Source organism: Zea mays, chromosome 1 (assembly GCF_902167145.1).
Source record: "Zea mays cultivar B73 chromosome 1, Zm-B73-REFERENCE-NAM-5.0, whole genome shotgun sequence".
NCBI classification, from domain to species: Eukaryota; Viridiplantae; Streptophyta; class Magnoliopsida; order Poales; family Poaceae; genus Zea; species Zea mays.
Window position 1 is genome coordinate 229661058 of NC_050096.1, and position 72089 is coordinate 229733146.

The following is a 72089-nucleotide window of genomic DNA, read 5'->3' on the forward strand; positions in this document are numbered from 1 at the left end:
CTTCTTGAGGAGGCGGTGAAGGTAGACCCTGTTGATGGCGTGGCAAGCCGTGTTCACGGCTTCCGACCAAAAACGCTCGGGGGTCTTGTACTCTCCAAGCATAGTCCTCGCCATGTCGATTAGCGTCCTGTTCTTCCTCTCTACCACACCATTTTGCTGTGGTGTGTAGGGAGCGGAGAACTCGTGCTTGATCCCTTCCTCCTCAAGGAACTCCTCCACTTGAAGGTTCTTGAATTCGGACCCGTTGTCGCTCCTTATCTTCTTCACCTTGAGCTCAAACTCATTTTGAGCTCTCCTGAGGAAGCGCTTGAGGGTCCCTTGGGTCTCAGACTTATCCTGCAAAAAGAACACCCAAGTGAAGCGGGAAAAGTCATCAACAATAACTAAACCATACTTACTCCCTCCTATGCTCAGATAGGCGACAGGTCCGAAGAGGTCCATATGTAGCAGCTCCAGGGGTCTTAAAGTGGTCATCACATTCTTGCCGTGATGCGCTCCTCCCACTTGTTTACCTGCTTGACAAGCTGCACAAGGTCTATCTTTTTCGAAATGCACGTTAGTCAAACCTATCACGTGTTCTCCCTTTAGAAGCTTGTGAAGGTTCTTCATCCCCACATGAGCTAAGCGGCGATGCCACAGCCAGCCCATGCTAGTCTTAGCTATTAAGCATGCATCTAGACCGGCCTCTTCTTTTGCAAAATCAACTAAATAAAGTTTGCCGTCTAATACACCCTTAAAAGCTAATGAACCATCGCTTCTTCTAAAGACAGACACATCTACATTTGTAAATAGACAGTTATACCCCATATGACATAATTGACTAACAGATAGCAAATTATATCCAAGACTCTCTACTAAAAATACATTAGAGATAGAATGCTCATTAGAAATTGCAATTTTACCTAACCCTTTTACCTTGCCTTGATTCCCATCACCGAATATAATTGAATCTTGGGAATCCTTATTCTTGACGTAGGAAGTGAACATCTTCTTCTCCCCCGTCATATGGTTTGTGCATCCGCTGTCGATAATCCAGCTTGAACCCCCGGATGCATAAACCTGCAAGGCAAATTTAGGCTTGGGACTTAGGTACCCAACTCATGTTGGGTCCTACAAGGTTAGTGCAAATTTCCTTAGGGACCCAAATGCAAGTTTTGTCTCCCTTGCATTTTGCCCCTAACTTCCTAGCAATTACCTTCTTACCCTTTCTACAAATAGCAAAGGGATCATTGCAAGCATAATAAATGGTGGAAGGTTTGTTCACAACTTTTCTAGGAACATGAGCAAAATTTCTCCTAGGCATATGCACAACATTTCTCTTACACATATCTCTATCATGCTTATAGGAAGAACTAGAAGCAAACATGGCATGAGAATCATAAACATGTGAATCAAAATCATTATAAGCATTTCTAGCATGTCTCCTATCATGGTACAAGAAAGCATGGTTCCTTTTAGCACTACTAGCCATAGGGGCCTTCCCTTTCCCCTTGACGAAGATGGGAGCCTTATGGCTTGTTAAGTTCTTGGCCTCTCTCTTGAAGCCAAGACCATCCTTAATTGAGGGGTGTCTACCAACCGTGTAAGCATCCCTTGCAAATTTTATTTTATCAACTTCACTCTTGCTAGTCTTAAGTTGAGCATTAAGACTAGCCACCTCATCATTTAGTTTTGAAATTGAAACTAAGTGTTCACTACAAGCATTAACATCAAAATCCTTACACCTAGTGCAAATTGTAATATTTTCAACACACGAGTTATTTGCTACTTCTAGTTTAGCAGTTAAAACATTAATTTCACCTTTTAAAGAAGAAATGGTTTCATTACAAGTAGAAAGTTCACAAGAAAGTATTCCATTTCTTTTAACTTCTAGAGCAAGTGAATTTTGTGCACTAACAAATTTATCATGTTCTTCATATAAAAGGTCTTCTTGTTTCTCTAAGATTCTATCCTTTTCATTTAAGGCATCAATCAACTCATTAATCTTAGCTATCTTAGTTCTATCCAATCCCTTGAATAGACTAGAGTAATCAATTTCATCCTCGCTAGATTCATCATCACTAGAAGAATCATAAGTATTAGCATTACGAGTGATTACCTTCTTTTCCCTTGCCATGAGGCAAGTGTGATGCTCGTTGGGGAAGAGAGCCAATTTGTTGAAGGCAGTGGCGGCGAGTCCTTCGTCGTCGGAGTCGGACGAAGAGCAATCCGAATCCCACTCCTTTCCAAGGTGTGCTTCGCCTTTGGCCTTCTTGTAAGCCTTCTTGTTCTCTCTCTTCCCATTTTTCCCTTGCTCCTGGTCACTATCATTTTCGGGACAGTTAGCAATAAAATGACCAAGCTTACCGCATTTGAAGCATGATCGCTTTCCCTTGGTCTTGGCCTTGCTTGGCTGTCCCTTTCGACCTTTTAGCGCCGTCTTGAATCTCTTGATGATGAGAGCCATCTCTTCATCATTGAGCCCGGCCGCCTCAACTTGCGCCACCTTGCTAGGTAGCGACTCCTTGCTCCTTGTTGCCTTTAGAGCAATGGGTTGAGGCTCGTGGAGTGGACCGTTCAACGCGTCGTCGACGTACCTTGCCTCCTTGATCATCATCCGCCCGCTCACGAATTTTCCAAGTACTTCCTCGGGCGTCATCATCGTGTACCTGGGATTCTCACGAATATTGTTCACGAGATGAGGATCAAGAACGGTAAAGGACCTGAGCATTAGGCGGACGACGTCGTGGTCCGTCCAACGCGTGCTTCCGTAGCTCCTTATTTTGTTGATAAGGGTCTTGAGCCGGTTGTAAGTTTGAGTTGGCTCCTCTCCCCTTATCATGGCGAATCGTCCAAGCTCGCCCTCCACCAACTCCATCTTGGTGAGCATGGTGATGTCGTTCCCCTCGTGAGAGATCTTAAGGGTGTCCCATATCTGCTTGGCATTGTCCAAGCCGCTCACCTTATTGTACTCTTCCCTGCACAAAGATGCTAAGAGAACAGTAGTAGCTTGTGCATTTCTATGAATTTGTTCATTTATAAGCATAGGACTATCCGAGCTATCAAATTTCATTCCATTCTCCACAATCTCCCATATGCTTGGATGGAGAGAGAATAAGTGACTACGCATTTTGTGACTCCAAAATCCGTAGTCCTCCCCATCGAAGTGTGGAGGTTTGCCAAGAGGAATGGAAAGCAAATGCGAATTCGAATTATGTTGAATACGAGAATAATCAAATGAAAAGTTCGAATTGACCGTCTTTTTGTAGTCGTTGTCATCATCCTTTTGGGAAGAAGTAGACTCATCACTATCGTCGTAGTAGATGATCTCCTTGATGCGCCTTGTCTTCTTCTTCTTCCCTTCCTTCCGTCGATGCCCCGAGCCGGAGTCGGTAGGCTTGTCGTCCTTCGGCTCGTTGACGAAGGATTCCTTCTCTTTGTCGTTGATCACGATTCCCTTCCCCTTAGGATCCATCTCTTCGGGCGGTAAGTCCCTTTGTGAAGAGAACGGCTCCGATACCAATTGAGAGCACCTAGAGGGGGGGGGTGAATAGGTGATCCTGTAAAAACTTAACTTATAGCCACAAAAACTTGTTAAGGGTTAGCACAATAATTGCCAAGTGGCTAAAGAGGAGATCTTGCACAATATGACTATCACAGAGAATTCAACAGAGAGGAGACACGGTGGTTTATCCCGTGGTTCGGCCAAGTACAAAACTTGCCTACTCCACGTTGTGGCGTCCCAACGGACGAGGGTTGCAATCAACCCCTCTCAAGCGGTCCAAAGACCCACTTGAATACCACGGTGTTATGCCTTGCTTATCTTTATCCCACTAGCGAGGAATCTCCACAAATTGGAGTCTCTCGCCCTTACACTTAAGATTCACAAAGAAACACGGAGTAAGGGAGGGAAGCAACACACACAAATCCACAGCGAAATGCGCACACACACGGCCAAGAATCAAGCTCAAAGACTATCTCACAGTTTCTCACAAGAACGGAGCTCGAATCACTTAGAATCACAAACGGATGCGCAAAGACTTAGTGTGGATGATCAAGAATGCTCAAGAGTTGCTTGGTGTCCTCCTCCATGCGCCTAGGGGTCCCTTTTATAGCCCCAAGGCAGCTGGGAGCCGTTGAGAGCAAATCTGGAAGGCTGATCTTGCCTTCTGTCGCCGGGCGCACCGGACAGTCCGGTGCACACCGGACAGTGTCCGGTGCCCGATTCCTTTCCTTAAATGGCGAAGCCGACCGTTGCAGATGCGGGAGCCGTTGGCGCACCGGACATGTCCGGTGCACACCAGACAGTCCGGTGCCCCCTTCCGACCGTTGGCTTGGCCACGTGTCCCGCGCAGATCGCGCGGCCGACCGTTGGCCCTGCCGACCGTTGGCTCACCGGACAGTCCGGTGCACACCGGACAGTCCGGTGAATTTTAGCCGTACGCCGTCGGCGAATTCCCGAGAGTGGCCACTTCGGCCGAGGCAGCCTGGCGCACCGGACACTGTCCGGTGCACCACCGGACAGTCCGGTGCCCCAGACCGAAACAGCCTCTTGGCTGTACACAGCCAAGTCTTCTCTTCTCTTCTTCTTTCTGTTTCTACCACTTAGACAAATATATTAGTACACAAAACCAATGTACTAAGACTTAGAAACATACCTTTGCTCTTGATTTGCACTTTGTTCATCCATTGCATAAATTCACATTTTAAGCACTTGAGTTGGCACTCAATCACCAAAATACTTAGAAATGGCCCAAGGGCACATTTCCCTTTCAGTAGTACCAAAGCTCGAATCAAGAAGAGCAAGAGAGATTTGGAGATGAAGCACAAAAACTACAGCTCTCAAACTCACTCAAAGATTTCTCTCTAAAGATTTGAAATGGGAGAGGCAAGAGGTGTGTGAGAGAGAGTGGGAGGTGTTTTTCAGGTTAGGAATGGAGTCCAAGTCGTGCTCTACTGTGGAGGAGAGAGGTGGGAGTGAGTATATATAGGTGGGGCTCCAAAACTAGCCGTTTTTGACTTTTCTGCCCAAAAACCGGTTGAACCGGTCCCAAAACCGGTTGAACTGGTTTTTCAAAAAGCCGCGCACAACTTTTTGGCTGACACAGCAGACTGGCAGAAAAAAGTGAACAGTGCAAAAACCGGTTGAACCTGTTTTAAAACCGGTTGAACCTGTTTCCACCAGACAAAAACCGGTTGAGTGTCCGACTGAACCAGTATTTTCAAAAAGGTGAACAGTGCAAAAACCGGTTGAACCTGTTTTAAAACCGGTTGAACCTGTTTTTCCAAAAAGCAATTTTGGCCAAGATAGACTTAAAAAGGTTGTACTACGTACTTTCACTAAGGATTAACAAGGGTAAAATGGAAGTTTTAGATCAAGGATTTTGAGCTTTAGTACCAACACCAACCTTCTTTTTGGATCCCCCTTGATAGTACGACGATTCCTATAGTCAAGTTAAATAAAATATAATTAAGTAAACTCCTTGAGTCATTGGTGTCTCAAGTGTGATTTCTCCATGATGTTGCTTCATAAGGATCACAAACATCTTTGTCTCACCTTTTGAAGCAAACACAAATCGAGCCTGTGACTTGTGCCATTTCACCATATATGAGTTCAAATCATGGCTTCAAGTCACCTTACTGATGCATCAACATGTTGTAACTCTTCATAGCTGATTAGTTCATCGACTTAGTGCAAGTACTCTCTTCTTCACCTTAGCCATGGTCCCTCGGTCTACAAGCCGTCGCTTGGCCTTCACCTTCGCTTAGTTCCTCGAAGCCCTTTCCTTGCTATCTTCACCCTATCAAGCCATTCTTGAGTCACATCCTATTGAGCATCCATTGAGAGAATCATTTCTTCAATATTGTGAACCTTGCTTGAATGTCATCTAGATATAACTGCTAAGATCAATCAAGCTCTAGTTTGATTCTCATATATTCATATATGGACTAATAGTAATATGGTCAAGCCAATTCACGATTCCTCATATCTTATTCACTTTGGCTTGACCAATCCTCTTAATCACTTCAACCTCTATTATGATCATATTTATGCATAGTTATTTCTCAGGACTTGTCCATATATTCAAACCAATATAGAGACCATATTATATCCATTTGCATTGTCTCACTGGTTATTTGACCTTGTGTTGAACCTTGTTCACTGATCATTATACACTATTCAAGTATGTTCATCATACTGAATTTCCTGTTCAACACTTAGCAAACTTGTTAGACCTTTAAATGTGTTGTTATCCAAATCACCAAAACTCACAAAAGGGATGAATGCACTTTCACCAATCGGCATCCGAATAACCAATTAAATCAAAAGTGGATCCCCTAGGATACCAAAGCCCAAACTTAGGAGTATAAACTAAATATCTCAAGATTCGTTTTACGGTCGTAAGGTGAGCTTCCTTAGGGTCGGCTTGGAATCTTGCACACATGCATACGGAAAGCATAATGTCCGGTCGAGATGCACATAAATAGAGTAGTGAACCTATCATTGACCGGTATACCTTTTGATCGACGGATTTACCTTCCGTGTCGAGGTCGAGATGCCCATTGGTCCCATGGGTGTCTTGATGGGCTTGGCATCCTTCATCCCAAATTTGTTTAGGATGTCTTGAGTATACTTTGTTTGGCTAATGAAGGTGCCCTCTTGGAGTTGCTTCACTTGAAATCCTAAGAAATACTTCAACTCCCCCATCATAGACATCTCGAACTTTTGTGTCATGATCCTACTAAACTCTTCACATGTAGATTCGTTAGTAGACCCAAATATAATATCATCAACATAAATTTGGCATACAAACAAATCATTTTCAAGTGTTTTGGTAAAGAGTGTAGGATCAGCCTTTCTGACTTTGAAGCCATTAGTGATAAGGAAATCTCTTAGACATTCATACCATGCTCTTAGGGCTTGCTTGAGCCCATAAAGCGCCTTAGAGAGTTTATAAACATGGTTAGGGTACTCACTATCTTCAAAGCCAGGAGGTTGCTCAACATAGACCTCTTCCTTGATCGGTCCATTGAGGAAGGCACTCTTCACGTCCATTTGGTAAAGCTTGAAGCCATGGTAAGTAGCATAGGCTAATAATATACGAATTGACTCAAGCCTAGCTACGGGTGCATAGGTTTCACCGAAATCCAAACCTTCGACTTGGGAGTATCCCTTGGCCACAAGTCGGGCTTTGTTCCTTGTCACCACACCATGCTCGTCTTGCTTGTTGCGGAAAACCCACTTGGTTCCTACAACATTTTGATTAGGACGTGGAACCAAATGCCATACTTCATTCCTAGTGAAATTGTTGAGCTCCTCTTGCATCGCCACCACCCAATCCGAATCTTGTAGTGCTTCCTCTACCCTGTGTGGCTCAATAGAGGAAACAAAAGAGTAATGTTCACAAAAATGAGCAACACGAGATCTAGTGGTTACCCCCTTATGAATGTCGCCGAGGATGGTGTCGACGGGGTGATCTCGTTGGATTGCTTGGTGGACTCTTGGGTGTGGCGGCCTTGATTCTTCATCCTCCTTGTCTTGATCATTTGCATCTCCCCCTTGATCATTGCTGTCATCTGGAGGTGGCTCATCTCTTTGATCTTCTTCTTCATCAACTTGAGCCTTATCCTCATTTTGAGTTGGTGGAGATGCTTGCGTGGAGGAGGATGGTTGATCTTGTGCATTTGGAGGCTCTTCGGATTCCTTAGGACACACATCCCCAATGGACATGTTCCTTAGAGCGATGCATGGAGCCTCTTCATCACCTATTTCATCAAGATCAACTTGCTCTACTTGAGAGCCGTTAGTCTCATCAAACACAACGTCACAAGAAACTTCAACTTGTCCAATGGACTTGTTAAAGACTCTATATGCCCTTGTGTTTGAATCATATCCTAGTAAAAAGCCTTCTACAGTCTTAGGAGCAAATTTAGATTTTCTACCTCTTTTAACAAGAATAAAGCATTTGCTACCAAAGACTCTAAAATATGAAATATTGGGCTTTTTACCGGTTAGGAGTTCGTATGATGTCTTCTTGAGGATTCGGTGTAGATACAACCAGTTGATGGCGTAGCAGGTGGTGTTGACCGCCTCGGCCCAAAACCAATCCGAAGTCTTGTACTTATCAAGCATGGTTCTTGCCATGTCCAATAGAGTTCTATTCTTCCTCTCTACTACACCATTTTGTTGTGGGGTGTAGGGAGAAGAGAACTCATGCTTGATGCCCTCCTCCTCAAGGAAGCCTTCAATTTGAGAGTTCTTGAACTCCGTCCCATTGTCGCTTCTAATTTTCTTGATCCTTAAGCCGAACTCGTTTTGAGCTCGTCTCAAGAATCCCTTTAATGTCTCTTGGGTATGAGATTTTTCCTGCAAAAAGAATACCCAAGTGAAGCGAGAATAATCATCCACAATAACTAGACAGTACTTACTCCCGCCGATGCTTATATAAGCTATCGGGCCGAATAGGTCCATGTGTAGGAGCTCCAGTGGCATGTCAGTCGTCATGATGTTCTTGTGTGGATGATGAGTCCCAACTTGCTTCCCTGCTTGGCATGCGCTACAAATCTTGTCTTTCTGAAAATGAACATTTGTTAATCCTAAAATGTGCTCTCCCTTTAGAAGCTTATGGAGATTCTTCATCCCAACATGGGCAAGTCGGCGGTGCCAGAGCCAACCCATGCTAGTCTTAGCAATTAAGCAAGTGTCGAGTTCAGCTCTATTAAAATCTACCAAGTATAGCTGACCCTCTAACACTCCCTTAAATGCTACTGAATCATCACTTCTTCTAAAGACAGTGACACCTATATCAATAAATAGACAGTTGTAGCCCATTTGACATAATTGGGAAACAGAAAGCAAATTGTAATCTAAAGAATCTACAAGAAAAACATTGGAAATGGAATGGTCAGGTGAAATAGCAATTTTTCCCAAACCTTTGACCAAACCTTGGTTTCCATCCCCGAATGTGATAGCTCGTTGGGGATCTTGGTTTTTCTCATATGAGGAGAACATCTTCTTCTCCTCTGTCATGTGGTTTGTGCACCCGCTATCGATGATCCAACTTGAGCCCCCAGATGCATAAACCTACAAAACAATTTTAGTTCTTGACTTTAGGTACCCAAATGGTTTTGGGTCTTTTGGCATTAGACACAAGAACTTTGGGTACCCAAACACAAGTCTTTGACCCCTTGTGCTTGCCCCCGACATATTTGGCAACTACCTTGCCGGATTTGTTAGTTAAAACATATGATGCATCAAAAGTTTTAAATGAAATGCTATGGTCATTTGATACACTAGGAGTTTTCTTCTTAGACAACTTAGCATGTGTTGGTTGCCTAGAACTAGATGTCTCACCCTTATACATAAAAGCATGATTAGGGCCAGAGTGAGACTTCCTAGAGTGAATTCTCCTAATTTTGTCCTCAGGATAACCGGCAGGGTATAAAATGTAACCCTCGTTATCCTGAGGCATGGGAGCCTTGCCCTTAACAAAGTTTGACAATTTCTTAGGAGGGGCATTAAGTTTGACATTGCCTCCCTGTTGGAAGCCAATGCCATCCTTAATGCTAGGGCGTCTCCCATTATAAAGCATACTACGAGCAAACTTAAATTTTTCACTTTCTAGTTCATGCTCGACAATTTTAGCATCTAATTTAGCTATATGATCATTTTGTTGTTTAATTAAAGCCATGTGATCATGAATAGCATCAATGTTAACATCTCTACATCTAGTGCAAATAGTAGTATGTTCAATGGTAGATGTAGAGGGTTTGCAAGATTTTAATTCTACAACCTTAGCATGTAATATGTCATTCTTACTTCTGAGGTCGGAAATGGAAGCATTGCAAACATCTAATTCTTTAGCCTTATCAAGCAATTTTTCATTTTCATTTCTAAGGCTAGCAAGAGAAATGTTCAATTCTTCAATCTTAGCAAGCAAATCAACATTATCATTTCTAAGATTTGGAATTAAAACATCACAAACATTTGAATCAACCTTAGCTAACAAATTAGCATTCTCATTTCTAAGGTTGTCTATAGTCTCATGGCAAGTGCTTAGCTCAATAGATAGTTTTTCACATTTTTCTACTTCTAGAGCGTAAGCATTTTTAACCTTAACATGCTTCTTATTTTCTTTAATAAGGAAGTCCTCTTGGGTGTCCAAGAGATCATCCTTTTCATGAATAGCACTAATCAATTCATTTATTTTTTCTTTTTGTTGCATGTTTAGGTTGGCAAAAAGAATGCGTAAGTTATCCTCCTCATTATTAGCATTATCCTCATCGCTAGAGGTTTCATATTTGGTGGAGGATCTTGATTTTACCTTCTTCTTTTTGCCGTCCTTTGCCATGAGGCACTTGTGGCCGACGTTGGGGAAGAGAAGACCCTTGGTGACGGCGATGTTGGCGGCGTCCTCGTCGGAGGAGGAGTCGCTAGAGCTTTCGTCGGAGTCCCACTCGCGACATACATGGGCATCACCGCCCTTCTTCTTGTAATACCCCTTCTTCTCCTTTCTTCTCCCCTTCTTGTCGTCGCCCCTGTCACTGTCACTAGAAATAGGACATTTTGCAATAAAGTGACCGGGCTTACCACACTTGTAGCAAACTTTCTTGGAGCGGGGTTTGTAATCTTTCCCCCTCCTTTGCTTGAGGATTTGACGGAAGCTCTTGATGATGAGCGCCATCTCCTCGTTGTCGAGCTTGGAGGCGTCGATGGGTGTTCGACTTGGAGTAGATTCCTCCTTCTTTTCTTCCGTCGCCTTGAATGCGTGTAAGTGCAATCAACCCTAATTGAGGGTTTTGGTGATTAATGACAAAACAAACTAAGATTCTAACAAGTTTGCTCCTAGTATGTACACAGTATTTCTACAGACAGGAGAAGCACAGATCTTACGAGCATAAAAGTATAAAGCACAGCGGATTTAAAATTCCACATCAAATGGCGTGCTCCAAGTGCTAAGAAATAACAGCGGTGCTAAATTTATAATTCTTGAGTCATAGGAATCGCCGTACAATTAAGAGGGATCCGCGACGGTTAAGTAAGTTGTGAAACGAGCCAAGTTCAAAATCTTTTGAAAACTTCTTGGAGATCATTTTCCCAGATCATGAATGCCCTTGAGAAAAACAAATTTTACTTCCCACCAAGACTCCTCTTTTGTTCTCTTCAAAATACTCAAATTTTGGTTTCAGCCCCCAAAACCGGTTCAACCGGTCCTGAAACCGGTTCAACCGGTTTCGGTACTGTTCACCTGCCACCTCTGCTCTGACCTGTCTGACAGTCAGAGCTGTCAGAAAAGTCGCAGCAGATATTTTTCAGAAACCGGTTGAGCCGAATTTTTTCCCTACTCAGCCGGTTTTGAAACCGGTCGAGTCTCCGGCTGAGTAGCTCAGTGGACCGGGATCCCCCTGGTAGAAACCGGTTCAACCGGTTTTTGCTCCTTTTCTCCCAACGGCTGCCAGCTTTTGGGGGATCCTTTATATACCCCCTCACACTCTCTCTCTCATTTACTCCTGCCTCTCCCACGAATTCTTGGCTGACCAACCTTCAAACAAGCGCATTCATTTCACCTTTCACACCCGCAATCACATCTCCTTCAATCATTTGAAGGACCCTTGGTGTGAGGTGAACTCGATCGAACTCGCTGTCAATTTCATCTCGATTCTCCCATTCTCTTGTTCTTGAGCTCGTTGCAAACTTAACCGTGTGCGGATTTGTTACTCTTGGAACCTCGTGTTCCTTGACGGTTAGGGGTTGCTTGGGAGTCTCCAAATTTGTGGACGACCCCAAGAAGTTTGTATCACCCGCTCCTTGAGCTGATTTGAGAAGAGATTGCCTTGACCTTTGTGGTCGGTTTGTGGAGGATTAGGGTTGGAAAAGACCCGGCCCTTTGTGGGTTCCTCAACGAGGAGTAGGACACCTTTGTGGTGGTTGCCGAACCTCGGGTTATATCGCGTGTTCTTGTGTGTTCTTGTTAAGTGCTTTATATTCAGTGGTTGGTTCATATTATTCATTTGAGTAGATTTTGTGTAGGGCAAATCTTTAGCTATATTCTTCACTACTTCACATTTGTTCAATAGATTATCAAATTTAAGTTGAGCAGGTTCAAACTTGTTCAGTCGTGATTAAAATCGACTGAACCGGTTTGCACCAGTGCAACTTTAATTTAACCTATTTCGAAGTTTTTAGTGAAAATTTTCAGGTGTAGCCTATTCACCCCCCTCTAGGCTACTTTCAATTGGTATCAGAGCTACATGCCTCGTTTTACGCTTAACCGCGTGAGGAAACGATCATGTCTACACAACGGGACCATGTGGATCCTCTCCTCGAGGAAATCCCCGTCACATCTTCCGGTGAGGAAGTGGACCCCAAGGTCCTCGACCTCGCCATGAAGATTGCCGAGAGAATGTTCCTCAAAATGAAAGAGGAAGATGCTAAGAAAAAGGCCGAAGAAGAAGAATCAAGAAGAAAGGCCGAAGAAGATAAAGGTAAGGGAACATTTGATTATAATGACGATCTAGTGGATCTTTTGGTGTCTAAGGTATTGAGCAAGGTAAGTCTCAACACCGAAGGATCATCTACCAAAAGCAAAGGTAATGAATTTAGCAAAGTTCAATTCGATTACTCTAGAAATTATATTCCCAACTTCTCTTCCGCCCCACTTGGAAAGTTACCAACTCTTAGTGAGTTGAACTATGATGAGTGGGCCGACAAGATGAAGGCGCATTTGATCGATGTACATCCTAGTCTTTGGGAGATTGTTAATGTAGGTATGTATAAGCCCGCCCAAGGAGAAGAGATGACTCCGGAAATGATGCAAGAGGTTCATCGAAATGCTCAAGCAGTGAGCATAATTAAAGGAAGTCTTTGTCCGGAAGAATACCGGAAAGTTCAAGGAAGAGAAGATGCCTGTGACATTTGGAATATTCTTAAAATGTCACATGAAGGAGATCCCAAAGCTAAAAGACATAGAGTTGAAGCTTTGGAAAGTGAGCTTGCAAGATATGATTGGACAAAGGGTGAGTCGCTTCAATCACTCTTTGATCGGTTGATGGTGTTGGTCAACAAAATAAGAGTTCTTGGGAGTGAAGATTGGAGTGACTCCAAGGTCACAAGATTGTTCATGAGAGCTTATAAAGAAAAGGATAAGAGTCTTGCAAGGATGATAAGGGATCGAGATGACTATGAGGATATGACGCCTCATCAATTATTTGCAAAAATTCAACAACACGAGTCCGAAGAAGCCCCCATCAAGACAAGAGACTCTCATGCCTTGATCACAAATGAACAAGACAACCTCAAGAAGAACAAAGACCACAAAGCAAAGAAAGTGGTCGAGACCTCAAGTGATGAAGATAGCTCAAGTGATGAAGACACGGCTATGTTCATCAAAACATTCAAGAAGTTTGTAAGGAAGAATGACAAGTTCCAAAGGAAAGGAAAGAAGAGGGCATGCTATGAATGTGGCCAAACCGGTCATTTCATAGCGGATTGTCCTAACAAGAAGGAACAAGAAGCCAAGAAGGAATACAAGAAGGACAAGTTTAAAAAGGGAGGCAAGACCAAGGGATACTTCAAGAAGAAGAAGTATGGTCAAGCCCATATTGGTGAAGAATGGAACTCCGATGAAGAGAGTTCTAGTTCCGAGGAAGAGGAAGTGGTGGCAAATGTGGCCATCCAATCTACATCAAGCGCGCAACTCTTCACCAACCTACAAGACGACTCCTACACTCCAACTTGCCTCATGGCAAAGGGAGATAAGGTAACCTTATTTAGTAATGATTTTTCAAATTATGATGATGATGATCAAATTTCCATGAAAAATAAAATGATTAAAGAATTTGGCTTGAATGGATACAATGTTATCACCAAATTAATGGAAAAGCTAGATAAAAGAAAAGCAACTCTTGATGCTCAAGAAGACTTGCTTATCCTTGAAAAGGAAAGAAACCTAGAGCTTCAAGAGTTGATTCACAATAAAGATGAAATGCTAGATGTCTTGACTAAGGAAGTCTCTTTAGTCAAGATAACTATAGAGAATAAAGATAAAGAAGTAATTAACATGAAAACCTCTATAACTAATCTTGCAAATGAAAAGAATGCACTTGAATCAAGCATGTTAAGCTTGAATGTTCAAAATCAAGAACTTCAAGTGCAACTTGAAAATTGCAAGAACATCAATGCCTCATCTTTAGTTTTTGAATCTAAGTCTAGCTCAAATGATAATTCTTGCAAACATTGTGCCAAATATCATGCTTCTTGTTGTCTAACTAACCATGCAAGGAAGAATAGCCCACAGGTGAAGGTCAAAGAAATTTTGAAAAGATGCTCTAGCAATGATGGGTTAAAGAAAGTTGAATCCAAGTACAAGTCCCTTAAGCCCAACAATGGAAGAAGGGGGCTTGGGTTCAACTCATCCAAGGAAAACCCTAGCACAGTGCATAAGGGGTGGAGATTCCCCAAGTTCATAGAGGGAACCACTCTATATGATGCCTTGGGGAGGATCCACTCCTCAAATGACAAGTCACCTCAGGTAAAGGTTAACTTGAGTTCCACAAAGAGTAAGATGAAGGAAGTGGGATCCTCAAGTGGACAAAAATCTAATGCTCCCATTTTCCACTCATATCTTTGTGATTATATGTTGACTTGGGATTTAGGGAAATTGGTTGTGAAATATGTGGGTGCCTACACTAAACGAAAAGTCATGAAAAGAAGTGTGTGGGTACCCAAGGCTATAACTAACACTGTAGGATCCAATTCAATTTGGGTACCTAAAAGCATAGCCTAAACTTGTTTTGCAGGTCTACTCCTCTGGTGGGTCAAGTTGGGTGCTTGACAGTGGATGTACAAATCACATGACCGGGGAGAAAGACATGTTTCATACATTGCAACTAACTCAAGAAGCACAAGAAATTGTGTTTGGAGATAGTGGCAAGAGTAAGGTGATTGGTATTGGTAAAATTCCTATCTCTGACCAACAATCACTTTCAAATGTTTTATTGGTAGAGTGTTTAAGCTATAATTTGTTGTCCGCTTCACAACTTTGTGGAATGGGTTATAATTGTTTATTTTTGGATGTGGATGTGAAGATCCTTAGAAGGGAGGACTCCTCAGTTGCCTTTACCGGTCGCTTGAAGGGCAAGCTTTATCTTGTTGATTTCACAACAAGTAAAGTGACGCCTGAGACCTGTTTAGTGGCAAAGTCCGACAAGGGTTGGCTATGACATCGCCGGCTAGCCCATGTCGGTATGAGGAATTTGGCCAAACTTCAAAAGGATAATCACATCATTGGACTAACAAATGTTGTATTTGAGAAAGATAGGGTTTGTGGTGCATGCCAAGCAGGAAAGCAACATGGAGGCCCACATCAATCAAAGAATGTGGTCACAACAAAGAGGCCATTGGAGCTTCTTCACATGGACCTCTTCGGACCTGTGGCCTACATTAGCATTGGTGGTAGTAAGTATGGTTTAGTCATTGTTGATGATTTTTCTCGATTCACCTGGGTTTTCTTTTTGAGTGATAAAGGTGAAACTCAAGAAATATTGAAGAAATTCATGAGGAGAGCTCAAAATGAATTTGAGCTCAAAATCAAGAAAGTGAGAAGTGATAATGGGACGGAATTCAAGAACACAGGTGTCGAAGAATTCTTAGGAGAAGAGGGAATCAAACATGAGTTCTCGGTGCCTTACACTCCACAACAAAATGGTGTTGTGGAAAGAAAGAACCGAACTCTAATTGAAGCTGCAAGAACCATGTTGGATGAGTACAAGACACCTAACAACTTTTGGGCAGAGGCGGTCAACACCGCCTGTCATGCAATCAACCGTCTCTATCTTCATAAGATCTACAAAAAGACTGCTTATGAGCTTCTCACTGGTAACAAACCCAAAGTTGATTATTTTAGAGTATTTGGTTGTAAGTGTTTTATTCTTAACAAGAAAGTCAAGAGCTCAAAGTTTGCTCCTAGAGTGGACGAGGGCTTCTTGCTTGGTTATGCATCAAATGTGCATGGATATCGTGTTTTCAACAATACCACCGGTCTTGTTGAAATAGCGATAGACGTGACATTTGATGAGACTAATGGCTCGCAAGGGCATGTTTCTAATGACACTGCAGGAAATGAAGAACTACCTTGTGAGGCCATAAAGAAACTTGCAATAGGTGAGGTGAGACCTCAAGAAAGGGATGATGAGGAAGGAACCTTATGGATGACCAATGAGGTTGTTGATGTGGGTGCAAGGGTGGTGAGTGACAAAGTCTCCACCCAAGCAAACCCATCAACCTCAAGTCATCCAAGCCACGAAGAAAATCATCAAAGGATGCCAACAGTGGTAGAAGACGAACAAGAAAGTATTGATGGTGAAGTGCCTCTTGATCAAGTGAATGATGAGGAGGAGCAAATACAAAGACATCCATCAGTGCCTCATCCTAGAGTCCATCAAACAATTCAAATGGATCATCCAGTGGACAACATCCTGGGTAGCATCAGGAGGGGTAACAACTCGATCTCGTTTAGCTAATTTTTGTGAATTTTACTCGTTTGTTTCCTCTCTTGAGCCACTTAAGGTTGAAGAAGCATTGGGTGATCCGGATTGGATAATTGCCATGCAAGAGGAGTTGAACAACTTCACTAGGAATGAAGTCTGGTCCTTAGTCCAAAGACCCAAACAAAATGTGATTAGGACTAAATGGGTCTTTAGGAACAAGCAAGATGAACATGGCGTGGTTACAAGAAACAAGGCACGGTTGGTTGCCCAAGGCTATACTCAAGTGGAAGGACTTGATTTTGGTGAAACATATGCGCCGGTAGCAAGGTTAGAATCAATTAGAATATTAATTGCCTATGCTACTAACCATGATTTCAAGCTATATCAAATGGATGTCAAGAGCGCTTTTCTAAATGGACCACTACAAGAGAGAGTATATGTGGAGCAACCACCGGGTTTTGAAGATCCAAAGAGGCCAAATCATGTTTATCTACTTCACAAGGCACTCTACGGGCTTAAACAAGCCCCTAGAGCTTGGTATGACTGTCTTAAAGATTTTTTAATTAAGAATGGGTTTACAATAGGAAAAGCTGACTCTACTTTATTTACTCGAAAAGTTGACAATGAATTATTTGTATGCCAAATATATGTTGATGACATTATATTTGGTAGTACTAATGAAAAATTTTGTGAAGAGTTTAGCAAAGTAATGACGAACAGGTTTGAGATGTCTATGATGGACGAGCTTAAATACTTCCTGGGATTTCAAGTTAAACAGCTCAAGGAAGGTACTTTTCTATGTCAAACCAAATATACACAAGATATGCTCAAGAAGTTTGGCATGGAAAAAGCAAAACACGCCAAGACTCCAATGTCTTCAAATGGACATCTCGACCTAAATGAGGAAGGTAAACCTGTAGATCAAAAATTATATAGATCAATGATAGGATCACTGCTTTACTTATGTGCATCCAGACCTGATATAATGTTGAGTGTTTGCATGTGTGCACGTTTTCAAGCAAATCCTAAAGATTGCCATCTTGTAGCCGTTAAGAGAATTCTAAGATACTTAGTTCACACCCAAAACCTAGGATTATGGTATCCCAAAGGCTCCCTTTTCGATTTGCTTGGCTACTCTGACTCAGATTATGCCGGTTGCAAAGTAGATCGAAAAAGCACTACTGGGACTTGCCAATTCCTTGGGCGGTCCTTAGTGTCATGGAGTTCCAAGAAACAAAATTGTGTTGCACTTTCCACTGCAGAAGCTGAATACATAGCAGCTGGGGCATGTTGTGCACAGTTGTTATGGATGAAGCAAACCCTTAGAGATTTTGGTTGTGAGTTTAACAAAATTCCACTTTTGTGTGACAATGAGAGTGCCATAAAACTTGCAAACAATCCGATGCAACACTCTAGAACTAAACATATTGACATCAGACACCATTTCTTGAGAGACCACGAAGCCAAAGGAGATATCGAACTATTTCATGTGAGCACCGAAAATCAACTAGCCGATATCTTCACAAAACCCCTTGATGAGACTAGGTTTTGTTTTCTTAGGAGTGAGCTAAATATCTTGGATTCTCGAAACATGACTTAATAACTAAAATTTTGATCAAACTTGACGGATGAAAATTGATTGTTTGAGCAATATGAAATGAGAAATAACATTTTTATCTTTAAAATATCTCATGTCATATTTGCTAAGTGCTATTATAGCCCGTCCGGGCAATATCTGGAAACTGGTTGAGTAAACCGGCTGAGTAGGCCACTCAACCGGTTTCTCCCTGGTGGAAACCGGTTGAACCGGTATAAAAACCGGTTGAACCGGTTTTGGCCGTCGCGCCGTCAGTCAGCGTGCAGTCTGCGCTGACAGCTGCGCAGTCTGCGCTGTCAGTTTTTGCAGTCTGTGCTGTCAGACTGCCAGAATTTTCACGCAGTCAACACCGTTTTCTGCGCGCTTTTACTGCGCAGTTTGACCAGAAACCGGTTGAACCGGTTTTTGAACCGGTTGAACCGGTTTTCTGTTTTCTGGCGGCCGACTTTCCCCCTTTTATTTCTCTCCCTCTCTCCTCTTCCCTTCTCAGTCTCATTTTCCAGCCGCCGCCACCCTCTCATTCTTCTCTCTCACCTTCACACTCCTCTCCAAAAAAAAAAACTCTCTCGTGCCCTCACACTTTTGGAAGAGTTGTTGGAGATCCGTTCATCCTGGCGTTTTCCATCATCTTCCTCCATCTCGTTGGGAGTTCTTGACCCAATCTCCGGATCAAGGTATTGCCCTATTTTATTTCCTTGTACTCGATCCTACGCATTCTTGATTATCTAATGTATCATTCGTTGGGTAAATTTTAGTTTAAGTGATTGCAACACTTAGATTATCTTCATTTGTCACAAACATTGTTAGAGATTAGCGATTTGATATTGTTCGTTGTAGTTGAACCGCTCATATGAACGGTTGAAGTGCATGCTCAATATCTTATGCGTTTCTACTCAAACGTGTTTGATCCTTGCTCATCATAGGTTCTATTTCTTATTTCTTAGAATGGTGTGTCGAAGGAACCCGTCTGTGGTTGAATCCGACTCCTCGGATGACCAGGAAATCCACGGAGATACTCCACCTCGCTCTCGATCCAAGCGAGGGCGCGGAAGCGGCAATGTCATGCCGGGTGCTGAGGCCTCCGGGTCTCAAAGTGCTCGCGGTCGGACATCCCGGAATCCTTCCGGTCGATCTCGACCTACGACGAATCCGCAGGCGTGGGAGCATGCAAGTGATGATGAAGGCTGGAAGGATGATGAATTTGATCTTCCCCCAGCCCACGCTCCTGTGATTCGTGGCTTGGTCCTCCACCGGGCAGAGGCTCGGCGTGCTGGCAATGAGCCAGTCACTGATTTCACTGCCAGTGGAGGTTCTGCTCTCTTCCAGGATCTTCGTTTCCAAAATCCTGTATTGCACATTCGCGATGCTAGGATCGATGGAAATCGCTTTTGGACACTTCATCACGTGGATTTCTATAATTTCGTCATTCTCCCCAAGAAGCATCAACCTATCCTGCATCAACGTTATATCAACTGGGAAGGTTGTGAAGCCATTGGGGACCCAGAAATGTCACAGGCATTGAGGGCCTGTGAAAGGAAACAGATGAAGAATATCATGACATTCCAATATGATTGGAATGATGAAGTTATTGCTCAATTCTACTCCACTCTATGGATAAAGCTAGCTGACGAGGAGAGTCATTACAACTACCCTTATCTGAACTTCTGCATTGAAGGTAGTTGGTATAAGGTGAGCTATCGTCGATTTGCTCACATTCTTGGCTTTTCTGACAATGATATATCTGGCGACAAGATCAAGATTCATGATTTCCGGCAGCCTACTAGAGATGAAGCCAAGGATCTTCATCTTTCTGAGTCTGGGAAGTATTGGGAGTCGATAAACATTCATAAGTATTATCGTTATATCAACTCCCTCTGCAGGATGACCCTCATTCCAAAAGGGGGTAATCAGATGAACATTCTTGGGGAGAGCAAGGTCTTGCTCTCTTTTATGAAACCCAGCAGCTCAGAAAGGATAAATGTCTTTGACATGATTTGGCAGGAAATCATTCATGTCGCCTGCTTTCCTTTGAAGGGGTGTCTTCATGCTCCATTCATCATGAAGATGATTGAGGTCGTGACCCAGTTCAGATTTGACAAAGGTACCAGACATCAGTCATATACCCCTTTCTGGATTGATCCCAACAATCCAGCAGGGCGCCTCAGGAAAGCCCCCTCCAGTTCTCGTGCTCATACATCTGCGGGTCCGTCTGCTGGTGCTGGTGCTGCTGCTGCTGCTGGTGCCTCTCGCTCTTCCCCTGGCCGCGGATCTCCTACACCACGTGGTCATGGTCGTGGTCGAGGTCGTGGCCGTGGGATGGGTGCCCGCTTGGCCCACGGGTTTGCGGCTTTCTTCTCCATGTGCCGAAACATTGCTGCAGATGTCCATGAGGTGGCTCGACGTCAGCGGGAGACCGACGACAACCTACGTCGTCAAGCTTCCGCTTTGGGTACTCCCTTCGCCCCCCGCTCTCCTGATGTACCTCTCCACCCTCCTCCTCCAGATGTCAACGAGTGGTATCAGCAGGCATATGGGGTGCCTTTTACGACAGCTGATGACGTCGAAGAAGAAGAAACTTTTTTTGATGATCCGGAGCAGTTTGTCCCGCCTCCGTATCACGGGGATCCGGGCCAATCGTCCTCTTATCCTCCGCCCCAGGACCCGTCTGGCAGTGCTCCTCCTCCGGCCCAGTCTGGAGAGGAACACTTTGCCTCTGACCTGGCGCACCATCTCTTCGCTCCTCATCATCCTCCTCCCCACTGGTGATCATTGGATTGGCGCTTCTCTCTCTCTTTTTGGTTCTTGTTTCCAAAAAGGGGGAGAAAGTTTATTATGCAGTACCCTTTATGTTTATTATGCAGTACCCTTTATGCAGTACCTCTTTATTTTTGTAATGAACAATCGGTCTGTAATAACTATTTGATGCATGCATGGCTCGAATGCCATAAACACTTTTATGATGTGATGAGATGAGTTCTCATTGTTGTAATAGCTGTAGAATTTTTTCATATCATATGCTATGCAATAATGAGCTTGAATGTGTAGTTTTTACTCTTTTGTTTCTTACCTCATTATTTTTGTGCATGGTGTTGATTGTTCTCTCTCTCTAAATATGTTGCAAATTGACATATCAAGTCAATGTTAATATCGCAAAACTCATGCACATATTTAGGGGGAGCTACACATACACAAAAGATTTTATCCCGCAAGTACTTGTAACTTTTAATTCTTATTTCCATTCTAGTTTGTTTTGGCATCAATCACCAAAAAGGGGGAGATTGTAAGTGCAATCAACCCTAATTGAGGGTTTTGGTGATTAATGACAAAACAAACTAAGATTCTAACAAGTTTGCTCCTAGTATGTACACAGTATTTCTACAGACAGGAGAAGCACAGATCTTACGAGCATAAAAGTATAAAGCACAGCGGATTTAAAATTCCACATCAAATGGCGTGCTCCAAGTGCTAAGAAATAACGACGGTGCTAAATTTATAATTCTTGAGTCATAGGAATCGCCGTACAATTAAGAGGGATCTGTGACGGTTAAGTAAGTTGTGAAACGAGCCAAGTTCAAAATCTTTTGAAAACTTCTTGGAGATCATTTTCCCAGATCATGAATGCCCTTGAGAAAAACAAATTTTACTTCCCACAAAGACTCCTCTTTTGTTCTCTTCAAAATACTCAAATTTTGGTTTCAGCCCCCAAAACCGGTTCAACCGGTCCTGAAACGGTTCAACCGGTTTCGGTACTGTTCACCTGCCACCTCTGCTCTGACCTGTCTAACAGTCAGAGCTGTCAGCAAAGTCGCAGCAGATATTTTTCAGAAACCGGTTGAGCCGAATTTTTTCCCTACTCAGCCGGTTTTGAAACCGGTCGAGTCTCCGGCTGAGTAGCTCAGTGGACCGGGATCCCCCTGGTAGAAACCGGTTCAACCGGTCTGAAAACCGGTTCAACCGGTTTTTGCTCCTTTTCTCCCAACGGCTGCCAGCTTTTGGGGGATCCTTTATATACCCCCTCACACTCTCTCTCTCATTTACTCCTGCCTCTCCCACGAATTCTTGGCTGACCAACCTTCAAACAAGCGCATTCATTTCACCTTTCACACCCGCAATCGCATCTCCTTCAATCATTTGAAGGACCCTTGGTGTGAGGTGAACTCGATCGAACTCGCTGTCAATTTCATCTCGATTCTCCCATTCTCTTGTTCTTGAGCTCGTTGCAAACTTAACCGTGTGCGGATTTGTTACTCTTGGAACCTCATGTTCCTTGACGGTTAGAGGTTGCTTGGGAGTCTCCAAATTTGTGGACGATCCCAAGAAGTTTGTATCACCCGCTCCTTGAGCTGATTTGAGAAGAGATTGCCTTGACCTTTGTGGTCGGTTTGTGGAGGATTAGGGTTGGAAAAGACCCAGCCCTTTGTGGGTTCCTCAACGAGTAGTAGGACACCTTTGTGGTGGTTGCCGAACCTCGGGTTATATCGCGTGTTCTGTGTGTTCTTGTTAAGTGCTTTATATTCAGTGGTTGGTTCATATTATTCATTTGAGTAGATTTTTTGTGTAGGGCAAATCTTTAGCTATATTCTTCACTACTTCGCATTTGTTCAATAGATTATCAAATTTAAGTTGAGCAGGTTCAAACTTGTTCAGTCGTGATTAAAATCGACTGAACCGGTTTGCACCAGTGCAACTTTAATTTAACCTATTTCGAAGTTTTTAGTGAAAATTTTCAAGTGTAGCCTATTCACCCCCTCTAGGCTACTTTCATTGCGACCGGTTGTGCTTCGGACGTGGAGGGGCCGTCAAGCTCGTTAATCTTCTTTGAGCCTTTGATCGTCAATTCAAAGCTCACAAAATTCCCGATTACTTCCTCGGGAGTCATTAGTGTATATCTAGGATTGCCACGAATTAATTGAACTTGAGTAGGGTTAAGGAAAACAAGTGATCTTAGAATAACCTTAACCATTTCGTGGTCATCCCATTTTTTACTCCCGAGGTTGCGCACTTGGTTCACCAAGGTCTTGAGCCGGTTGTACATGTCTTGTGGCTCCTCCCCTTGGCGAAGTCGGAAGCGACCGAGCTCCCCCTCGATCGTTTCCCGCTTGGTGATTTTGGTCACCTCGTCTCCTTCATGTGTGGTCTTTAGCGTGTCCCAAATTTCCTTGGCACCTTTCAACCCTTGCACCTTGTTATACTCCTCTCGACTTAGAGAGGCGAGGAGTATAGTTGAGGCTTGGGAGTTGAAGTGTTGGATTTGGGCCACTTCATCCTCATCATAATCTTCATCCCCTACGGATGGTACCTGTACACCAAACTCAACAACATCCCATATACTTTTGTGGAGTGAGGTTAGATGAAATCGCATCAAATCACTCCACCTAGCATAATCTTCACCATCAAACGTTGGTGGTTTGCCTAATGGGACGGAAAGTAAAGGCGTATGTTTAGGAATGCGAGGGTAGCATAGGGGGATCTTACTAAACTTCTTGCGCTCATGGCGCTCAGAAGTTACGGACGGCGCGTCGGAGCCGGAGGTGGAAGGCGATGAAGTATCGGTCTCGTAGTAGACCACCTTCCTCATCTTCTTTTTCTTGTCGCCACTCCGATGCAACTTGTGGGAAGAGGATTTCTTCTCCTTCCCCTTCCCCTTGTTGCGGGACTCTTCCGATGAAGCCTTCCCGTGGCTTGTAGTGGGCTTGTCGCCGGTCTCCATTTCCCTCTTGGCGTGATCTCTCGACATCACTTCGAGCGGTTAGGCTCTAATGAAGCACCAGGCTCTGATACCAAATGAAAGTTGCCTAGAGGGGGAGGGGTGAATAGGGCGAATCTAAAATTTACAAACTTAATCACAACTACAAGCCGGGTTAGCGTTAGAAATATAATTGAGTCCAAGAGAGAGGGTGCAAAACAAATCGCAAGCGAATAAAGAGTGTGACACGCGGATTTGTTTTACCGAGGTTCGGTTCTCGCAAACCTACTCCCCGTTGAGGTGGTCACAAAGATCGGGTTTCTTTCAACCCTTTCCCTCTCTCAAACGGTCACTCGGACCGAGTGAGCTTCTTCTTCTCAATCAAACGGGAACAAACTTCCCCGCAAGGACCACCACACAATTGGTGTCTCTTGCCTTGGTTACAATTGAGTTGTTCGCAAGAAAGAATGAAAGAAAGAAGCAATCCAAGCGCAAGAGCTCAATAGAACACAACAAATCTCTCTCACTGATCACTAATGCTTTGTGTGGAATTGGGAGAGGATTTGATCACTTGGGTGTGTCTAGAATTGAATGCTAGAGCTCTTGTAAGTAGTTGGAAGGTGGAAAACTTGGATGATTTGAATGTGTGGGTGGTTGGGGTATTTATAGGCCCAACCACCAAACTAGCCGTTTGGTGGAGGCTGCTGTCGCATGGCGCCACCGGACAGTCCGGTGCGCCAGCCACGTCACCTGGCCGTTGGGTTCCGACCGTTGGAGCTCTGACGTGTGGGCCCGCTAGGCTGTCCGGTGGCGCACCGGACAAGTCCTGTAGACTGTCCGGTGTGCCACCCGCGCGTGCTCTGCTCCTCTGCGCGCGGAGGCGCACATTTAATGTGTTGCAGACGACCGCTGCACGCGAAGTAGCCGATGCTCCGCTGGCTCACCGGACAGTCTTGTGTGCACCGGACATGTCCAGTGAATTATAGCGGAGCGCATTCCCGAAGCTGGCGAGTTCAGAGCCGCTCTTCCTTGGGGCACCAGACACTGTCCGGTGGTGCACCGGACAGTCCGGTGAATTATAGCGAAGCGCCCTGAGAATTCCCGAAGGTGAGAAGTTCATCTTGGAGTTCCCTGGTGCACCGGACACTGTCCGGTGGTGCACCAGGCACTATCCGGTGGCACACCGGATAGTTCGGTGCGCCAGACCAGGGCACACTTCGGTTATCCCTTGCTCCTTTTTGTTGAACCCTTTTCTTGGTCTTTTTATTGGCCTTTTGTGAACCTTTGGCACCTGTGTAACTTATAGACTAGAGCAAACTAGTTAGTCCAATTATTTGTGTTGGGCAATTCAACCACCAAAATCATTTAGGAAATAGGTGTAAGCCTAATTCCCTTTCAGGAGCTCTGACAGCTGGGACCACCGGACAGTCCGGTGGTGCACCGGACAAGCACTGTTCACTGTCCAGTGCGCCTTCTGGCGCCTCCTCTGACTCTATGCGCGTTGTTCGCGCACTGTTCACCTTTTCCAGACGACCGTTGGTGCAGTAGCCATTGCTCCGCATGGCACACCGGACAGTCCGGTGAATTATAGCGGAGTGGCTCTCCAAAAACCAGAAGCTGAGTAGTTTAGAGTTGATCTCCCTGGTGCACCGGACACTGTCCGATGGCACACCGGACAGTCCGGTGCGCCAGACCAGGGCAGCCTTCGGTTGGGTTTGCTCCTTTCTTTTTGAACCCTATTTTGGACTTTTTATTGGTTTGTGTTGAACCTTTGGCACCTATAGAACTTATAATCTAGAGCAAACTAGTTAGTCCAATTATTTATGTTGGGCAATTCAACCACCAAAATCATTTAGGAAAGGGTTTGACCCTATTTCCCTTTCAATCTCCCCCTTTTTGGTGATTGATGCCAACACAAACCAAAGCAAATATATATAAGCGCATAATTGAACTAGTTTGCATAGGGTAAGTGCAAAGGTTGCTTGGAATTAAACCAATTTAAACTTTCATATGATATGCATGGATTGCTTTCTTTCTTTTAACATTTTGGACCACACTTGCACCACTTGTTTTGTTTTTGCAAATGTTTTTGGAAATCCCTTTTTCAAAGTCTTTTTGCAAATAGTCAAAGGTATATGAATAAGATTTTGAGAAGCATTTTCAAGATTTGAATTTGAAATTTTCTCCCCCCGTTTCAAATGCTTTTCCTTTGACTAAACAAAACTCCCCCTTAATGAAATTCTCATCTTAATGTTCAAGAGGGTTTTTACCATTTGAAAGAGGATCAAATATTTTAGATACTAATTTTGAAAAACTCCTCTTTAAAATATAGATACCAAATGAGATAGAATTTCTTAGAGGAATACTAATTTCAAAGATACCAATTGAAAAACATTTAACAATTTAAACTTGTTTCGATTTTTTTGAAAATTGGCGTGGTGGTGCAGTCCTTTTGCTTTGGGCTAATACTCTCTCCCCATTTAGCATTAATCACCAAAAACGGAGTCTTTAGAGCCCTTTTTTAAATTCTGTCCCCCTTTGGCAAACAATATATGAGTGAAGGATTATACCAAAGTGGAGAGCGATGCGGAGTGACGACGAAGGGTAAATAATACCGGTAGAGTGGAGTGGAAGCCTTGTTTTCGCTGAAGACTCCATTTCCCTTTCAATCTATGACTTAGCATGAAATACACTTGAACAACACATTAGTCATAGCACATGAGAGAAATATTATCAAAGGTACATAAATGAGCTATGTGTGCAAAGAATCAATCTAAGTTCCTAGAATCAAGAATGTTTAGCTCATGCCTAAGTTTGGTAAAAGTTTTCTCATCTAGTGGTTTGGTAAAGATATCAGCTAATTGTTCTTTGGTGCTAACATAGGCAATCTCGATATCCCCCCTTTGTTGGTGATCCCTCAAAAAGTGATACCGAATGGCTATGTGCTTAGTGCGGTTGTGCTCAAGAGGATTATCCGCCATGCGGATTGCACTCTCATTATCATATAGGAGAGGGACTTTGGTTAATTTGTAGTCATAGTCCCTAAGGGTTTGCTTCATCCAAAGTAATTGCGCGCAACAATGGCCTGCGGCAATAAACTCGGCTTCGATGATAGAAAGAGCTACTAAATTTTGTTTCTTTGAAGCCCAAGACACCAGGGATCTTCCCAAGAACTGACAAGTCCCTGATTGCTCTTCCTATCAATTTTACACCCTGCCCAATCAGCATCTGAATAACCTATTAAATCAAAGGTGGATCCCTTGGGGTACTGTCGGGGACCATAATTAGGGGTACCCTCAAGACGCCTAATTCTCAGCTGGTAACCCCCATCAGCATAAAGCTGCAGAGGCCTGATGGGTGCGATTAAGTCAGGGATCAGTCCATACGAGTGACTCGATCACGCTTCACCCGAGCCTAGCCTCGGACTCGGGCAGCCGACCTCGAGGGACTTCCGTCTCACCCGAGGCCCCCCTTTTAACGGCGGACACATCTCCGGCTCGCCCGAGGCCTTGGCTTCGCTAAGAAGCAACCCTGACTAAATCGCCGCACCGACTGACCGAGTTGCAGGGGCATTTAACGCAAAGGTGGCCTGACACCTCTATCCTGACGCGCGCCCCCTGGAAGAGCCGAAGTGACCGCCGTCACTCCGCTGCTCCACTGACCGGTCTGACAGAAGGACAGCGCCGCCTGCGCCACTCCGACTGCAGTGCCACTCGATAGAGTGAGTCTGACAGGCAGTCAGGCCTCGCTAGGGGCGCCATAGGGAACTCCGCTCCGCCCGACCCCAGGGCTCGGACTCGGGCTAAGACCCGGAAGACGGCGAACTCCGCTCCACCTGACCCCAGGGCTCGGACTCGGGCTAAGACCCGGAAGACGGCGAACTCCGCTCCGCCCGACCCCAGGGCTCGGACTCGGGCTAAGACCCGGAAGACGGCGAACTCCGCTCCGCCCGACCCCAGGGCTCGGACTCGGGCTAAGACCCGGAAGACGGCGAACTCCGCTCCGCCCGACCCCAGGGCTCGAACTCGGGCTAAGACCCGGAAGACGGCGAACTCCGCTCCGCCCGACCCCAGGGCTCGGACTCGGGCTCGGCCCCGGAAGACGACGAACTCCGCCTCGCCCGACCCTAGGGCTCGGACTCCGCCCTGGCCTCTGCCGAACGACTTCCGCCTCGCCCGACCCAGGGGCTCGGACTCGGCCTCGGCAACGGAAGACAGATTCGACCCCAGCTTCGGGGGAGCCCCCACGTCGCCCGGCCTCGGGCACGGGCCCGCCACGTCAACAGGGAGCGCCATCACCACTCTACCCCGAGCCGACTCGGGCCGCAGAGAACAAGACCGGTGTCCCATCTGACCAGCTCCGCCAGATAGGCAATGATGGCGCCTCCCAAGCTCCATGACGGCGGCGGCTCTCAGCTCTCTTACGGAAGCAGGTGGACGTCAGCAAGGACTCGACCGCTCCGACAGCTGTCCTTCCGCCAAGCTCCGTTGCTCCTCCGACAGCCACGACATCACGCCAGCAGGGTGCCAAGATCTCTCCGGCTGCCACATTGGCATGTACTTAGGGCGCTAGCTCTCCCTCCGCTAGACACGTAGCACTCTGCTACACCCCTCATTGTACACCTGGATCCTCTCCTTACGACTATAAAAGGAAGGACCAGGGCCTTCTTAGAGGAAGGTTGGCCGCGCGGGACCAAGGACGGGACAGGCGCTCTCTTGGGGCCGCTCGCTTCCCTCACCCGCGTGGACGCTTGTAACCCCCCTACTGCAAGCGCACCCGACCTGGGCGCGGGACGAACACGAAGGCCGCGGGACTTCCACCTCTCTCACGCCCGTCTCCGACCACCTCACCTCTCCCCCCTTCGCGCTCGCCCACGCGCTCGACCCATCTGGGCTGGGGCACGCAGCACACTCACTCGTCGGCTTAGGGACCCCCCGGTCTCGAAACGCCGACAGTTGGCGCGCCAGGTAGGGGCCTGCTGCGTGCTGACGAACAGCTTCCCGTCAAGCTCCAGATGGGCAGTCTCCAGCAACCTCTCCGGCCCGGGACGGTGCTCCGTTTCGGGAGTCTTGAGTTCATGTCCTTCAACGGCAGCTACGACATGATACTCCTTCCACCGCCGTGCGACAACGACAATGGCGGCCGACAACCCGCCCGCCGGCGGCGGAATCGACGACATCTTCCCCGCGTGGTGGAAGAACAACCTTCGAGCTCGCTCCGTCCTCTCCCCCGCCAACGGAGGAGGAGGCGGGGCAACCAAGGCCAAGCGGGAGGCCGCGCTTCGTCGGCCGTCGAGCGAATCGACGCCCCCGACGCCCCGACGGAAGGCACGCCGGGCGTCGACCTCGCGTTCGAGACGAAGGCAAGCGCCGTCCCCCCGCGACACGCCGATCCCGAGCGAGAAGACGACGCCAGCGCGCTCGCGGAGAGCTTGCAGGACGTCGCCCTTGTACCTGAGATGACGGCGCAACCAGTCCCCGATGTGACTACGTCGCTCCGCGTCGACCAAAAGGTACTGACAAACTCCCATCTTACGTCATTTCGACTCGGCCTCAACCCGCCTAGCAACCTTGCTTTGACGGGCGCTCTCATTGAGGCGAGTGCAACCCCACTGGGGTTTCATATGCGGTCGCCTTGGGACCGGTTGACGGACGTCTCGACCTACGGGCCCTCTGGGTCCGAGGAAGATGACGATCCCAGCATCTGTCGGGATTTCTCTGGACTTGGCAACCCCAGTGCCATGCGGGACTTCATGACCGCATGTAACTACTGCCTCTCCGACTGTTCCGACGGAAGCCGCAGCCTTGACAACGAGGGCTGCGGCCCAAGCCGCGAATGTTTCCACATCGAGCTAGGGGATCCCTCCGAAGGCAACCATCTCGGCATGCCGGAGGACGGTGATCTTCCTAGGCCGGCGCCTCGCGCCGACATCCCGCGGGAGCTAGTTGTGGTCCCCGTTCCGGCGGGGGGTTACGACCCACAACTCGAGCAAGTCCGCGAGGCGCAGGCCAGGCTCGACGAGGGAACAGGAGCGCTTGAGCCGATCCGTCAGGACGTCGGATGGGTATGGGCGGGCCAACCCCCGGCCGGAGAAATACGTCACCTGCCCCAAGGTCTCCAGCACCGCGTCGCCAACGATGTCGGGGTCAGGCCGCCACCCGCATCCAGCGGGGTCGGTCAGAACCTGGCAGCCGCAGCGATGCTCCTCCGCGCGATGCCGGAGCCATCAACTACCGAGGGTCGGCGGATCCAGGGAGAGCTCAAGGATCTCCTGGAAGGCGATGCGGCCCGACGGGCCGAGAGCACTGCCTCCCGAAGGCAGGGATACCCCTCAGAACCTCATGCCGCGACTTCCCGATTCATGCGGGAAGCCTCGGTCTACACCGGGCGCACGCGCAACACCGCGCCTGCGGCCCCGGGCCACCTCGGCAACGAGCACCATCGACGCGACCGTCGGGCCCACCTCGACGAAAGGGTGCGCCGAGGCTACCACCCCAGGCGTGGGGGGCGCTACGACAGCGGGGAGGATCGGAGTCCCTCGCCCGAACCACCCGGTCCGCAGGCCTTCAGTCGGGCCATCCGATGGGCGCCGTTCCCGACCCGGTTCCGACCCCCGACTACTATCATGAAGTACTCGGGGGAAACGAGACCGGAACTGTGGCTCGCGGACTACCGCCTGGCCTGCCAACTGGGTGGAACGGACGACGACAACCTCATCATCCGAAACCTCCCCCTGTTCCTCTCCGACACTGCTCGCGCCTGGTTGGAGCATCTGCCTCCGGGGCAGATCTCCAGCTGGGACGACTTGGTCCAAGCCTTCGCCGGCAATTTCCAGGGCACATACGTGCGCCCCGGGAATTCCTGGGACCTTCGGAGCTGCCGGCAGCAGCCGGGAGAGTCGCTCCGGGACTACATCCGGCGATTCTCGAAGCAGCGCACCGAGCTGCCCAACATCACCGACTCGGATGTCATCGGCGCGTTCCTCGCCGACACCACCTGCCACGACCTGGTGAGTAAGTTGGGTCGCAAGACCCCCACCAGGGCGAGCGAGCTGATGGACGTCGCCACCAAGTTCGCCTCTGGCCAGGAGGCGGTCGAGGCTATCTTCCGAAAGGACAAGCAGCCCCAGGGCCGCCCATCGGAAGAGGCTCCCGAGGCGTCTACTTCGCGCGGCGCCAAGAAGAAGGGCAAGAAGAAGTCGCAATCGAAACGCGACGCCGCCGACGCGGACCTTGTCGCCGCCGCCGAGTACAAGAACCCTCGGAAGCCCTCTGGAGGTGCAAACCTCTTCGACAAGATGCTCAAGGAGCCGTGCCCCTATCATCAGGGGCCCGTCAAGCACACTCTCGAGGAGTGCGCCATGCTTCGACGCCACTTCCACAGGGTCGGGCCACCCGCGGAGGGTGGCAGGGCCCACGACGACGACAAGAAGGAAGATCACCAAGCAGGAGAATACCCCGAGGTCCGCGACTGCTTCATGATCTACGGTGGGCATGCGGCGAATGCCTCGGCTCGGCATCGCAAGCAAGAGCGCCGGGAGGTCTGCTCGGTGAAGGTGGCGGCGCCAGTCTACCTAGACTGGTCCGACAAGCCCATCACCTTCGACTAGGCTGATCACCCCGACCACGTGCCGAGCCCGGGGAAATACCCGCTCGTCGTCGACCCCGTCATCGGCGACGTCAGGCTCACCAAGGTCCTGATGGATGGGGGCAGCTGCCTCAACATCATCTACGCCGAGACCCTCAAGCTCCTGCGCGTCGATCTGTCCTCCGTCCGAGCAGGCGCTGCGCCCTTCCACGGGATCATCCCTGGGAAGCGCGTCCAGCCCCTCGGACAACTCGACCTCCCCGTCTGCTTCGGAACACCCTCCAACTTCCGAAGGGAGACCTTGACGTTCGAGGTGGTCGGGTTCCGAGGAACCTACCACGCGGTACTGGGAAGGCCATGCTACGCGAAGTTCATGGCCGTCCCCAACTACACCTACCTGAAGCTGAAGATGCCGGGCCCCAACGGGGTCATCACCGTCGGCCCCACGTACAAACACGCGTTCGAATGCGACGTGGAGTGCGTGGAGTACGCCGAGGCCCTCGCCGAGTCTGAGGCCCTCATCGCCGACCTGGAGAACCTCTCCAAAGAGGTGCCAGATGTGAAGCGTCATGCCGGCAACTTCGAGCCAGCGGAGACGGTTAAGGCCGTCCCTCTCGACCCCCTTGGCGACACCTCCAAGCGGATCCGGATCGGTTCCGGGCTCGACCCCAAATAGGAAGCAGTGCTCGTCGACTTTCTCCGCGCAAACGCCGACGTCTTTGCGTGGAGTCCCTCGGACATGCCCGGCATACCGAGGGATGTCGCCGAGCACTCGCTGGATATTCGGGCCGGAGCCCGACCTGTCAGGCAGCCTCTGCGCCGATTCGACGAGGAGAAGCGCAGAGTGATTGGCGAAGAGATCCACAAGCTAATGGCAGTAGGGTTCATCAAAGAGGTATTCCATCCCGAATGGCTTGCCAACCCTGTGCTTGTGAGGAAGAAAGGGGGGAAATGGCGGATGTGCGTAGACTACACTGGTCTCAACAAAGCATGTCCGAAGGTTCCCTACCCTTTGCCTCGCATCGATCAAATCGTGGATTCCACTGCTGGGTGCGAAACCCTGTCCTTCCTCGATGCCTACTCAGGGTATCACCAAATCCGGATGAAAGAGTCCGACCAGCTCGCGACTTCTTTCATCACGCCGTTCGGCATGTACTGCTATGTCACCATGCCGTTCGGTTTGAGGAATGCGGGCGCGACGTACCAGCGGTGCATGAACCATGTGTTCGGCGAACACATCGGTCGCACAGTCGAGGCCTACGTCGATGACATCGTAGTCAAGACAAGGAAGGCTTCCGACCTCCTCTCCGACCTTGAAGTGACATTCCGATGTCTCAAGGCGAAAGGAGTCAAGCTCAATCCTGAGAAGTGTGTCTTCGGGGTGCCCCGAGGCATGCTCCTGGGGTTCATCGTCTCCGAGCGAGGCATCGAAGCCAACCCGGAGAAGATCGCAGCCATCACCAGCATGGGACCCATCAAGGACTTAAAAGGTGTACAGAGGGTCATGGGATGTCTTGCGGCCCTGAGCCGCTTCATCTCACGCCTCGGCGAAAGAGGTCTGCCTCTGTACCGCCTCTTAAGGAAGGCCGAGTGTTTCGCTTGGACCCCTGAGGCCGAGGAAGCCCTTGGGAACCTGAAGGCGCTCCTTACGAAGGCGCCTGTCTTGGTGCCCCCAGCTGATGGAGAAGCCCTCATGGTCTACGTCGCCGCAACCACTCAGGTGGTTAGCGCCGCGATTGTGGTCGAGAGGCAAGAGGAAGGGCATGCATTGCCCGTTCAGAGGCCAGTCTACTTCGTCAGCGAAGTACTGTCCGAGACCAAGATCCGCTACCCACAAGTTCAGAAGCTGCTGTATGCTATGATCCTAACAAGGCAGAAGTTACGACACTACTTCGAGTCTCATCCGATAACTGTGGTGTCATCCTTCCCCCTAGGGGAGATCATCCAGTGCCGAGAGGCCTCGGGCAGGATCGCAAAGTGGGCGGTGGAAATCATGGGCGAAACAATCTCGTTCGCCCCTCGGAAGGCCATCAAGTCCCAGGTGTTGGCGGACTTCGTGGCCGAATGGGTCGACACCCAGCTGCTGACAGCTCCGATCCAACCGGAGCTCTGGACCATGTTTTTCGACGGGTCGCTGATGAAGACGGGAGCCGGCGCGGGCCTGCTCTTCATCTCGCCCCTCGGGAAGCACCTACGCTACGTGCTACGCCTCCATTTCCCGGCGTCCAACAATGTGGCCGAGTACGAGGCTCTGGTCAACGGGTTGCGGATCGCCATCGAGCTAGGGGTCAGACGCCTCGATGCCCGCGGTGACTCACAGCTCGTCATCGACCAAGTCATGAAGAACTCCCACTGCCGCGACCCGAAGATGGAGGCCTACTGCGATGAGGTTCGGCGCCTGGAAGACAAGTTCTTCGGGCTCGAGCTCAACCACATCGCTCGGCGCTATAACGAGACTGCAGACGAGCTGGCTAAAATAGCCTCGGGGCGAACGACGGTCCCCCCGGACGTCTTCTCCCGGGATCTGCATCAACCCTCTGTCAAGATCGACGACGCTCCCGAGCCCGAGGCACCCTCGGCACAGCCCGAGGCACCCTCGGCACAGCCCGAGGTACCCTCGGCCCCCGAGGGCGAGGCACTGGACGTCGAGGAAGGGCAGAGCGGGGCCACGCCTGATCGAGATTGGCAGGCCCCGTACCTGCAATATCTCCGCCGAGGAGAGCTACCCCTCGACCAAGCCGAGGCTCGGCGGGTAGCGCGATGCGCCAAGTCGTTCGTCTTGCTGGGCGATGAGGAGGAGCTCTACCACCGCAGCCCCTCAGGCGTCCTCCAGCGATGCATCTCCATCGTCGAAGGTCAGGAACTCCTGCAAGAAATACACCCGGGGGCTTGCGGCCATCATGCAGCACCCCGAGCCCTTGTCGGGAATGCTTTCCGGCAAGGCTTCTACTGGCCAACGGCGGTGGCTGACGCCACTAGAATTGTCCGCACCTGCGAAGGGTGCCAATTCTATGCGAAGCAGACCCACCTGCCCGCTCAGGCTCTGCAGACGATACCCATCACCTGGCCCTTCGCTGTGTGGGGTCTGGACCTCGTCGGTCCCTTGCAGAAGGCACCCGGGGGCTACACGCACCTGCTGGTCGCCATCGACAAATTCTCCAAGTGGATCGAGGTCCGACCCCTGAACAGCATCAGGTCCGAGCAGGCGGTGGCGTTTTTCACCAACATCATCCATCGCTTCGGGGTCCCAAACTCCATCATCACCGACAACGGTACCCAGTTCATCGGCAAAAAATTCTTGGATTTCTGCGAAGACCACCACATCCGGGTGGACTGGGCTGCCGTGGCTCATCCCATGACGAATGGGCAAGTAGGGCGTGCCAACGGCATGATTCTACAAGGGCTCAAGCCCCGGATCTACAACGGCCTCAACAAGTTCGGCAAGCGATGGATGAAGGAACTCCCCTCGGTGGTCTGGAGCCTGAGGACAACGCCAAGCCGGGCCACGGGTTTCACGCCGTTCTTCCTGGTCTACGGGACCGAGGCCATCTTGCCCACTGTCCTGGAATACGGCTCCCCGAGGGCGAGGGCCTACAACGAACAAAGCAACCAAGCTAGCCGAGAAGACTCACTGGACCAGCTGGAGGAGGCTCGGGACAAGGCCTTACTACACTCGGCGTGGTACCAGCAGTCCCTGCGACGCTACCACGCCCGAGGGGTCCGGTCCCGAACCTCCAGGTGGGCGATCTGGTGCTTCGGCTGCGGCAGGACGCCCGAGGGAGGCACAAGCTCACGCCCCCCTGGGAGGGGCCATTCGTCATCGCCAAAGTCCTGAAGCCCGGAACATACAAGCTGGCCAACAATCAAGGCGAGGTCTACGGCAACGCCTGGAACATCAAACAGCTACGTTGCTTCTACCCTTAAGATGTTTTCAAGTTGTTCGTATACCTCGCACCCACGCAAAGTTTAGTCATCAAGGAAGGGTCGGCCTCGCCTCGGCAGAGCCCGACCCTCCCTCGGGGGCTAAAAGGGGGGAGACCCCCTCTGCGTCGAATTTTTCCCTCGAAAAAAGATCTCTTTTTAGCAGAATTTCTTTCGTGCTTTTTGACTACTTCGAAAAGCGGATCCTGGAAATGACGGAGTACACGTAAGCAGCCAAGGCTGACCGAGCCGAGGGACTCCTACGCCTCCGGGATACGGATACCTCACTCATCACCTTCTGCGATAAGTAACTCGCGTTCGGATAAAGCGACTCCGTGGACCGGACGAGTCTTCACGTTCGGAAGCTCTTCTGCCAAAGTGGTCCTTCAAGCTTTCTCGACTAAGTCGGAGACAGGGCCTCATGGACGGGTGAAGGTACGCGTAAGCGGCAAGGCCGACCGAGCCGAGGGACTCCTACGCCTCCGGGATACGGATACCTCACTCATCACCTTCCGCGAGAAGCAGCTCTCGCCCGCACAAACATCCCTGTTACCGACGGAAAGTCCAGATGCTCGGAATAAGGGGAAAAGAGACGCAGCTTTACAAGCGCAGCGAGGGTGTGTTTTCTGGCCTCAACGGTCGCAGAAGGCACACGCTACAAGACGATCTGATCCTGCAGGCTCGGGTCTTCACGCTGAAGGGGGCCGTAGCACCTTCGGCATCGACGACGTCTTCAGCAAGGTCCGACCCAGCCTCGGACGGCGGCGTGGTCCAGGGACTTCTCCGGGAATCCGGCCCGAGCAGGCGGCTCGGCCGGCTACCCCTGGGGCCTCGGCCAACCATCTTCCAAGGGCGCTAGCCCGACCCGAGGCCTCGGCTGATCGACTCCGGCGTCGGATCCGCTGACGGACAACCCGACTAGGCTCCGGCCAACCAGGTTCCCATTTTCGAGCCAACTCCGCCTCTGTTCGTACTGATATCGCTACCCCTGGCCTCGGCTCGTCGAAGAGCGGCCGAGAGGTCTCTTTAACTAAGCTAGAGGAGCCTCAGACAACAAGGCCGATCGAGCCGAGGTATTCCTACGCCTCCGGGATACGGATACCTCACTCGTCACCTTGACACGGGGCGACTCATGCTTGGTGAAGCGGTACAGATAATAAACAGGCGAGACTTAGTGCTCGAAAATGAGGAAAAAACACGACTCCGTGCCGAAATTACATACATGTTCAGGCCTTGACAACCACAATGAACAAAAAACCCTGGCAATCGAAATGCCATTACAAACGGAACTCCGGTTCCCCCTCCGCAGGTACGAACAACCCCACTCCGAGGGGGAAGGCCTGCGGAGCAACGGAAGGCCGACGAACGGCGCGCCGTCACCTGCTCCAGCAGCGGCGACGACGACGACTTCTGCTCCGGGGGGCCGAACAGCGGCAACGCTGACCTCAGGGTGGATGCCGCTGCCAGGAGGCCCCCGCCCGTGCCAAAACTCGTGAGGCAAGGACGGGCAGAAGGCCGTAGAGTTGGAGGTCAGTCCGTGGCCGGCCCTGGCTATCTTGCCGGCAGAAGAACCTCTTCAAGCTGCCGTGGCGGATGCCGGCACCGCGAGCGGCTCCGAAGCCACTCGCGCCCGAGAGCCAGGCACGCTGCAGCTGCCAGCGCCACGGACAACACCCGCTCCTCCCCCCATCACTGAGTGAAGGAGCGGGCTGCCGCCCGCGCAGGGGCCGACCCCAACTCAGCACTCTCCCCTCCCCAGCCTTGGTGATGAAAATCCTTGAGGCTGAGGGAGGGGCAGAGGCCGCAGCCCGGCTCGCTTTCCCCCACCATCAAGCCGGAGGTCGCCATCTCAGGTGACCGCCGGTGGAGGGGTGCGGCCGGGCTGCATGATGAAAATCCTTGAAGCTGAACGATGGCTGAAAGGTACCAACTCCCACGGAGTTGCGTTCCTCCAACGAGGAGGCGGAAAGACGGTGGGTACCCCCCATCCGGGGGCTTGGAAGATGGAAAGACACGACGCATGAGGGAGGAAGAAGACATGGTTGCCTTCCGAAAGGGGTCGCCCTCCTTTTAAAGGCAACTCTCCCTACGTGCGCCCCCAAACGCCGCGGGCTGAGTCTTCTCCAACACGCTCCAAGGCCCACCCCTGCGACTCGGGGGCTGGGTCCCGCATGTCATGCAGACCGGCTCCGAGCAGAAGAAGCCAAACTGCCGCGCGTGGTGCGCACAACCCCAGCGGTTACAAGCGACCCCCACTTTTGCCCAGACCAACGGGCGAGAGGGGCGGGCAGCCATGCAGGCGGCATGCAACCGCGCCAGGTGGACGCGCTTCTCCGACTTCTGACACGCCAGCTTGGAGTCCCAGGCCCACGCGTCACGCAACCAGCGCGCCAGTTGCTGCATGCAAGCAGCCGCGCCGCCACTTGTGCCACCGTCGCACCTCTTCGGTTGCGGAGCCTATGCCGCGACTTGAGGCGACCCAGCGCACGACCCAGCGGCGCCAGCCTGGCGCGACGGTCAATGCGACCGAAAGTGGGCCGGCAGTAATGACGATGGCAGGCGGACGGGAGCAGCAGCCACGTCGTCAGCCAGGCTCACGTCCCATCCAGGGACAACAAGAGAGCCTCCTCCCACGGCGTGAAGACGGTGCGCCCGTGATCCGTTCCTCGAACGGCTCGCGCACGTGCAACGGCCGCCCCGCCAACCACTCGCCCCATCGCATTAACTCCGCGGCGGGACAGGCGGCGCTTCTGGCAGGAGAAGCGGACGACGCTTCGCCTTCGCCGTAATAACCGCGCCAAAAAAGGTACGCCACGTCGTTCGATTTCGTATCCTTTTCCCTTTTTCCTCTTTCTCTATCTCTTGCAACAGGGACCGGGAAAGGGGGATACTCCGAAAAGGATCCTTCCCTGTGAAGGAACCGGGCTCCGAGCCCCCCCTACTGATCAGAGGTTCGAAGGCTGGCCCTCCGAAGGGTTCAACAGTCGCCTCAGATCGCGTGGGCCCGACACCCACTACTGGTCAGGGGTTCGAAGGCCAGCCCCCCGAAGGGCTCCATGGCCGCCTCAGGCTACTCGGGCTCCGCGCCCATTACTGATCAGAGGTTCGAAGGCTGGCCCCCGAAGGGTTCACAGTCGCCTCAGACGCCGAGCGAGGGATGACCAGGGGTACGTTCGATACATAACCGAGGCTCGGGCTGTGCTCCCGAGGTACCCTAGGACATTTCCGAGACCAGCGGGAGCGATCTTGTAACGGAATCCCATCGGAGGGAGGCATCGAGCCCTCGGACCCCGTCGCCAGGGGACCGGGTCCGGCAGATCACCCGCAGGTACTTTTGGGCGTGCCTCTGGGCCCCTAGCCGATCCCCAACGAACGGGGCACAGACGTCCACTCGGATTACCCGCTTGCAGCTCACCGGAGACACCATGTTCGGTGCCCATCGAGGGTAACATGGCGCACTCCCCCTCCTCCTTGCGGAAAGGCGACGTAGGGGCGTATGTAAAAAGTCGAGTCTGTCCCTGATCGTCCTCTCGCCCTGTGCGGAGGCTCGGGGGCTGCTCTCGCAAACCCGGCTCCGGCCGAACCGTTGACAGCGTCAACATACCAGCCCGAGAACTTGGGCCCCGACCGTGCACCCGGGCTACGGCCAGTTTGCATGAGGGAACGACCAGACCAGCCGAAGCGTTACGCAAGGCATTAAGACCTCGAAGGAGTGAAACCACTCCTCCGAGGCCTCGGGGGCTACACCCGGCGGGTGCGCTCGCGCGCACCCACCGGAATAAAATGCAACCGAGGAAGGCTGGTCCCCTTGCAAAAAAGTGCGACGAAAGCCTCCAAGCGAGTGCTAACACTCCCTTCGAGGCTCGGGGGCTACTGTCGGGGACCATAATTAGGGGTACCCTCAAGACGCCTAATTCTCAGCTGGTAACCCCCATCAGCATAAAGCTGCAGAGGCCTGATGGGTGCGATTAAGTTAGGGATCAGTCCATACGAGTGACTCAATCACGCTTCACCCGAGCCTAGCCTCGGACTCGGGCAGCCGACCTCGAGGGACTTCCGTCTCACCCGAGGCCCCCCTTTTAACGGCGGACACATCTCCGGCTCGCCCGAGGCCTTGGCTTCGCTAAGAAGCAACCCTGACTAAATCGCCGCACCGACTGACCGAGTTGCAGGGGCATTTAACGCAAAGGTGGCCTGACACCTCTATCCTGACGCGCGCCCCCCGGCAGAGCCGAAGTGACCGCCGTCACTCCGTTGCTCCACTGACCGGTCTGACAGAAGGACAGCGCCGCCTGCGCCACTCCGACTGCAGTGCCACTCGATAGAGTGAGTCTGACAGGCAGTCAGGCCTCGCCAGGGGCACCATAGGGAACTCTGCTCCGCCCGACCCCAGGGCTCGGACTCGGGCTAAGACCCGGAAGACGGCGAACTCCGCTCCGCCCGACCCCAGGGCTCGGACTCGGGCTAAGACCCGGAAGACGGCGAACTCCACTCCGCCCGACCCCAGGGCTCAGACTCGGGCTAAGACCCGGAAGACGGCGAACTCCGCTCCGCCCGACCCCAGGGCTCGGACTCGGGCTAAGACCCGGAAGACGGCGAACTCCGCTCCGCCCGACCCCAGGGCTCGGACTCGGGCTAAGACCCGGAAGACGGCGAACTCCGCTCCGCCCGACCCTAGGGCTCGGACTCGGGCTCGGCCCCGGAAGACGACGAACTCCGCCTCGCCCGACCCCAGGGCTCGGACTCCGCCCTGGCCTCTGCCGAACGACTTCCGCCTCGCCCGACCCAGGGGCTCGGACTCGGCCTCGGCAATGGAAGACAGATTCGACCCCAGCTTCGGGGGAGCCCCCACGTCGCCCGGCCTCGGGCGCGGGCCCGCCACGTCAACAGGGAGCGCCATCACCACTCTACCCCGAGCCGACTCGGGCCGCAGAGAACAAGACCGGTGTCCCATCTGACCAGCTCCGCCAGATAGGCAATGATGGTGCCTCCCAAGCTCCATGACGGCGGCGGCTCTCAGCTCTCTTACGGAAGCAGGTGGACGTCAGCAAGGACTCGACCGCTCCGACAGCTGTCCTTCCGCCAAGCTCCGTTGCTCCTCCGACAGCCACGACATCACGCCAGCAGGGTGCCAAGATCTCTCCGGCTGCCACATTGGCATGTACTTAGGGCGCTAGCTCTCCCTCCGCTAGACACGTAGCACTCTGCTACACCCCTCATTGTACACCTGGATCCTCTCCTTACGACTATAAAAGGAAGGACCAGGGCCTTCTTAGAGGAAGGTTGGCCGCGCGGGACCGAGGACGGGACAGGCGCTCTCTTGGGGCCGCTCGCTTCCCTCACCCGCGTGGACGCTTGTAACCCCCCTACTGCAAGCGCACCCGACCTGGGCGCGGGACGAACACGAAGGCCGCGGGACTTCCACCTCTCTCACGCCCGTCTCCGGCCACCTCGCCTCTCCCCCCTTCGCGCTCGCCCACGCGCTCGACCCATCTGGGCTGGGGCACGCAGCACACTCACTCGTCGGCTTAGGGACCCCCCGGTCTCGAAACGCCGACAGGTACCAAAGACCAAACTTAGGTGTATGAACTAAATATCTCAAGATTCTTTTCACGGCCCTAAGGTGAACTTCTTTAGGATCGGCTTGGAATCTTGCACACATGCATATGGAAAGCATAATATCCGGTCGAGATGCACATAAATAGAGTAAAGATCCTATCGTCGACTGATATACCTTTTGATCTACGGATTTACCTCCCGTGTCGAGGTCGAGATGCCCATTGGTTCCCATAGGTGTCTTGATGGGCTTGGCATCCTTCATTCCAAACTTAGTGAGTATGTCTTGAGTGTACTTCGTTTGGCTGATGAAGGTGCCCTCTTGGAGTTGCTTCACTTGAAATCCTAGAAAATATTTCAACTCCCCCATCATCGACATCTCGAATTTTTGTACCATCATCCTACTAAACTCTTCACAAGTAGATTTGTTAGTAGACCCAAATATGATATCATCAACATAAAATTGGCACACAAACAAATCATTTGCAATTGTTTTAGTAAAGAGAGTAGGATCGGCTTTGCCGACTTTGAAGCCATTAGTGATAAGAAAATCTCTTAGGCATTCATACCATGCTCTTGGGGCTTGCTTGAGCCCATAAAGCGCCTTAGAGAGTTTATAAACAAGGTTACGGTACTCACTATCTTCAAAGCCAGGAGGTTGCTCAACATAGACCTCTTCCTTGATTTGTCCATTGAGGAAGGCACTCTTCACGTCCATTTGATAAAGCTTGAAGCCAAGGTAAGTAGCATAGGCAAGTAATATACGAATTGACTCAAGCCTAGCTACGGGTGCATAGGTTTCACCGAAATCCAAACCTTCGACTTGTGAATATCCCTTGGCTACAAGTCAGGCTTTGTTCCTTGTCACCACACCATGCTCATCTTGCTTGTTGCGGAAAACCCACTTGGTTCCTACAACATTTTGATTAGGTCGTGGAACTAAATGCCATACCTCATTCCTTGTGAAGTTCTTGAGTTCCTCTTGCATTGCCAACACCCAATTCGAATCCCTTAATGCGTCCTCCACCCTATATGACTCAATAGAAGACACAAAAGAGTAATGTTCACAAAAATGAGTGGCACAAGATCGAGTGGTTACCCCCTTATGAATATCGCCAAGGATGGAGTTCACGGGGTGATCTCTTTGTATCGCTTGGTGGACTCTTAGGTGAGGCGGTCTTGGACCCTGATCATCTTCCTTGTCTTGATCATTAGCATCTCCCCCTTGATCATTGTCCTCCTCTTGAGGTGGCTCTTCTTGATCTTCATTTTCATCATTTTGAGCTTGATCCTCATCTTGGGTTGGTGGAGATGCTTGATTTGAAGATAATGGTTGATCTTGTGCTTATGGAGGATCTTCGGATTCCTTAGGGCACACATCCTTGATGGACATGTTCCTTAGCGCGACACACGGAGCCTCTTCACCATCTAGCTCATCAAGATCAACTTGCTCTACTTAAGAGCCATTAGTCTCATCAAACACAATGTCACAAGAGACTTCAACTAGTGCAGTGGACTTGTTAAAGACTCTATATGCCCTTGTGTTTGAGTCATAACCAAGTAAAAAGCCTTCTACAGCCTTAGGAGCAAATTTAGATTTTCTACCTCATTTAACAAGAATAAAACATTTGCTTCCAAAGACTCTAAAATATGAAACATTGGGCTTTTTACCGGTGAGGAGTTCATAAGATGTCTTCTTGAGGATTCGGTGAAGGTAGAGACGGTTGATGGCGTAGCAAGAAGTGTTGATTGCTTCCACCCAAAACCGGTCCGAAGTCTTGTACTCATCAAGCATGGTCCTCGCAATGTCAAGTAGAGTTATATTCTTCCTCTCCACTACACCATTTTGTTGTGGTGTGTAGGGAGAAGAGAACTCATGCTTGATGCCCTCGTCCTCAAGAAAGCCTTCTATTTGAGAGTTCTTGAACTCCGTCCCATTGTCGCTTCTAATCTTTTTGATCCTTAAGCCGAACTCATTTTGAGCCCGTCTCAAGAATCCCTTTAAGGTCTCTTGGGTTTGAGATTTATCCTGCAAAAAGAACACCCAAGTGAAGCGAGAATAATCATCCACAATAACTAGACAGTACTTACTCCCGCCGATGCTTATGTAAGCTATCGGGCCGAATAGATCCATGTGGAGTAGCTCAAGTGGCCTATCGGTCGTCATGATGTTCTTGTGTGGATGATGAACACCAACTTGCTTCCCTGCTTGACATGCGCTACAAACCCTGTCTTTCTCAAAATGAACATTGGTTAGTCCCAAAATGTGTTCTCCTTTTAGAAGCTTGTGAAGTTTCTTCATCCCAACATGGGCTAGTCGGCGATGCCCGAGCCAACCCATATTAGTCTTAGCAATTAAGCAAGTATCGAGTTCAGCTCTATTAAAATCAACTAAGTATAGCTGACCCTCTAATACTCCCTTAAATGCTACTGAATCATCACTCCTTCTAAAGACAGTAACACCTATATCCGTAAAAAGACAGTTGTAACCCATTTTGCATAATTGAGAAATAGAAAGCAAATTGTAATCTAAAGAATCTTTAAGAAAAACATTGGAAATAGAATGGTCAGGTGATATAGCAATTTTACCAAGTCTTTTGACCAAACCTTGATTTCCATCCCCGAATGTAATAGCTCTTTGGGGATCATGGTTTTTCTCGTAGGAGGAGAACATCCTTTTCTCCATAGTCATGTGGTTTATGCGCCCGCTATCAGTGAACCAACTTGAGCCCCCAGATGCATAAACCTACAAAACAAGTTTAGGCCTTGTTCTTAGGTACCCAAACGGTCTTGGGTCCTTTCACATTAGAAACAAGCACCTTGGGTACCCAAACAGAAGTCTTTGACCCCTTGTGTTTGCCCTCAACATATTTGGCAACTACTTTGCCTGATTTGTTAGTGAGCACATAAGAAGCATCAAAAGTCCTAAATGAAACATTAGGTTCATTTGATGCAATAGGAGATTTCTTTTTAGGCAATTTAACATGGGTTGATTGCCTAGAGCTAGATGCCTCACTCTTATACATAAAAGCATGATGAGAGCCAGAGTGAGACTTCCTAGAATGAATTCTCCTAATCTTATGTTCGGGATAACCAGCAGGATATAAAATATAGCCCTCGTTATCCTAAACCATGGGAGCCTTACCCTTAACAAAATTAGTCAATTTCTTAGGGGCATTAAGCTTGACATTGTCTCCCTATTGGAAGCCAATGCCATCCTTGATGCCAGGGCGTCTCCCACTATAGAGCATAGTTCTAGCATTATTTAAATTTTTCATTTTCTAAGTCATGCTCATTAATTTTAGCACTAAGTTGAGCTATGTGATCATTTTGTTGTTTAATTAAATCTAGGTGATCATGGATAGCATCAACACTAATGTCTCTACATCTAGCACAAATAGTAACATGATCAACACTAGATGTAGAGGGTTTGCATGCATTTAATTCATCAATCTTAGCATGTAAAATAGCATTCTCATTCTTAAGATTGGAAATAGAAACATTGCAAACATTTAAATCTTTAGCCTTAGAAATTAATTTATCATTCTCGATCTTAAGGCTAGAAAGTGATTCTTTCAACTTGTCAATTTTAGAAATCGAATTAGCATTATCATTTTTGAGGTTGACAAGTGAATCATCACAAACATTTAACTTCTCAACCTTAGCAATTAATTTAGCATTCTCATTTCTAAGGTTGGAAATAGTGTCATGGCAAATGCTAAGCTCACTACTTAATTTTTCACATTTTTCTACTTCCTGAGCATAAGCATTTTTAACTTTAACATGCTTCTTATTTTCCTTAATAAGGAAATCCTCTTGGCTATCCAAGAGTTCATCCTTCTCATGAATAGCACTAATCAATTCATTCAATTTTTCGTTTTGTTGCATGTTTAAGTTGGCAAAAAGGCTAAGCAAATTATCTTCATCATCACTAGAGTTATCCTCATCACTAGATGTTGCATATTTAGTAGAGGCTCTAGATTTTACCTTCCTTTTGCTGTCCTTTGCCATGAGGCACTTGTGGCCGACGTTGGGGAAGAGGAGGCCCTTGTTGACGGCGATGTTGGCGGTGTCCTCGTCGTCGGAGGAGTCGGTGGAGCTCTCATCGGAGTCCCATTCCCGACACACATGGGCATCGCCGCCCTTCTTCTTGTAGTACGTCTTCTTTTCCTTCCTTCTCCCCTTCTTGTCGTCGCCCCTGTCACTATCACTTGATAATGAACATTTAGCTATAAAATGATTGGGCTTACCACATTTGTAGCAAACTTTCTTGGAGCGGGGCTTGTAATCCTTCCCCCTCCTTTGCTTGAGGATTTGGTGAAAGCTTTTGATGATTAGCGCCATCTCCTAGTTATCGAGCTTGGAGGCGTCGATGGGGAGCCTACTTGATGTAGACTCTTCTTTCTTCTCCTCTGTCGCTTTGAATGCGACGGGTTGCACCTTGGGTGTGGAGGTGGCGCCTCGCTCGATGATTTGTTTGGATCCTTTGATCATCAACTCAAAGCTCACAAACTTTCCTATCACCTCCTCGGGAGACATTAGCTTATATCTAGGATCACCACGAATTAATTGAACTTGTCCATGGCTTGTGGCTCCTCCCCTTGGTTGAGCATGAATCGACCAAGCTCCCCCTCGATCGTCTCCCGCTTGGTGATCTTGGTCACCTCGTCTCCTTCGTGCGTGGTCTTGAGTACTTCCCAAATCTCTTTGGCACTTTTCAACCCTTGCACCTTATTATACTCCTCTCGACTTAGAGAGGCGAGGAGTATATAGTGGCTTGGGAGTTGAAGTACTGGATTTGTTCGACCTCCTCTAAATCATAATCCTTGTCCCCTTCCTTTGGTGCCTGCGCTCCATACTCAAGAATATCCCATATGCTTTTGTGGAGTGAGGTTAGGTGATGCCTCATTTTATCACTCCACAGAATAATCTTCACTGTCAAAAACCGATGGTTTGCCTAATGGGACGAAAAGTAATGGAGTGCGTTTGGAAATGCGAGGATAGCGGTGGGGCATATTACTATACTTCTTGCGCTCATGGCGCTTAGAAGTAGCGGATGCCGATTTGGAGCCGGAGGTGGAAGGTGACGACGAGTCGGTCTCGTAGTAGACCACTTTCTTCATCTTCTTCTTCTTGTCACCTTTCCGTTGGGACTTTATGGAGGAAGAGGATTCCTCCTTGTGCTTGTGGGCGGACTCCCTTGAATGGGTTCTCCCCGAGCTTGTGGACTTGTCGCCGCCGGTCCCGATCTCCCTCTTGGCGGATGCTCCCGACATCACTTCGAGTGGTTAGACTCTAATGAAGTACCGGGCTCTGATACCAATTGAAAGTCGCCTAGAGGGGGGTGAATAGGCAAATCTGAAATTTATAAACTTTAATCACAATCTACAAGTCGGGTTAGTGTTAAAAATATAATCGAGTCCGAAAGAGAGGGCGAAAACAAATCAACCAAAGAAATAGAGCGAATGACACGGTGATTTGTTTTACCGAGGTTCGGTTCTTGCAAACCTACTCCCCGTTAAGGTGGTCACAAAGACCGGGTCTCTTTCAACCCTTTCCCTCTCTCAAATGGTCACCTAGACTGAGTGAGCTTTTCTCCTTAATCAATGGGTCACTTAGACCCCTTACAAGGACCACCACAACTTGGTGTCTCTTGCTTGATTACAAGTTGCTTGAGAACAAGAATGGAGGAAGAAGAAAAGCGATCCAAGCGACAAGAACTCAAATGAACACAAATATCTCTCTCTCACTAGTCACTAATTGTTTGGAGTGATTCCAGACTTGGGAGAGGATTTGATCTCTTGTTTGTGTCTTGGAGTGAAGTCTAGAGCTCTTGTATTAAATGCAATGGCTGAAAATTTGGATACCTTGAAGTGTGGTGGTTGGGGGGTATTTATAGCCCCAACCACTAAAATGGTCGTTGGGGAGCCTATCTGTCGATGGGCGCACCGGACAGTCCGGTGTGCCACCGGACACTGTCCGGTGCGCCAGCCATGTCACCCAACCGTTAAGGTTCGACCGTTAGAGCTCTAACAGCTGGGACCACCGGACAATCTGGTGGTGCACCGGACAGGCACTGTTCACTGTCTGGTGCGCCTTCTGGCGCCTGCTCTGACTCTACGCGTGCTATCCACGCACTGTTCACCTTTTCCAGACGACCGTTGGCGCAGTAGCCGTTGCTCCGCATGGCACACCGGACAATCCGGTGGCCCACTAGACAGTCCGGTGAATTATAGCGGAGTGGCTCTCCAAAAACCCAACGCTGAGCAGTTTAGAGTTGATCTCCCTGGTGCACCGAACACTGTCCGGTGGTGCACCGGACAGTCCGGTGCGCCAGACCACGGCAGCCTTCGGTTGGTTTTGCTCCTTTCTTTTTGAACCCTATTTTGGACTTTTTATTGGTTTGTGTTGAACCTTTGGCACCTGTAGAACTTATAATCTAGAGCAAACTAGTTAGTCTAATTATTTGTGTTGGGCAATTCAACCACCAAAATCATTTAAAGGTTTGACCCTATTTCCCTTTCAGATAGTCGTTGCTCCGCTGGTGCACCGGACAGTCCGGTGGCACACCGGACAGTCTGGTGAATTATAGCGGAGCGCGCTGGCGAAAACCCGAGAGTGGCTGGTTTGCAATTCTACGGTCCTGGTGCACTAGACACTGTCCGGTGGCACACCGGATAGTTCGATGCGCCAGACCAGGGCACACTCTGTTTCTTGCTCCTTTGTATTTGAACCCTTTCTTCAATCTTTTTATTGGTTTGTGTTGAACCTTTATGCACATGTAGATCATATACTCTAGAGCAAACTAGTTAGTCCAATATTTGAGTTGGGCATTCAACCACCAAAATTAATACTAGGAAAAGGTTAACCCTATTTCCTTTTCAGAGGCCAAGACGCGTGTTTTCTCCAGCCGGCGCGCTGGACCGGTCCGGTGGCTATCCGGGTCGTCTACGTGGATAGGGTGTTTTAAAAACTTCTCGAGGCACTGGACCAGTTTGGTGGCATGCTAAACCATCTGACAGCGTCCAACAATTGAATGCCAGACTCAATGGCTCACTGCTCTAAACGTTACAGACGTTTCGGTGGTGCACCGGACCGACATTGTAGGTGGTCTGGTGCACCCTCAGAAACGTGCTTTTAGCCCAATATCTCCAAATGCTATATTGGGTGGTTGGTGGCTATAAATACATCCCAACCAGTACATTGAAGACATAAGAACTACTCCAACCGACTACACATCAAGTGCAACACCTCCCAAGCATTCAAAGTCATTCACACGTCGTATTTGATCGATATGAGTTTGATAGACTTAACGCTAGTGCATTCGAGTGTTGTGAGTTCTTGTTTTGATTCGAGCTTTCATTCTCACTTTGTCTCCCCATTCTCTTTATTGTAAAGTGAGGCAAGAGATTTCGTTCTTCGTGTGGAGGTCCTTGTGGGACTTGTGTCCCTATGTAGTGAAGGAAAGCTCAACTGGTCTCCATGACCGTTTTAGAGAGAGAAAGGGATGAAAGAGACTCGTCCTTAGTGGACTCCTCAATGGGGACGTACATTCTTCAGAGCAGAACCTCAGAAAACAAATCGCCATGTTCATGGCATTGATCTTTACTTTGTGATTTGCTTCATTCTCCTCCTCTCGCTTGTTCTTTTGTTTATGATTGATTTGAGTTGGCTCCCAAAGTAATTTCGTAATTGATTGAGAAACTCTAAACAAGAATAACATCTCTCCCACACTCTGCTTAACTTTATAATTGTTCTAACGTTAACCCAGGGTTGAAGTTTGTGATTAAGTTTGTAAATTTTTGGTTTTGTATATTCACCCCATCTAGGCAAATTTCAAATAGTATCGAAGCCTAACATTTCATTCAAGGTATAACCACCAGAAGTGATGGGCAGAGAAGTCACCAAGGTGCCTACGGGAGAGAAGCCAGAGATTAAGGCTTCATCGAGAGATAAGTCCGAAGGAAGCAAGAAAGAGAAGGTGCCATCTAGTGAGAAACATGAGGAACCCCATGGATCCTTAACATCGCATAAGAAGAAGGATGGCAAGAAGAAGCAAATGAAGAAGGTGGTGATCTATGAGACCGACTCTTTGCCTTTGACATCTGGCGCTAAATCGACCTCCTCCAAGCACTAAGAGCGCAAAAAGAGTAACCAAATTCGTTTTCGCTATCCTCGCATTTCAAAATGCACTCAATTGCTTTCGGCTCCATTAGGCAAACCACCATAATTTGATCGTGACGATTATTCAATGTGGAGTGATAAAATGAGGCATCACCTAACCTCACTCCACGAAAGCATATGAGATATTGTTGAGTTTGGAGTGCAGGTACCTTAGGTTAGAGATAAGGACTATGATACGGACGAGACTGCCCAAATCTGACACTTCAACTCGCAAGCAACGACGATACTCCTTGCCTCCTTATGTAGGGAGGAGTACAACAAGGTACAAGGGTTGAAGAGCGCCAAGAATATTTGGGACGTCCTTAAGACGGCACACAAAGGTGACATGATCACCAAGATTACCAACATGGAGGTGATCGAGGGAGAACTCGGACAGTTTGCCCTCGATAAAGGACAAGAGTCGCAAGAGATGTACAACTGACTCAAGACGTCGGTGAGCCAAATCTGTAACCTCGGGAGCGTCAAATGGAGAACCATTAAGTCGTTAAACTCATGCTAAGGTCACTCGTATCTCGCAATCCAACTCTTGTTCAATTATTGCATGAGAATCCTAGGTACGAGATGATGACCCCGAGAAGGTGCTTGGGAAGTTTGTGAGTTTTGAGCCTATGGTCAAAGACTCTAGACATATGGAGAACATCGCCCACGGAAACACATCCACGCCCGAGCCATAACCCATTGCATGCAAGGCAACAGAAGAGAAGGAGGAGACCACTCCGAGCAAGGGCTTCCAATTGACCCCCTTCAATCTTGATAATGAAGAGATGGCCCTCATTATAAAAAGCTTTCGTAAAATGCTCAAGCAACGGAAGGGGAAGGACTACAAATCCCATTCCAAGAGGGTTTTCTATAGTTGTGGTAAGATTATTCACTATATTGCTAAATGACCATATGCTAGTGATAGTGAGAGGGATAATGACAAGAAAGGGAAAAACAAAATGGAGAAGAATAAATTCTTCTACAAGAAGAAGGGTGGTGAGGCGCATGTTGGAAATGAATGGGACTCCAACAATAGCTCCTCCGACTCTTCCTCTAACGAAGATGGCGCCAACATCACCATCAACAAGGGTCATCTCTTCCCCAACGTTGGCCACAAGTGCCTCATGGCTAAGGAGAGCAAAACGAAGGTACAACCTAGAAAAACACTAAAATACACTACTTTCGATGATGAGAGTAGCTCTATTGATGATGATGATAGTTTGTCTTTGCTCTTCAAAGGTCTTAACTCTAGCCAAATTGAAAATTTTAATGAACTAGTGAATTCCATTAACGAGAAGGATGAAGTCTTGGAAAGCCAAAAAGGTCTACTCGTTAGTAAATATGAGAAATTTGTTAAGCTAGAGAAGGCATTAACTCATGAAGCTGAAAAGAATAAAATCTTGTCAAATGAGCTAAAATCTTGCAAAGGTTCAATCTCTTGCCTTGGAATTGAAAATGATGATTTACTTGCTAACATCGATAATTTGAATGCTTGTCATGCCTCTACATCTTCCGTTGAGCATGTCTTTATTTACACTAGATGTACAGATGTTGATATTGATGTTATTATTAATCACCTTGCTTTGATTAAGAACCAAAATGATCACATAGCAAATTTAGGTGCTAAAACTATCGAGTTTCAGCTAGAGAACGAGAGATTTAAATTTGCTTGTAGCATGCTTTTATAATATGAGTTGCCCTGGCATTAAGGATGGTGTTGGCTTCCAACCTGGGGTAAGGACAACAATAAAATTAATTCCAAGGAAAAATGATTCCACAATTTGTGAAGGCAAAGCTCCAATTGTGCATGATAACTAAGGTTACTTTATTTATCCAAAGTATCATCATGCTAAACATGCTAAAAATGCTAAATCCGACCATGCTTCTCATTCTACTGTCCATCATGCTCATATGTACAGAAAGGAAGCATCTCATTCTAGGCATTCTGTTCCACATGCTAAAACTTCTCAACTGTCTAAAAAGATTACAAAGGATGCATCAACTGGAGCTCACATGCCATTTCATACATTTGAAGCATGTTATGTTTTAACTAGCAAATCTGGCAAGGTAGTGCCCAAATATGTTGATACTAGACCCAGGAGTCCTAAGACTTGTGTCTAGGTTCCAAAAATGCTTGTTACTAATGTAAAAAGGACCCAATACAATTTGGGTACCTAAATACAAAGCCTAAATCTGTGTTGTAGGTTTATGCATCCAGAGGCTCAAAGCTGGGTAATTGATAGTGAGTGTTTCTGTGGATTAAAAAGTATACTGATCTATGATAGGATCACTTCTGTATTTATGTGCTTCTAGACCGAATATTATGCTTTTCTGTATCCAAGCCAACCCTAAGGAATGTCACCTAAGGGTCATGAAAAGAATCTTGAGATATTTAGTTCATACTCCTAACTTTGGGCGTTGGTATCCTAAGGGTCCAAACTTTGATTTTCTTAGATATTCTATTGCGATTATTCCGGATGTAAGGTTGATAAGAATATTACATCAGGAACTTATCATTTTCTAGGGAGATCCCTGGTGTCTTGGTCTTCAAAGAAACAAACCTATATTGCCATATCCACCGTCGAGACCGAGTATATTGTTGTTGAACATTGTTGTGCACAATTACTCTGGATGAGGCAAATCCTCTGTGACTTTGGCTACCATCTAAGCAAAAGTCCCCCTACAATATGATAATGAGAGCGTAATCCGCATAGCAGATAATCATGTAGATCACGGCCAAACTGAAAGTCACCTAGAGGGGGGTGGATAGGCGGAATCTAAAAATTATAAACTTAAGCACACACTACAAGCCGGGGTTAGCGTTAGAATTAAACCCGAGTCCGAAAGAGAGGGGAAAAACAAATCAATCGAGAAATGAAGTGGATGAACATGATGAATTGTTTTACCGAGGTTTGGTTCTAAAGAACCTAGTCCCCGTTGAGGTGGTCACAAAGACCGGGTCTCTTTCAACCCTTTCCCTCTCTCAAACAGTCACATAGACCGAGTGAGCTTTCTCCTTAATCAAACGGGTCACTTAGACCCCACAAGGACCACCACACACTTGGTGTCTCTTGCTTTGATTACAAGTCACTTTGGAACAAGAATGAGGAAGGAAGAAAGCGATCCAAGCAACAAGAGCACAAAGAACACGAACAAAACTCTCCTCAAGTCACTAAGTGGTTGGAGTGGATTTGGCACTTGGAGAGGCTTTGATTCTTTTGAATTGTGTCTAGAAGTGAATGCACTAGCTCTTGTATTGAATGAGAAACTCAGAAAACTTGGATGCTTGGAGTGGTGGTGGTTGGGGGGTATTTATAGCCCTCAACCACCAAAGGACCGTTGGGGCAGGCTGCTGTCGATGGGCGCACCGGACAGTCTAGTGTGCCACCGGACACTGTCCGGTGCGCCAGCCACATCACCCAACCGTTAGGGTTCGAGAGCTTCTGACCGTTGGAGGCTTTGTCTTCTAGTGGCACCAGATAGTCTGGTGCCGCACCGGACAAACACTGTTCACTGTCCGGTGCGCCTCTGACGACAACTCTGACTTCTGCGCGCACTGTTCGCGCACTGTTGCGTTGTAGGGTGTCCGTTGCAGTCGATCGTTGCGCTAGATAGTCGTTGCTCCGCTGGTGCACCGGACAGTCCGGTGAATTATAGCGGAGCGCGCTAGCGAAAACCCGAGAGTGGCTAGTTTAGGATTGTACGGTCCTGGTGCACCGGACACTGTCCGGTGGCACACCGGACAGTCCGATGCGCCAGTCCAGGGCACACTCGGTTTCTTGGCTCCTTTGTATTTGAACCCTATCTTCAATCTTTTATTGGTTTGTGTTGAACCTTTATGCACCTGTAGATCATATACTCTAGAGCAAACTAGTTAGTCCAATATTTGTGTTGGACATTCAAGCACCAAAATTAATACCGGGAAAAGGTTAACCCTATTTCCCTTTCAATCTCCCCCATTTTGGTGATTGATGCCAACACAAACAAAAGCATATATATAAGTGCAGAATTGAACTAGTTTGCATAAGGTAAGTGCATAGGTTACTTGGAATTAAACCAATTTATAGTTTTACTCGATATACATGGATTGCTTTCTTTTTTTTAACATTTTGGACAACGCTTGCACCACTTGTTTTGTTTTTGCAAATTCTTTTTTTGGAAAGTCTTTTCAAAATCCTTTTGCAAATAGTCAAAGGTATATGAATATGATTGCAAGAAGCATTTTCAAGATTTGAAATTTCTCCCCCTGTTTCAAATGCTTTTCCTTTTGACTAAACAAAACTCCCACTGGATGTAATTCTCCTCTTAGCTTTCAAGAGGGTTTTAATAGATATCAATTGCAAGTATGTAGCTTAGATGCTAATTTTGAAAATATACCAATTGAAAGTTGTCAGAGAGGAAATTCTCCGGCCGGGTGGCAGAACGTACCCGCCCTAAATCCTAAGATGAGGAGGGGCCTAAGCGTTTTGCCTACTAGATGGAATCGGGAAGAACACAAGAACACACAAGGGTTTAGAGTTGTTCAGGCTGCCTGAGCGTAATACCCTACTCCACTGTGTGTTGTATTGAGTTTGAGAGCTTGTCTGAACTTGTGAGTTTGAGAGTCTAAGTGAGCTTGCCTTGTAACGTCGTGTGCCCTCCCTTTTATAGCTCAAGGGGGGCACGTACAAAGATACTGAGCCCTGACATGTGGGCCCAGGGGCAAAATGGAGGGAATACACTATAGAAGTATCTCATGCGAGCAACGCCTGGGCAATCTCCAGGCGCCGTAATGTCTGTAGCCCATACGATATTGATATGTCGCGGCTGCTTCCTCGGTAACGCGTGAGTGATGATGAGCATAGTGTACGCCGCAGCACAGGCGTACTGCCTGCCAACGGAATGGACAGGCACGCCGCCTGCAAGATGGCCTGGTCCCCGTCTGTCAGCGGAGTGGACAGGGCACATTAAATTCTGAGGCGGCACATCGCCTGTCAGTGGAGTGGACATGATTCATTAAATGCTGAGGCGGCACATCACCTACCAGTGGAATGGACAGGCGGCGTGCCTTATCCGCAATAAATGCAGAGGCCATGCGGCCCAAAGGCATTATGTCAGGCTCCGCCCGCTAGCTTACGTCACGGGCAGTAGGCCACGTGGCAGCATCGGGGCTCCGCCTGAGCGGGGAGCAGGGGCGTAAACGGTATGGTCCAGACACGTGTCGGCTCCGGACCCCCGCCCGGCCTTGATTAAGGCCTGGGTATTCTTTGTTCCGGAATCCCCGGATCCTGTTGTGAGTGGCCCGGACCCCACACAGAGGGGTCTAGAACCCATCCTAGGGGTCCGGTTCGCACCCGTGGAGGTCCTGGATCTTACCCGGAGGTCCGGTCTGTATTCCCAGGGGTCCGGGACTTTCCCATGGGGGTCGAACCCACTGTTGATACCTTGGAGTACATCGTCTTTTCTGGCCACGTGGCGGCCCCGAAGCCGTCCACGTGGCGGGATCGGGTGTTGTTTACCACGCGACTAGAGATAGCCGCGTGGGCACCGCGTCTTCATACTGTAGTAAGGGGTACCCCTGTTTCAGGGTATCGACAGTGGCCCCCGGACCCACCTCAGGGGAGAATACGAGCCTGCAGGTGGGGCCAAAGCTTGATTGGTGATTGGTGCGCCGCTTCCGTGCGCTTGCTGACGTAATCACTGTCAGTCCGCCTTCGGTCACACCAACTGCCACGTCTGTTCCCGCGGCTGACTGACCCGTGGCCCCCACGCCTGATGGTTTCGCCGGGCCACGAGCGGGGTGCCTCGATACCGCTGCATTGGTTTTGAAAAATCACCTTCTTTGTCTTCTGCGGCGGCCCCGAGGAGGCGTTGTACTGGCGCGAGCGGCGGTTCGCTCTTTCTGCACTCAGGAACCGACGCCCAAGGAGTATGACCTGTGGGCCTGGGCCTCCATTTCATAGACTGGGCCATTGTTTTCGGCGGAGATGAAGAGGCGCACTACCGCGGTGTGACACTATAAAAATCATTAAATAAAAATAATGCAGTTAGTTTATTAATGATATTTATGGTAATAAATCTTTCATTGAAGTGTTTATTATTTATTTCATTTTGAATAATTTTTTATTGCGCATGATTGATTTTCGGATATTTAATAGCATTTCGTCTTAAATGAAAATACTAGTAAATAATATATATAATAATATTAGTCCAAAAATAAAGATTTTATTTTGATTTAATTATTATGGTTTTTAGGGTTATTTAAAAATGTATTTTGAATTTAGAAAACGGAATTAAAAAAAGAAAAAAACGTAAAACCTAACCTAATCGGCCCACTCGGCCCATCTAACCACAAGCAGCGCCCCTGCTTAGAGATGGCAATGGGTACCCGAAACCCGAATACCCGACGGGTTTTACCCGATATGAAGGCGGGTACGGGATGATTTCTCTACCCGTGGGTATGTTAATGGGTAAAAACCTCTACCCGTTGGGTAGACGGGTACGGGTACGGGTTGGAACTACCCATACCCGTCTACCCATGGGTAAAATATACCCGCATTAATACAACTATAACCATCTAATAGAGCTCATCTTAGCTAAAATAAAACCCTTCTCTAGCTATCATTTGTCTAGATACCAAGTTATGTAATCATATGATTTGTTACATGTGAAGTTGAAGTTGTCTTTATATGTTTATTTAATATTTTGAGTGATTGGTATATTGGAATTTAAGACTTTCCTAGCGGGTATGGGTTACCCGATGGGTAAAAATACCCGCGCGGGTACGAGTATGGGTAAGATTTTATACCCGCGAGTATATATGGGTAACCCGACGGGTAGAATTTTTTTTGATGGGTACGGGTATGGAATGGTAATACCCGATGGGTATGTACCCGTTGCCATCCCTACCCCTGCTCCTTTGCTTAGCCGCCGCCGCCTCCCTGGTCTGCCAGCCACCACCTTTCTTTCTCCCTCCCACCCCTTCTCTCCCCTTCCCTCTCCCCTGTTCTCTGCTCCACGCCAGGACGCCGCGCGGCTAGCCCGCGCCCTGCCCCTTCTCCAACCGAGCTCCTGCGCCATGGACCCCAGCTCGACGCCCACCCCGCGCGTCGCCCAAGCCCGATGCGCAAGGCCACCCCGGCCGAGCCTCGAAGCACCGCGCTCCAACCACCCGCGCCCCTGCAGCCGCCCGAGCCAGCCTCGACGTCGAGCAGGACCGCGCCATGCGCGCAAGGACCGACCGCGCCCCTGTCTAAGACCGACCGAGCGCCTGACCGAAGCCCCGCGACCGACCGTTTGTCTTCATCGTAATGGAGCTTTAACACAGCCGTTTCTTCCCCCATTTACCTCCCTCATTGAAGCTCCCTCACGCCATCAATGGCCGATTGAAGTCCCAGCCGCCTCTCCTAACCCCGCGCCCTCTCCTCTCCCTCTCGCTCCTCTATAAATTGGACGCCGAGCCCTCTCTCTCCCTACCCCGAGCTCGCCCCTCTCTCTCACTCTGTTGTTCACCGTCGAATGTCGTCGCCGGAGCCCGTGGAGCCTCGCCGTAGTTCGTGCTCACCATCCGCGTTCCCCGCTGGAGCTTCGCCGTCCACGCAGCACCCCGGCCGGAACTTGCGTCCGTTCGCCTGCCCGTCGAACCCCCCTGTCCCGCTCCCTGCTCATCGACGTTCATCCCTACGCATAAGCGAATCCAAGGTTGAAGACAACCCAACCCGTTAATTTATTGTCTAAATCATGTGTTGAATTAATTTATGAATTTGTGAATTATCGTTGTAATATTATACGACTTGGCGATTCGTGTATGATTTTAGAGATTCCGATGTATACGTGTAACCAAAATCGAACCCCACGACAATACTTTGAAAATGCGTGTGAGTTTATAATTCTAAAAGTGAACATGGTCACTATTCACCAAATCAGTGGTTTTCATACTGGAAATGTTTATTTCGCTTTAGCGTGTGGATTGATAATCGGTTAGTATTGATTTAAGTGATATAAGAAATTAAAATAGGTATTGAGCCACGTATTTCCGGTCAAAAGAAAATATAGATGTTAGTAGTCATAATAAAAGTATTCATAAGTATAGCACTTAATTACTTTGAATTAGTAAAATATTTATCTATGTCATAATAACCATGAATATGTTATTAAAAGTCTCATTTATTAAATTTACAATTAATTCCTAGAATATTAATGTTAGAAGAATTATAAACAATTTTTAGTTATACGTATAAATTATATTTAGAAAAGAAAGGAGAAAAGCGTAGAATTTATAATAATGTTAAAATGACTTAACTAGACACTCATACTTTTTCTAATAAAGAAATTGATAGTTATGTTGGTAAACATAGGTTTCTTACTAAAAAAAAGTAGATAACTGGTTTCTAGTTTAAATTGACCTTTTTAATGGATATCATATTTAACAAGGTTCATAATAGATGTTTAAGTATAGCCGTATTAAATAGAAACTTAAAAGAATATATAGACCATATTTTTCTTAATTAAAAATAGAAGATAAATTTATGTCCAATTAGTAGATTATTTATATTTTCTTAATTAAAAGATAACAAAGGCCATTGCTTTTTGTAAACTAAAATGATAGTTTATATATAATTTCCTTTATGATGAATTAGATCATTTTATTCTTACAATAGAATTAAAGATAATTAATAGATTAATTATTCTTTATCATAATTTATTAGTCAAACCTATTGTCAACTTATTCATAACTAGTTATATAGGCTTGATTAATTATTTTATCACATTTAGTCCATGTTATATAAATCATTTAGTTTTTCCTAAAGGGTAAAATAAAGTAATAACTAAAATGTTACTACATATATTGACTTTGAATATAGCTTTCTTAATAATAATATAAGCAATGTGTTTTCTTAATAAAGATAAAGATAATTATTTATTTCATTATCTTTCCATATAAAACATGTTTAGGCTTATATATTAGCTTCTCATCAATTAATGTTTAATAATGTGTTTCATAACTCAGTAACCTTAGATATATAACATATATCTTTTATAAAAGGTTAAAAAGGTTTAATATTGTTATAACGTGTTTTATCGTCTTATAAACCCTTTATCTTAGACGTATCGCGTTTGACGTTTTATAAAAGATTAATTTGGTGAACTTAATATTTGTAGATTTTAATTAAAATAATTTTAAGCTCATGTCTTGTTTTATAAAGTATAGATCACACATTTTTGAAAAGAATACTTACTTATTATAACCATTACTTGCGACGTTTTTGAAAAACGAACGCTCTTTTCGTTAGGCTTTCTTTTAGCTTTACGTATGGTGAATGTGGTATGTTATTGAGTGGTGTTTGTTCTTCTTGCTTGTTTGTGTGATATTTAGTGGTTGATCTAGTAGTTAAGAATCAAGATCTATTCCTATCCGTGGAAGAACCTCAAGTTTTCAATAAGCAAGGCAAATGGACTTCTCCCTCTGCATATTATGTTTGATCCCAAACAATACATTTAATAAAGTTTATTCTTCGATATATATATATATGCATAATTTGATGGGTTACCTATTCGGATACACCTAACCTTTTTAACCTTATTCCTTGATCAAACCTGGGTATTATACTTTACTTTCGTAGCTATGCTATTGCAACAACTTAACTTTATGCAGTCACTCCCACTTATGATATTAATGTTCCAAATGGTAAGTTTACATTATTGTTGTTAACCCGATGGTTAAACAAGATTATTGCATATTAATTGGAACATGGAGTGACCACCCGGGAAAACAGTGCTACCATGAGAACTATCGTGGCTCTGGTCTTGGCTAAATAACTAGGGAAGTCTTATGTTGGGTGCTGATCGTGGTCGACCGGAGGGCATCTGGCAAGCGCTTATAGATCCGGCTCAGGCAGATTGGATACGGGCATAGTTCATAAAGATTTACCCTTTAGTCTGGACTATAAGTTGGTTACGGTAGGTGTACCTTATGCAGTTGACCATTTCCAGCATTTGTGTAATGAGGACTCTAGGGAGAAGCCTCGTAGTGAGACCCTGGCCATTCACCTCGGAAGTGAATACGGGTCTAGCTAACCCGGGCTAGAAGGGAATCGCGACTCATGGGTAAAGATACGCCACCTCTGCAGAGTGTAAAACTGATATATCAGTCGTGCTCACGGTTATGAGCAGCCTGGACTCCTCACATGATAATTGAACTTGAATATGGAAATAAATCGAGGTCTGATGATCTGCTAATGGTTTGCTTAAGTGGTTTCACTTAAGTGTTTTTGATATACTCTTATACCTTTGTTTAATGGGAATACTTGGGATTCACACTTATTAGTAAGACAGGTGTAGTTAATAAAATGTTGACAAACTAAAATGCTTACTGCTCAACCTTAGCCTCACCTTGTTAAAACTTGAATTAGTTTTTCCCCCACTTGCTGAGCCCCGACCATAAGTGAGCTCACCCTTGCTTAATTTTGATCAGAAGTTTGCAGATGAAGTTATGATGCTGAGCTCCATGGATGCTAGTCTAGTGATACCCCCGGTCATCTTCCTGTGGATGGATGTCCTTGTTTCGCTGTACTTTGATGAATAAAGGTTAAGACATTATGTCTGTTCGAAGTGTAATATGTTAATATAATCGTTATTTATGCTTTTATGCATTGTTCTTTTGATATATTACACTTGTGACGTCAACATATGTGTGGAAATAGATCCTGGCACACATATGCGATGCATCCGGCTCTGCCCCTCAGAAAAGGGTGTGACACGCGGAGGGCGGTTTGCTCCTCGCGTGGTGGTTCGCCTTCTCAGCATTCAGAGACCCACACACAAGCTGTATGACTTGTGGACCCGGGCCCCCGTGTCATAGGTTGAGTTACTTTGGTGCGCGTCGGGCGAGATTTTCTGCGGCGTCTCGGGGCACGAGCAAGGGAGTCTTCCTTGAAAAGGGATTCACCCCGCGTGCAGCGGTTACGCTTTCGCATTTTCTCCCAACTGCTACGCCCTTTCGCCTTCGAGCTCTCCGCGCCCCTTTGCATTTGCGCTCCTCTGCTTTCCGCCGCCGTAGTCGCCATGGCCTCGCTAGTCCATCCCGAGTGCTTCCAGTCCGAGGTGGCACTCAACCTGGTGCGCAATCTGCTCGGATGGGGGGCGCCGGCGTTCGCCGGAAGGATCCGCGCCGGCGCCTCTCCCCTCGGCGATCTTGCCGCCAGGGAGTTCGTGCTCTTCGTCTCCTACCTCTCCTGCGGGTTGGCACTGCCGATCTCGCCTTTCTTCCTGCTGCTGCTAGAGGAGCTCGACCTCCAACTTCAGCACCTCACGCCCCACTCCATCCTCTAGGCAGCCATCTTCGCCCACCTATGCGAGATGTTCGTGGGGGTGGCCCCCAGCACCTCCCTCTTCCGCCATTTCTTCGTGCTGGTGAAGTCTGAGGAGGCTAAGAACCACCTCGGCGCCTACTATTTCCAGACGAGGTCGGATTCAGTCGTGGCATACATCCCCTCCCTTGGCGGCGCAAGGTGGGAGAACTGGCGCGGCGACTGGGTGATCGCTAGCGTGGAGGCCAACGACCGCCTCACCCTGCAGAGCGATGGGCCAAGACTCGAACGGAAGCAGTGGAGGGCCAAGCCGTCCCTGGCGCTGGAGTTCCAGCTCGTACTGGACAGGATCAAGAGTTTGGCGGCGGGCAGCCTGACGTCGATGCATGTGGTCACGGACTTCCTGAAGCGCCAGATCGCGCCGCTGCAGCAGACGACGCGCTTGTGCTGCTGGTTCACCGGCTCAAACGACATCGACCAGGTGCAGCGCGGGCCTAGGACCGACCTGTCCTGGGAGGAGTTGGAGGTTCTGGTGAAGGGGATTACTGATGAGTCCTTCGTCCCTGAGTCCCTTATCCTCCTCGAGGGCATCTCTGCGCTCTGTGAGGACGCAGGGTTGAGGACGGCAATTTTGGCCATGCTGCCGACCCTCGACGAGAGCGGCATGTCGGTTCGCCAGACCGGTGGTCGTGACCCTCACCGCGGGATCCGGATCTCCGACGCGCCGATCGGAGGACCCCAGTCTGCTGGCGTGGCTCCCAGCGCCCCTGCCAGAGCTTCTCGCGCCTCTGTCGTGGCCCTCGCCCCTTGGACAAGGGCAAAGGGGCTGCAAGTAGCTCCTCCGCCCCAGGCGGCGCCGGAGTGTCGGAGGAAGAGAGGCGACGCCGATTGCGCCGCGCTGACGGATCGTTTGTTTCGGACCCCCCGTAGGGGCCGAGGAGGCCGGCTCCCAGAAGCGTCAGAGGACTGCCGGTGGGGCCGAGGAGACCGGCTCTGAGGCCTAGGGCGTGCAGAGGCACGTCAGTCCTCCGCCACCACAACCATCGGGTCTGCCGCCACCACAACCACCACCACCGTCGGGCCCGTCGCCGCCAACAGCACCTGGGGGTGATCTCCCCTAGGGGCACCACCACCAGCAACAACAACAGTAGCAGCAGCAGAAGCAGCGGTCGCCCCGCTTCCAGGGTCGCTAGAAGGTCCAGGGCCCCAAGTGAGTGCAACCCCTTTCTTCCATTAATCTGTTTATCATGGCGACGGGTCTTAACCCATCCTTTGCTTGTCAGGGCTTCCTCCCCCTCTTCTCTCAAGGTTGTGCCTCCCCCACCCCCGACTATTGCCGCCGAGACAGTGCTACCGGGCCCCCAGGCTCCCGCTGGGGGTCCGGCAGCAGCGGCGCCAACGCCAAGCGGTGCTGCAGCGGCGAAAGGGGTCCCCACTGCTCCAACGGCTGCCACAGCCTCAACGACTGCGATGCCATCGAGTACACCGGCGACAGCGGCAGAGGAGGCCCCAGCTGCGCTCGCCCCCGCCATCGAAGTCGACGCGGGGGGCGCGTCCAGCTCCAACTCGCCGCCCACTCCGGAGGAGACGGAGGTGATTTTTGGGCGGCGGCTCCGGTCCGGCGCCGAGCCAGAAGCAACACCAGTTCCCCTCCCCCGGGTGCTGTCTCGTGCCCATCAGGCCCTCTAAGAGACTGAGGCGGCGATCCTGCGGGAGTGGGAGGCGCTCGAGGCCGAACACCAGCGCCTCAGCGACTGGCGTACCCAGCTGGAGGAGCTCAACAACGCAGCGTCCCGCCAGTTTGCCTCCGAGCGGTTCGAGCTTGAGCGGGACCGCAAGGACTACAAGAAGGACCTCCAGAAGGTGTACGCCCAGGAGCAGGAGGTGGCCCGGAAGGAGAAGAGGCTGGCCAAGAAGGAGGAGCACTTGGACCAGAGGGAGGAGGTCGTCACGGAGCTCCAGGCCAAGCTGAATGCCTTCAACAAAATCCTGGAGGAGCAGCGGGTCTAGTAGACTGCGGCTGTGGACAGCCTGCAGAGGCTACAACGGGAGCTAGATGACAGGGCCAACAGCATTGCCCTGGCCGAGGAGAACCTCAAGGAGAAGGATGCTTCCCTGGATAAGCGGGCGACAGATCTCGCTTGGCAGGAGAAGGACCTCGCCTTCAGGGAGGAAATGTTTGAAAGGTGGGAGAAGCTGTTGGCCGATCATGAGCTCGAGGCAGAGGAGAAGGAGCGGGCGCTGGAGGAGTGGGTCCGCCAGTTTCGGGCGGCGCAGGCAGCACAGGCAGCACCAGGCCCCCAGGCGGTGGAGGCGATGAAGAAGACACTTGAATATCTCCAGGCGGAGCAGCGCCCCGGGGTCCAGCGCATCGCCGCATGGGCCGGCAAGGCGAGCACAGCACTGGTGCTGCTAGGGGTGAGTCCCATCCTGGTGTTGGAGCTGCCGACGTCCATCTCTGACGCGCTCCCGGTGCTGGACTCCGCCGCCGACCGCCTCTGCCGCCTGGACCAGATCCTTGGCGCCCGCCTGGAGGCCGAGGGCGGCAGGCTCTGCCGAGCGGTGATCGAGGCGGCACATCACCTGCCAGTGGAATGGACAGGTGGCACACCTTATCCGCAATAATTGCAGAGGCCGCGTGGCCCAGAGGCCTTATGTCAGGCTCCGCCCGCTGGCTTACATCACGGGCAGTAGGCCACATGGCAGCATCGGGGCTCCACCTGAGCGGGGAACAGGGGCGTACACGGTATGGTCCGGACACGTGTCGGCTCCGGACCCCCGCCCGACCTTGATTAAGGCCTGGGTATTCTTTGTCCCGGAATCCTGGGACCCTGGTGTGAGTGGCTCAGACCCCACACAGAGGGGTCCAGAACCCATCCAAGGGGTCTGGTTCGCACCCGTGGAGGTCCTGGACCTTACCCGGAGGTCCGGTCTGTATTCCTAGGGGTCCGGCACTTTCCCATGGGGGTCCGGACACACTGTTGATACCTAGGAGTACATCATCTTTTCTGGCCACGTGGCGGCCCCGGAGCCGTCCACGTGGCGGGGTCGGGTGATGTTTACTACGCGACTAGAGATAGCCGCGCGGGCACCGCGTCATCATACTGTAGTAAGAGGTACCCCTGTTTCAGGGTACCGACAAAAGTAAACATACCAATTTGAAATATATCAATTAAAATTTTTCGAAAGGTGGTGATGCGGTCCTTTTGCTTTGGGCTAATACTTTCTTCCCCTTTGGCATTAATCGCCAAAAATGGAGACTTTGTGAGCCCCCCGTTTTTTTACTTTCTCCCCCATTGGTACAAGTAAATATGAGTGAAAGATTATACCAATCGAAGAGAGGTGTGGAGTGACGACGAAGGATAAAAGATACTGGTAGAGTGGAGTGGAAGCCTTGTCTTTGTCGAGTACTCCATTTCCCTTTCAATCTACGACTTAGTATAGAAATATACTTGAAAACACATTAGTCGTACCAAATAAAAGAGATATAATCAAAGGTATACAAATGAGCTATGTGTGCAATGTTTCAATCAAAATTCCGAGAATCAAGAATATTTAGCTCATTCCTAAGTTTGCTAAAGGTTTTCTCATCTAAGGGCTTGGTAAAGATATCGGCTAATTGTTCTTTGGTGCTAACATAAGCAATCTCGATATCCCCCTTTGTTGGTGATCCCTCAGAAAGTGATACTGAAAGTCGCCTAGAGGGGGGTGAATAGGGCGAAACTGAAATTTACAAATATAAACACAACTACAAGCCGGGTTAGCGTTAGAAATATAATCGAGTCCGAGAGAGGGCGTGAAAACAAATCGCAAGCAAATAATGAAGTGAGACACGAGGATTTGTTTTACCGAGGTTCGGTTCTCTCAAACCTACTCCCCGTTGAGAAGGCCACAAAAGGTCGGGTCTTTTTCAACCCTTTCCCTCTCTCAAACGGTCCCTCCGACCAAGTGAGCTTTCTCTTCTCAAATCAACCGGGAGCAAAACCTCCCCGCAAGGACCACCACACAATTGGTGTCTCTTGCCTTGGTTACAAGTGAGTGTTGAACACAAGAAAGAATGAAAGAGAGAAAGCAATCCAAGCGCAAGAGCTCAAATGAACACGGCAAATCACTCTCACTAGTCACTAGGGCTTTGTGTTGAATTGGAGAGGATTTGATCACTTTGGGTGTGTCTAGAATTGAATGCCTAGCTCTTGTAAGTGGTTGAGAAGTGGAAAACTTGGATGCAATGAATGGTGGGGTGGTTGGGGTATTTATAGCCCCAACCACCAAAAGTGGCCGTGGGGAGGCTGTCTGTTCGATGGCGCACCGGACAGTCCGGTGCCCCCTGCCACGTCATCACTGCCGTTGGATTCTGACCGTTGGAGCTTCTGACTTGTGGGCCCACCTGGGTGTCCGGTGCACACCGGACATGTACTGTTTGCTGTCCGGTGTGCCAGCATGGGCGATTCTGACTCCTGCGCGCGCTGCGCGCGCATTAAATGCCGTTGCAGGTAGTCGTTGGCGCGAAGTAGCCGTTGCTCCGAGGTTGCACCGGACAGTCCGGTGCACACCGGACAGTCCGGTGAATTATAGCAGAGCGGCGAGGGAGAAAACCCGAGGCTGGCGAGTTCCTGAGGCCGACCTTCCTTGGAGCACCGGACATGTCCGGTGTACACCGGACAGTCCGGTGAATTATAGCCGAGTCGCCTCTGGAAATTCCCGAAGGTGGCGAGTTTGAGTCTGAGTCCCCCTGGTGCACCGGACATGTCCGGTGGCACACCGGACAGTCCGGTGCGCCAGACCAGGGGTGCCTTCGGTTGCCCCTTTGCTCCTTTGTTGAATCCAAAACTTGGTCTTTTTATTGGCTGAGTGTGAACCTTTTACACCTGTATAATCTATACACTTGGGCAAACTAGTTAGTCCAATTTTGTGTTGGTCAATTCAACCACCAAAATTAATTAGGGACTAGGTGTAAGCCTAATTCCCTTTCAATCTCCCCCTTTTTGGTGATTGATGCCAACACAAACCAAAGCAAATATAGAAGTGCATAATTGAACTAGTTTGCGTAATGTAAGTGTAAAGGTTGCTTGGAATTGAGCCAATATAAATACTTACAAGATATGCATGGATTGTTTCTTTCTTATATAACATTTTGGACCACGTTTGCACCACATGTTTTGTTTTTGCAAATTCTTTTTGTAAATCCATTTCAAGGATCTTTTGCAAATAGACAAAGGTAAATGAATAAGAGTTTGCAAAGCATTTTCAAGATTTGAAATTTTCTCCCCCTGTTTCAAATGCTTTTCCTTTGACTTAACAAAACTCCCCCTAAAGGAGATCCTCCTCTTAGAGTTCAAGAGGGTTTTGATATACATTTTTGAAAAACTAATTTTCTCCTCCTTTTGAACACAATAGGATACCAATTGATAAATACTCTTGGAAAGCACTAAGTTTTTGAAATTGGTGGTGTTGCGGTCCTTTTGCTTTGGGCTCATACTTTCTCCCCCTTTGGCATGAATCGCCAAAAACGGAATCATTAGAGCCCATAAAGTACTATCTTCCCCTTTGGTCATAAGTAAATGAGTTAAGATTATACCAAAGACGAAGTCCGGTCCTTTTGCTTTGGGCTTTTACTCTCTCCCCCAAAGACAAGGTCCTTTTCTTGGAGCGATGGCGAAGGATGAGTTACGGAGTGGAAGCCTTTGTCTTCGCCGAAGACTCCAATTCCCTTCCAATATACCTATGACTTGGTGTGAAATGGACTTGAAAAACACATTAGTCATAGCATATGAAAGAGATATGATCAAAGGTATATAAATGAGCTACGTGTGCAATCTAGCAAAAGAAATTGCGCGAATCAAGAATATTGAGCTCATGCCTAAGTTTGGTAAAAGTTTGTTCATCAAGAGGCTTGGTAAAGATATCGGCTAATTGATCTTTAGTGTTAATATAAGAAATCTCGATATCTCCCTTTTGTTGGTGATCCCTAAGAAAATGATACCGAATGGCTATGTGCTTAGTGCGGCTATGCTCGACGGGATTGTCGGCCATTTTGATTGCACTCTCATTATCACATAGCAAAGGGACTTTGGTTAATTTGTAACCATAGTCCCGCAGGGTTTGCCTCATCCAAAGCAATTGCGCGCAACAGTGACCTGCGGCAATGTACTCGGCTTCGGCGGTGGAAAGAGCAACCGAATTTTGCTTCTTTGAAGCCCAAGACACCAAGGATCTTCCCAAGAACTGGCAAGTCCCCGATGTGCTCTTCCTATTAATCTTACACCCCGCCCAATCAGCATCGGAATAACCAATTAAATCAAAAGTGGATCCCCGAGGGTACCAAAGCCCAAACTTAGGAGTATAAGCCAAATATCTCAAGATTCGTTTTGCGGCCGTAAGGTGGGATTCCTTAGGGTCGGATTGGAATCTTGCACACATGCAAACGGAAAGCATAATGTCCGGTCGAGAAGCACATAAATAGAGTAAGGAACCTATCATCGACCGGTATACCTTTTGATCCACGGACTTACCTCCCGTGTCGAGGTCGAGATGCCCATTGGTTCCCATGGGTGTCTTGATGGGCTTGGCATCCTTCATCCCAAACTTGCTTAAAATATCTTGAGTATACTTCGTTTGGCTAAGGAAGGTGCCCTCTTGGAGTTGCTTCACTTGAAATCCTAAGAAATACTTCAACTCCCCCATCATAGACATCTCGAATTTCTGTGTCATGATCCTACTAAATTCCTCACAAGTAGATTCGTTAGTAGACCCAAATATAATATCATCAACATAAATTTGGCATACGAACAAATCATTTTCAAGAGTTTTAGTAAAGAGAGTAGGATCGGCCTTGCCGACTTTGAAGCCATTTGCAATAAGGAAATCTCTAAGGCATTCATACCATGCTCTTGGGGCTTGCTTGAGCCCATAAAGCGCCTTAGAGAGCCTATAAACATGGTTAGGGTACTCATTGTCTTCAAAGCCGGGAGGTTGCTCAACATAAACCTCTTCCTTGATTGGTCCGTTGAGGAAGGCACTTTTCACGTCCATTTGATAAAGCTTAAAGCCATGGTAAGTAGCATAGGCCAATAATATGCGAATTGACTCAAGCCTAGCTACGGGTGCATAGGTTTCACCGAAATCCAAACCTTCGACTTGGGAGTATCCCTTGGCCACAAGTCGTGCTTTGTTCCTTGTCACCACACCATGCTCATCTTGCTTGTTGCGGAAGACCCATTTGGTTCCTACAACATTTTGGTTAGGACGTGGAACCAAATGCCATACCTCATTTCTCGTGAAGTTGTTGAGCTCCTCTTGCATCGCCACCACCCAATCCGAATCTTGGAGAGCTTCCTCTACCCTGTGTGGCTCAATAGAGGAAACAAAAGAGTAATGTTCACAAAAATGAGCAACCCGAGATCTAGTAGTTACCCCCTTATGAATGTCGCCGAGGATGGTGTCGACGGGGTGATCTCGTTGGATTGCTTGGTGGACTCTTGGGTGTGGCGGCCTTGGTTCTTCCTCATCCTCCGTTTCTTGATCTTTTGCATCTCCCCCTTGATTATTGCCATCTGAAAGGGAATTAGGCTTACACCTAGTTCCTAAATAATTTTGGTGGTTGAATTGCCCAACACAAATAATTGGACTAACTAGTTTGCCCAAGTGTGTAGATTATACAGGTGTAAAAGGTTCACCCTCAGCCAATGAAAAGACCAAGTTTTGGATTCAATAAAGGAGCAAAGGGGCAACCGAAGGCACCCCTGGTCTGGCGCACCGGACTGTCCGGTGTGCCACCGGACAGTGAACAGTACCTGTCCGATGCACCAGGGGACTCAGACTCAAACTCGCCACCTTCGGGAATTTCCAGGGCGACTCGGCTATAATTCACCGGACTGTCCGGTGTACACCGGACAGTGTCCGGTGCGCCAAGGGAGGTCGGCCTTAGGAACTCGCCAGCTTCGGGAAACGCCAACGGCTAGCCCGCTAAAATTCACCGGACTGTCCGGTGTGCACCGGACTGTCCGGTGCGCCTCCGAAGCAACGGTCATCTCCGCGCCAATGGCTCTCTACCGCGCATTTAATGCGCCCTCTGCGCGCGCAGAAGTCAGAATCGCCCATGCTGGCACACCGGACATCAAACAGTACCTGTCCGGTGTGCACCGGACACCCAGGCGGGCCCACAAGTCAGAAGCTCCAACGGTCAGAATCCAACGGCAGTGATGACGTGGCAGGGGGCACCGGACTGTCCGGTGTGCACCGGACTGTCCGGTGCGCCATCGAACAGACAGCCTTCCAACGGCCACGTTTGGTGGTTGGGGCTATAAATACCCCAACCACCCCACCATTCATTGCATCCAAGTCTTCTACTTCTCAACTACTACAAGAGCTCTAGCATTCAATTCTAGACACACTAAAGAGATCAAATCCTCTCCAATTCCACACAAAGCCCTAGTGACTAGTGAGAGTGATTTGCCGTGTTCATTTGAGCTCTTGCGCTTGGATTGCTTCTTTTCTTTCTCACTTGTTCTTGAGATCACAACTCCATTGTAATCAAGGCAAGAGGCACCAATTGTGTGGTGGCCCTTGCGGGGAAGATTTGTTCCCGGCTTTGATTTGAGAAGAGAAGCTCACTCGGTCCGAGGGACCGTTTGAGAGAGGGAAGGGTTGAAAGAGACCCGGCCTTTGTGGCCTCCTCAACGGGGAGTAGGTTTGCAAGAACCGAACCTCGGTAAAACAAATCTCCGTGTCTCACTTGCTTATTCGCTTAGGATTTGTTTTGCGCCCTCTCTCTCGGACTCGTTTATATTTCTAACGCTAACCCGGCTTGTAGTTGTGTTTATATTTGTAAATTTCAGTTTCGCCCTATTCACCCCCCCTCTAGGCGACTATCAATTGGTATCAAAGCCCGGTGCTTCATTAGAGCCTAACCGCTCGAAGTGATGTCGGGAGATCACGCCAAGAAGGAGATGGAGACCGGCGAAAAGCCCACTACAAGCCACGGGAGCACTTCATCGGAAGAGTCCCGCACCAAAAGGAGGGAGAAGAAGAAGAGCTCCTCCAACAAAGGGAAGGAGAAGAAATCTTCTTCTCACCACAAAGAGAAGAAGGAAAAATCTTCTTCCCACAAGCCGCATCGGAAAGGCGACAAGCACAAGAGGATGAGGAAGGTGGTCTACTACGAGACCGACACTTCATCAACATCAACCTCCGACTCCGATGCGCCCTCCGTCACTTCTAAGCGCCAAGAGCGCAAGAAGTATAGTAAGATCCCCCTACGCTACCCTCGCATTTCCAAACATACACCTTTACTTTCCGTCCCATTAGGCAAACCACCAACTTTTGATGGTGAAGATTACGCTAGGTGGAGCGATTTAATGCGATTTCATCTAACCTCGCTCCACAAAAGTATATGGGATGTTGTTGAGTTTGGTGCACAGGTACCGTCAGTAGGGGATGAAAACTATGATGAGGATGAGGTGGCCCAAATCGAGCACTTCAACTCTCAAGCAACAACAATACTCCTAGCCTCTTTAAGTAGAGAGGAGTATAACAAAGTTCAAGGGTTGAAGAACGCAAAGGAGATTTGGGATTTACTCAAGACCGCGCATGAAGGTGATGAGCTCACCAAGATTACCAAGCGGGAAACGATTGAGGGGGAGCTTGGTCGGTTCCGGCTTCGCAAAGGGGAGGAGCCACAACACATGTACAATCGGCTCAAGACCTTGGTGAACCAAGCGCGCAACCTCGGGAGCATAAAGTGGGATGACCACGAGGTGGTTAAGGTTATTCTAAGATCACTTATTTTCCTTAACCCTACTCAAGTTCAATTAATTCGTGGTAATCCTAGATATACTAAAATGACCCCCGAGGAAGTTATCGGGAATTTTGTAAGTTTTGAGTGCATGATCGAAGGCTCGAGGAAGATCAACGAGCTTGATGATGCCACCACATCCGAAGCTCAACCCGTTGCATTCAAGGCAACGGATGAGAAGAAGGAGGAGTCTACACCAAGTCGACAACCCATAGACGCCTCCAAGCTCGACAATGAGGAAATGGCGCTCGTCATCAAGAGCTTCCGCCAAATCCTCAAGCAAAGGAGGGGGAAAGACTACAAGTCCCGCTCCAAGAAGGTTTGCTACAAATGTGGTAAGCCCGGTCATTTTATTGCTAAATGTCCTATATCTAGTGACAGTGACCGAGGCGACGACAAGAAGGGGAGAAGAAAGGAGAAGAAGAGGTACTACAAGAAGAAGGGCGGCGATGCCCATGTTTGTCGGGAATGGGATTCCGACGAGAGCTCAAGCGACTCCTCCGACGACGAGGACGCCGCCAACATCGCCGTCACCAAGGGACTTCTCTTCCCAAACGTCGGCCACAAGTGCCTCATGGCAAAGGACGGCAAAAAGAAGGTTAAATCTAAATCCTCCACTAAATATGAATCCTCTAGTGATGACAATGCTAGTGATGAGGAAGATAATTTGCGTTCCCTTTTTGCCAACCTTAACATAGCTCAAAAGGAAAAATTGAATGAATTGGTTAGTGCTATTCATGAAAAGGATGACCTTTTGGATTCCCAAGAGGATTGTCTAATTAAAGAAAACAAAAAACATGTTAAGGTTAAAAAGGCTTATGCTCTTGAAATTGAGAAATGTGAAAAATTATCTAGTGAGCTAAGCACTTGTCGTGAGATGATTGACAACCTTAGAAATGAAAATGCTATCTTAAATGCTAAGGTTGATTCACATGTTTGTAATGTTTCAATTCCCAATCTTAGAGATGATAATGTTGACTTGCTTGCTAAGATTGATGAATTGAATGTATCTCTTGCTAGCCTTAGATTAGAGAATGAAAATTTAATTGCTAAGGCTAAAGATTTTGATGTTTGCAAAGTTACAATTTCCAATCTTAAAGATAAAAATGATATTCTTCATGCTAAGATTGTGGAACTTGATTCTTGCAAACCCTCTACATCTACCATTGAGCATGTCACTATTTGTGCTAGATGTAGAGATGTTGATGTTAATGCTATTCATGATCACATGTCGTTAATTAAACAACAAAATGATCACATAGCAAAATTAGATGCTAAAATTGCCGAGCATAACTTAGAAAATGAAAAATTTAAATTTGCTAGAAGTATGCTCTATAATGGGAGACGCCCTGGCATCAAGGATGGCATTGGCTTCCAAAGGGGAGACAATGTCAAACTTAAAGCCCCTCCTAAGAACTTGTCTAACTTTGTTAAGGGCAAGGCTCCCATGCCTCAGGATAACGAGGGCTACATTTTGTACCCTGCCGGTTATCCCGAGAGCAAAATTAGGAAAATTCATTCTAGGAAGTCTCACTCTGGCCCTAATCATGCTTTTATGTATAAGGGTGAGACATCTAGCTCTAGGCAACCAACCCGTGCCAAGTTGCCTAGAAAGAAAACTCCTAGTGCATCAAACGATCATAACATTTCATTTAAAACTTTTGATGCATCTTATGTTTTGACTAACAAATCCGGCAAGGTAGTTGCCAAATATGTTGGGGGCAAGCACAAGGGCTTCAAGACTTGTGTTTGGGTACCCAAAGTTCTTGTGTCTAATGCCAAAGGACCCAAAACCGTTTGGGTACCTAAAGTCAAGAACTAAAATTGTTTTGTAGGTTTATGCATCCGGGGGCTCAAGTTGGATACTCGACAGCGGGTGCACAAACCACATGACCGGGGAGAAAAGGATGTTCTCCTCATATGAGAAAAACCAAGATCCCCAACGAGCTATCACATTCGGGGATGGAAATCAAGGTTTGGTCAAAGGACTTGGTAAAATTGCTATATCTCCTGACCATTCTATTTCCAATG